General features: G+C 39.5%; 1 protein-coding gene and 1 pseudogene across 1 annotated transcript; one reads left to right on the top strand and one right to left on the bottom strand.

Annotated features, from left to right (window-relative positions):
- Window positions 1-4,810: 4,810 nt before the first annotated feature.
- Window positions 4,811-5,770, top strand: LOC123932046 (olfactory receptor-like protein OLF4). Its single transcript, XM_045989677.1, has one exon. The coding sequence runs from the start codon at window positions 4,838-4,840 to the stop codon at window positions 5,768-5,770; it is 933 nt and encodes a 310-aa protein (XP_045845633.1). The 5' UTR covers window positions 4,811-4,837.
- Window positions 5,771-41,882: 36,112 nt separating this feature from the next.
- Window positions 41,883-42,865, bottom strand: LOC123932684 (annotated as a pseudogene).
- Between the last annotated feature and the right edge of the window lie 29,224 nt (window positions 42,866-72,089).

Genomic DNA, 72,089 nt, shown 5'->3' with positions numbered 1-72,089 from the left:
AGTCCTGATTCTGGCTGGGGACTAATGCTTCACTTATCCCTGCTGTCTCAGCTGAAGACAGAGATTTAATCCCTATCATCTGTTGTCCAGGGAGGAATTCAGTTTTCCACAAGATAACCTTCCTGCCAGACACCCCAGCCAGGTGAGTCCAACATCCAAGTGGAACGTGAATGAGAGGGTCAGAGAGAATGGAAGCCAAAACACTGACCCATCACCACCTGAGAGCCAATTCAACTTAGCCTAGAGCAAGAGATCCCCGTGTTTTCTTGCTTGGTTAAGTAATTAACTCAGTGCTAATGTCGATTTCACAGAGTGACTGCTACTTACACATTTGATGGCCTTTCATATTCGTTTTCATTAAATTGCTATTATAGCAATGCTATCAAAAGTATGTTGAGATTGTTAAACTCAATGTGTGGTTCAATTTGGGTGTGATTTTGTCCCCTGGGAGTCACTGATCATCTGAAGCCAGCTTTGCCTATCACACTGGAGAGGGGTACGTGGAGGCCAGGGGATGCCCTAAACACCATCCAATGCCCAGGATATCCCCTACGCCAGGCAGGTTCTGGCCAGAACGACCATGTGCAGAGACAGAGAAACCCGCAGGTAAAGAATAACAGTATTTGAATCATACCTGCCTTCAAGTTCTGCCTTCAATCTTGTAACACTTAACTTTCCTACCAGAACATTCAGAGTAACCCTTGGCCACCAGTTTAAAAGTTCTAGCTACCATGTAACAGCTCTGTAAGTTTGTTGACCATGCTGCTGGGTTATAGAAAATGTTTCTTATTTTCTTAAACTATCTTTCAGTTTCAGCAAACTTCAGATATTTAATGACCATTCTGATTGGCCTTTATTATCATGCCCATATGTTGCTCTCTTTTTCTCTAAAACATCAGCATTTCAAATGAAATCCTCAGATCATTGTTTCTCAAATGTTGTTTGGGACATATTTTGACCAGAAAAGTTTTAAATTTGATTTAAATATGTAGACCCTTTTTCTTCTGAGTTTTTTGGCTTATTTGAGTGGTGTTACCCACCTGTATATTTATATGTAGTTTTCTTTTTTCTATGATTCTATTTATTTGAGAGAGAGAGAGAGAGTGTGTGTGTGTGTGTGAGCAGGGGGAAGGGCAGAAGAGGGAGAGAGAGAGGCAGACTTCTTGCTGAGCAGGCAGCCAGATGCAGTGCTCCATCCCAGGACCCTGAGATCATTACTTGAGCTGAAGGCAAACACTTAGCTGACTTCACCACCCAGGAATCCTATGTGTAGGTTTTTGTTTTGTTCTTTTATGTTCTATTATACTGTATGGTTACACTTACACTGAGTTCAAAATCCCTCTGGTTTTTGTAAGATCTGAGGGAGGGGATCTATTTTATATTATTCCAGATATATACTCCTTTAAGCCAGCATTTATTCAGCAATTTGGACTTTCCCACAGAAATGAAATACGAACTTGCCATGTGGTAACTCTCCTTACACACTGAGATCTAGTTCCTGACCCATTTAATGGAAAACAAAACAAAACAAACAAAACAAAAAAACCTGACCATCCTAGGAACATTACATATTATATTCTTCTGTGTGTAGGCCTTTGACAATTTAATTATTAACCCATGTTAATATCATTAATGATTAATATTTCATATCCTATTTCATTTAGTTTTTAGCTTTCATATAATTTTGCCTAGGACAGTCATTTTGAAGTTTCTCATTTAAACTGGTTTCATCATACATTTATTTTTTTTATTCTATAACATTTCATCTTCTTGATATTTTTTTCAAGATTTTATTTATTTATTTGACATACAGAGATCACAAGTAGACAGAGAGGCAGGCTGGGGGGGGCAGGATCCCTGCTAAACAGAGAGCCCAATGGGGGGCTCAATCCCAGGAACCTGAGATCATGACCTGAGCCAAAGACAGAGGCTTAACCTACTGATCTACCCAGTCGGTCCTTAGATTTTGTTATACTAAACACATATAGTCACATAACTTGTGAGAAAAACAAAAATAAAGAAGGCAAAATCCCTTTTCTTTTGCATGTTGCAGTATAGCATTGAAGACAGAGTACAACAATAAAAATGAATGCACAGATGACATAAGGCTCTCAAAAATAACATATGAATCAAGTTATTTAGTATAAAAAGATAGACTGTCATTAAGTAGCAGGATTTATAGAGCATGGTCTGGGTGTAGCTTTGTACATTGGATGGAATCCAGAATGAGGATTTGAACGTGCCCATTGGGTTTGTCAAAGGAGAGATCAATATCCAAAGCCCAATTACATCAAGGAAAGGATGCCACATAAGAAAAGGAGAAAGGGGATAACCTCAACCACATAGAAATGAAAGGCCAAACATTATAGAGGAGGCACATAAAAAATAAATCTTCTATGCTTGATATTTCAAATGCCCACCTTTTGTTGTGTTGTGTATACTTCCTCTGTGAAGGTTGGTTTTCCTTTTGCTCATTTTTTGGGGAGATCTATCATATGTAAGATTTCTGATTTTATAAATATATCACTACTTTTGTATTTTGTATGAGTTTAACTTGTTATAATATTATTATTATTGGGCAACAGAGGATGTAATCAGGGGTGCAAAAGTGGAAGTCATTCTTCCTCACAGTCTCTCAGGGATACCTGGCTTATTCTTCTCTCTCACTCATTTTGTTCCTCCTTCTCCCTCATCCTTTGTCATTCCACTTCTGAAACAGACTCCTTTTTTTTTTTTAATGTTGGTGAGATATCCAGAAAATACCCATCCCAATATGGAGCCCCAAATCTATTTGACCATGGGAGGAGTAGGAATTGGCATTATTAGTATCCATTTATGCATTTGCAGGGGAAAGACCACTGGCCTGGCCTAGTTGGGTCGGATCCATTCCTGGCATAACCAGGATGGCAGGGACTGAGAAAGACAGGGGAATAACACAACTCATGTGACCATGGTGTACTGTGTGGGTGTGACTTGTAGAGTGTGAGCAGTCCCCACAAGAAGGTGCAAAGACTCATAAATCTCACAGTGACACAACATGGGGGCCAGAAATCAATCAAGAGAGGCCACTAAGAAGGGGATGTGGTTCAATTCATGGGATGCCTTTGCAACAGGATGAATACAGTGGGAGAGACAGTGGGGACAAGGAAGTCCCAGTGCCTTGAGGGTTTAGATGCAGCACTTTCCTCCTTGGCATGTCTGACAGGGTTTGTCCTCAAGTCTCCCTCCCACTCATTCCCCTTGCAGCACCAACTTTGCTTCTCTGACTTGAACATTAGAAACAAGTACATTCTTTTAAAGTAGAAACAAGAAGATAACACAATGATAAAACATATAAAACATATAAGACACTAACCGAAGCACATATGCACTGGTCATTCCTTCTGCCAAGCATCACTTCCACCCAACAATGAAAATAGAATGTTCTATTCGATCTCTGATTTATACCTGTTTATTTATTTTGTTTGTTTGTTTTGTTTTGTGTGTGTATATATATATATATATATGTATATATATGTGTGTGTGTGTGTATATATATGTGTACACATACACACACACACACACACATATATATATATATATATATATTCTTTACAGTGGAACAGAATTCATTGTTTATGCACCACACCCAGTGCTCCATGCAATAATGCCCTCCATAATACCCACCACCAGGCTCCCCCAACTTCCCACCTCCTGCCCCTTCAAAACCCTCAGGTTGTTTTTCAGAGTCCATAGCCTCTCACACTTCATCTCCCCCTCCAATTTCCCTCAACTCCCTTCTCCTCATGTCCTCCATGTTATTTGTTATGCTCCACAAATAAGTGAAACCATATGATACTTGACTCTCTTTGCTTGACTTGTTTTGTTTGATTTTTTATTCCTAGCACCGCTCACCATCAGCAAAGGTATGGAATTCTCTTATTTGCTTATACACTCTTTCTCCGTCTCTGTAGGGACTTTTGTTCTTAAGTAGCCTATGCTCATTACTTAAATAGTGCCTGATATGCCATCATCAGTCAATTTATACACCTGAAATATTTGAAGAATTTCTCAGTAAAACTACAAAATACGTGATTTCTTAGAAAAGAAGCTAATTAAAAAAAAATACCAGATTTGGCAGAGGAGTTCCTCTAAAGGGGACCGTATCCATATGCAACTTATTAAAACTTTTTTCAGAGGACATATGTTTGATTAGATCCAATAAGCATTTGACTCTTGAACTTAGCTCAGTTTTCTTTTGTTTGTTTGAGTGTTTTTTGTTTTGTTCTTAAGATTTTATTTATTTAGTTGAGAGAGAGAGAGTGAGCAAGAGAGAGTATGATCCAAGGGTGTGGATGGGAGAAGCAGATTCCCCACTGAGCAGGGAGCCCAAAGCAGGGCTTGGCCCAGAACACTGGGAACAGGACCAGAACTGAAGGCAAAAGCTTAATTGACCGAGTCACCCAGGCACCCCCAGCTCACCTCTTATCTGGGATTCTGAGTACAAGAACCACATCGGACTCCTTGCCTAGCATGGAACCCACTTAAAAACAAAAACAATAGGGGCAACTGGGTGACTCACTGGGTTAAGCCTCTGCCTTTGTCTCAGGTCATGGTCTCAGGGTCCTGGGATTGAGCCCTGCATTGGGCTCTCTGCTCAGCAGGGAGCATGCTTCCCCCTCTCTTGTGATCTCTGTCTGTCAAATAAATAAATAAATAAAAATAAACAATAAACAAAATGAAAAAGTATGTTTGGACTGCAAAATATAAAATGTTGCATTTCAAATCTGTGAGTAATGCAAGTTTTTGTGAATATCAGTCATGTTATTTTCTCTTTTCCAGAAGTCACATACACCACATGAAACCAGAAAATGATACACAAATTTCTGAATTTTTTCTCCTGGGATTTTCAGAGAAACCAGAATTACAGCCCCTCATATTTGGGCTTTTCCTCTCCATGTACTTGATCACTGTGTTTGGAAACCTGCTTATCATCCTGGCCATTAGCACAGACCCTAACCTCCACACTCCCATGTACTTCTTCCTGGCCAACCTGTCCTTTGTAGACATCTGTTTCACCTCCACCACCATCCCCAAGATGCTGTGGAACATCCAGACTCAGAGTAAAGTCATAACCTACACAAGCTGTGTTACTCAGATTTATTTCCTCATACTTTTTGCTGTGTTGGATGTCTTTCTCCTGAGTGTGATGGCCTATGACCGCTTTGTGGCCATCTGTCACCCCCTGCACTACACGGTCATCATGAACCCTAAGCTCTGTGGACTGCTGGTTCTGATGTCCTGGGTCATGTGTATCCTGAACTCCTTGCTACAAAGTTTAATGATGTTGCGACTTTCCTTCTGTTCACACTTGCATATCCCTCACTTTTTTTGTGAACTCAATGAGATGGTCCAACTTTCCTGTTCTGACACTTTTCTGAATAACTTGGTGATGTATTTTGCAGCTCTCCTTCTGGGTGGGGGTCCTTTTGCTGGGATCCTTTACTCTTATTCTAAGATAGTTTCCTCCATACATAGAATCTCATCAGCTCAGGGCAAGTATAAAGCATTTTCCACTTGTGCATCTCACCTTTCCGTTGTCTGTTTATTTTATTGTACGATGCTTGGTGTGTACCTTAGCTCTGCTGCTACCCAGAGCTCCCACGCAAGTGCAGTGGCCTCAGTGATGTACACGGTGGTCACGCCCATGTTAAACCCCTTCATCTACAGTCTGAGGAACAGAGACATAAAGAGGGGTCTGAGAAGAATCATTGGGGTTCCAGTGATGTAAGGGCCAATCATCCTGGGACTGAAGGAGTGCCCGTGATTGCAGAATTCATAGCCTCAGAGCCTGAAACTCTCATTCTTTGATAAAGTTTTGGAAATAGAACTGGCTCCTTCCATTTGTTTCCTGGATTTTTCGTTTGTTTGTATTTAATTGTCTTCATAGATGTCAGGTACTCATTATACGGGTCTGATCTTTCTAATATAGAGACAATGTCCCTTTTCTCCATTTTACAAAGAATTCCAATGTTTTCCACAGCCATGGATCACAAAAGCCTGGAAATTTCATTATCTTGTATTGGACATGCTGGATTTCTTAAAAATAATTTCATTTCAGATGTCTTATACCATGTCAAGTATATTTTCCTTAGCTTTTCTAAAATAATAATCATTTATAAAATAATAATCATAACTTGTACTCTTCATTTGGAAGGGCCACGAAGCACTTCACATAACTATACTGTGGAGGAAAATACAAAATCCCAGTTTTCACCTTGAGTCTGTCCATCTTTTTTAAATCATTAAATTAACTCTTCTTCCTGATAATGTGGACTGTAGCATTGTTCCCTTTATGTCTCAGGCTACTGACAGGGGTGCTCAGACTGGAAATCCCGAGCACTACCCTGTGCCCCTGTGCTTATGGACATTTCCACAGACGCTTCCCTGACTAGAGCTTCTGCTATGGCTTCACCAGCCCTGGGTTCTTACTGTGATTGCAAGACACACCTCAGCAACACCCATCAGAGAAGTCTACCTATTACGTCCTAAAGGGCACAAAGGGTGACCAAAGGCTTTTGGAGAGTTCTCAAAGGTAAAGAGAAACACTGAGTGGGAGGGAAAGAATGAGCTCCCCTGAGAGATATGCCTTTATTAATGTCTATGGTCAGAGTGGTTAGGTGTTTGTGTGATTACCCTTTTGTAGAATTTTATATTGGTAGACATTGGGTGCTGAAGAATCAGGGTCACTCATGTGTCAGTATGGAGGTTACCCAGGGCTTCCTGAAGGGGCACTTCATTGCTGGGGCCACGTGAGTTCTTCTCTGGTAGTTGTGTCCCACCTGACAATATGTTTATTCACCATCGTTGTCTTTGGAATGGATGTCTAAGAAATCTGATGCTTGATATCAAGCAATTACACAACAAACAGGCTCCTGTGTTACCTAACCAGTCTTCTGCTTTGACTCTGTGATTTGGCTTATGTCCATGGAGCCTACCATAGTCCCTGGCAAGCACTTATTAGCAAAAATATCCTCCCAGTGGAGTCTACATGAAAAGACAAATTTGCGTAAATAGATGAACCTGTTATGTTCTTAGTGTCAGGGTGATTGTAAATATGGGGAAAGAAAATTTCAAAACCATCATTTTGTTACTATAAAAAATGTTGCATTCTTTTTTCTCTTTCTTTCTTTCTTTATTTTTTTTTCACATCGAATTCATACAGTGCATCATTTATTGAAACATGGAAGATTGATGTCCACAGCTGAGGGGGTTTATTTATTCATTGAGGTGAAGAGTTGGTTAGTACCTTATATGTTTTATCACTGAATTATCTTCTTGTTTCTACTTTAACACTTCCACTGCTACCTGCTAATATGACTCTCTCTATTGGAACAGAAATGGCTCCCTTTTCCTAGTATTTGCCACAGATTCTAAGGGATGGAGAATGAACAGTATCAACATCATTTATTTTGAAAATAATTCCTGCTCAGAACTCTCTTCCCCTGAATTACCAGCTGACACTGCACAGGAGAGCTGGATATACTGCGGGTCCTGTGGTTCAGGGTCACCAGTTCTTCCACACAAATGTGCATATCCTTCAATAGATATGCTAGTGACATGGGAGGGAGCCCAAATATAGTCACTTTTTCATAAAGTCACCAGAAAGATCTTGACTAACAGAACGATCATGGCTGCTCCCTTCATTTGTCAGGTCATGGGCCACAAATAAAAAGCAGCACATGCTATGGTGAGTGCTGTGAAGCTTGTCAACCTGGCGATTCACAGACCTGTACCCCTGGGGATAAAAATACATTATATGTTTATAAAAAAATTTAAAAAATTTTTTAAAAAGCAGCATATGTTCTCTTTGCCTCATATCTGTTCACTTGGATTGTTGTGTAAGTTATCTCTTGCTGTGTAACAGGCTGTTCTGGTCAAATGGAATGCCATTATGATGTGGGTCCCAGTTGCAGAGGTTAAGAGAGAATTCTCTTTAAGATGCACAAATGTACTTTTATTATAGCAAGATCTGGACCCATGGACAGAAAGAGATGCATGGGACTGTGAGGATGACTGGTTATATACATTTGAGTTTATGGAGGAAGGAGGTAAAAATAATGTAAGTTTCTAAAGAATTTGTGTACACTGAATATGAGGTTTACAAGACCTCAGAGGTCTGGTTATTGTCAAGATAAGCTTCCTTTTAGTCTCTAATAAAACATTAATGCTAAGGCAGCCATGAGTTCTTCTGGAACGTCATCCTCTGCATGTCTCAGGAATTCATCAAGGACTGTAAGTTGTAAGGAGATTGACTTTTAGCTACATTTCTCTTGCCTTTGTTCTCCTCATAAATAAGACCTTTAGAATCCAGTAGCATTATATTATGGGAAACAATTCTGATCCCTGCTGGTCTCCTCATGGGTCTAAAATCAATTCTGAATCTCTAAATTATATTTCCCCTTTTTTAAAAAATATTATTTTTATTATGTTATGTTAGTCACCAAACAGTACGTCATTAGTTTTTGATGTAGGGTTCCAAGATTCATTGTTTATGTATAACACACAGTGTTCCATGCAATATGTGCCCTCCTTAATTCCCATCATCAGACCAACCCGTCTCCACATCCCTCTCCCCCTAAAACACTCAGTTTGTTTCTCAGAGTCCACAGTCTCTCATGGTTCGCCTCTTTCTCTGATTCACCCCACTTCATTTTTTCCTTCCTTCTCCTAATGTCCTTCATGCTATTCTTTATGTTCCATAAGTATGTGAACCCATATGATAATTGACTCTCTCTGCTTGACTTATTTCACTTAGCATAATCTCCACCAGTCCCATCCATGTTGATGCAAAAGTTGGATAGTCATCCTTTCTGATGGCTGAGTAATATTCCATTGTATGGATGGGCCACATCTTCTCTATCCATTAATCTGTTGAAGGTCATCTTGACTCTTTCCAAAGTTTGGCCATTGTGAACATTTCTGCTATGAACATTGGGGTGCATACAGTCTTCCTTTTCACTACATCTGTATCTTTGGTGTAAATACCCAGTAGTGCAATTGCCAGGTCATAGGGTAGGTCTATTTTTATTTTTTGGAGGAAACTTCACACTGTTTTCCAAAGTGGCTGCACCATCTTGCATTCTCACAAACACTGTAAGAGGGTTCCGCTTTCTCCACACCCTCTCCAACATTTTTTGCTTCATGCTTTGTTAATTTTTGCCAGTCTAACTTGTGTAAGGTGGTATCTCAATGGTGGTTTTGATTTGAATTTACCTGATGGCTAATGATGACCCTCATCTCTATGGTCAAATAATCTTTGACAAAGCTGAAAAAAAGTATCCAATGAAAAAAAGTCTCTTCCATAAATGGTGCTGGGAAATATATATATATATATATATATATATATATATATATATATGAATGGAAATGGACCATTCTCTTACACCATACACAAATATAACTCAAAATGGATGTAATACCTCAAAGTGAGATAGGAATCCATCTAAAGCCCTGAGGAGACCAGGCAGTAGCCTCTTTGACATGGGCCACAGCAACTTCTTTTAAGACAAATCTCCAAAGGCAAAGGAAACAAAAGCAAAAATGAACTTTTGGGACTTCATCAAGATAAAAAGCTTCTGCACAGGAAAGGAAACTGTCATCAAAATAAAGAGGCAACCGTTCAATAGTCAAGATGGCAGAGAAGTAGCAGGCTGAGACTACATCAGGTAGCAGGAGATCAGATCGATAGCTTATCTAAACATTGAAAACACCTACAAATCCAATGGGAGATCGAATAGAAGAAGAACAGCAATTCTAGAAACAGAAAATCAACCACTTTCTGAAAGGTAGGACTGGCGGAGAAGTGAATCTAAAATGACGGGAAGATAAACCCTGGGGGGAGGGGCTGGCTCCCGGCAAGGGACGGAGCAACGGAGCACAAAATCAGGACTATTAAAAGTCTGTTCCATTAAAAGTCTGTTCCACTGAGGGACATTGCTCCAGAGGCAAAACCGGGGTGAAGCCCATGCGGGGTGAGAGTGGCCCCAGGTCCCGCAGGGTCACAGAAGGATCGGGGGTGTCGGAGTGTTGCAGAGCTCGCAGGTGTTATAATGGAGAAACTGGCTACAGAGACAGAGCCAAGGACTGAACTCTTGGCTCAGGGTTACCTTCAACTGGTCGCGGCCTGGGTGAGATCGGATCCCGGCTGGAGGCTGGGGATACAGGAGTGATTAGGTGCTGTCCTCTGGGGGCGCACTGAGGAGGGGGACCCGGACTCTCAGCTCCTCCAGGCCGGAGACTAGGAGGCCGCCATTTTCATTCCCATCCTCCAGAACTCTACGGAAAGCATTCAGGGAACAGAAGCTCCCAAAAGCGAACCCGAGCGGATTACTTAGTCTGCCCCCGGTAAGGGCGGTGCAGTTCCGCCTTGAGCAAAGACACTTGAGAGTCACTACAACAGGCCCCTCCCCCAGAAGATCAACAAAATATCCATCCAGGATGAAGGTCATCTATCAAGGAAAGTAGGTTCAATACCTAAGACAGTAGCGGAATTCCAGAGGAGGAGAAAGCAAAGCATCGAACTCATGGCTTTCTCCCCATGATTCTTTAGTCCGGCGGTTAATTCAATTTTTTTTCATTTTTTTCTTTCTTTTTTCTTCTTCTGCTAAATTTTTAAAAACTTTTACCCTTTTCTTTTTTAATTTTTTTTTCCATTTTATTTATTTTTTCAGTGTAACAGTATTCATTCTTTTTGCACAACACCCAGTGCTCCATGCAAAACGTGCCCTCCCCATTACCCACCACCTGTTCCCCCAACCTCCCACCCCTGACCCTTCAAAACCCTCAGGTTGCCCCAACCTCCCACCCCTAACCCTTCAAAACCCTCAGGTTGTTTTTCAGAGTCCATAGTCTCTTATGGTCCGCCTCCCCTCCCCAATGTCCATAGCCCGCTCCCCCTCTCCCAATCCCACCTCCCCCCAGCAACCCCCAGTTTGTTTTGTGAGATTAAGAGTCATTTATGGTTTGTCTCCCTCCCAATCTTTTTGACTGGTTTATCTAAAATATATATTTTTTCTTTCTTTTTCTATTTTTTCTTTGTTTTATTTCTTAAATTTTTTTTCTTTTTTTTTTCTGAACCACTTTTTATCCCCTTTCTCCACCCCACAATTTGGGGTCTCTTCTGATTTAATTACAGCACATATTTCTGGGGTTGTAGCCATCCTTTTAGTATTTTATTTGATCCTTCATATCCTCTACTCTGGACAAAATGACAAGGCAGAAAATATCACCACAAAAAAAAGAACAAGAGGCAGTAGTGAAGGCTAGGGACCTAATCAACACAGACATTGGTAATATGTCAGATCAAGAGTTCAGAATGACGATTTTGAACGTTCTAGCCAGGCTCGAAAAAGGCATGGAAGATATTCGAGAAACTCTCTCTCTGGAGATATAAAAGCCCTTTCTGGAGACATTAAAGAACTAAAATCTAACCAAGTTGAAATCAAAAAAGCTATTAATGAGGTGCAATAAAAAATGGAGGCTCTCACGGCTAGGATCAATGAGGCAGAAGAAAGAATTAGTGATATAGAAACCAAATGACAGAGAATAAAGAAGCTGAGCAAAAGAGGGACAAACAGCTACTGAATCATGAGGGGAGAATTTGAGAGATAAGTGACACCATGAGACAAAACAACATTAGAATAATTGGGATTCCAGAAGAAGAAGAAACAGAGAGGGGAGCAGAAGGTCTATTGGAGAGAATCATTGGAGAGAATTTCCCTAAAATGGCAAAGGGAACAAGCATCAAAATCCAGGAGATGCAGAGAACCCCCCTCAAAGTCAACAAGAATAGGTCCACACCCCGTCACCTAATAGTAAAATTGACAAGTCTTAGTGACAAAGAGAAAATCCTGAAAGCAGACCGGGAAAAGAAGTCGGTTACATACAATGGTCAAAATATTAGACTGGCAGCAGACTTATCCACAGAGACCTGGCAGGCCAGAAAGAGCTGGCATGATATATTCAGAGCACTAAACGAGAAAAACATGCAGCCAAGAATACTCTATCCAGCTAGGCTATCATTGAAAATAGAAGGAGAGATCAAAAGCTTCCAGGACAAACAAAAACTGAAAGAATTTGCAAACACCAAACCAACTCTCCAGGAAATATTGAAAGGGGTCCTCTAAGCAAAGAGAGAGCCTAAAAGTAGTAGATCAGAAAGGTACAGAGACAATATACAGTAACAGTCACCTTACAGGCTAATAATGGCACTAAATTCATATCTCTCAATAGTTACCCTGAATGTTAATGGGCTAAATGCCCCAATCAAAAGACACAGGGTATCAGAATGGATTAAAAAAAAAAAAAACAAAACCCATCAATATGTTGCCTACAAGAAACTCATTTTAGACGCGAAGACACCTCCAGATTTAAAGTGAGGGGGTGGAAAACAATTTACCATGCTAATGGGCATCAAAAGAAAGCTGGGGTGGCAATCCTTATATCAGATCAATTAGATTTTAAGCCAAAGGCTATAATAAGTGATGAGGAAGGACACTATATCATACTCGAAGGGTCTGTCCAACAAGAAGATCTAACAATTTTAAATATCTATGCCCTAACGTGGGAGCAGCCAACTATATCAACCAATTAACAACAAAATCAAAGAAACACATCAATAATAATACAATAATAGTAGGGGACTTTAACACTCCCCTCACTGAAATGGACAGATCATCCAAGCAAAAGATCAACAAGGAAATAAAGGCCTTAAATGACACACTGGACCAGATGGACATCACAGATATATACAGAACATTCCATCCCAAGCAACAGAATACACATTCTTCTCTAGTGCACATGGAACATTCTCCAGAATAGAACACATCCTGGGTCACAAATCAGGTCTCAACCGGTATCAAAAGATTAGGATCATTCCCTGCATATTTTCAGACCACAACACTCTGAAGCTAGAACTCAATCACAAGAGGAAAGCTGGAAAGAACCCAAATACATGGAGACTAAACAGCATCCTTCTAAAGAATGAATGGGTCAACCAGGAAATTAAAGAACAATTGAAAAAAATTCATAGAAACAAATGATAATGAAAACACAACGGTTCAAAATCTGTGGGACACAGCAAAGGCAGTCCTGAGAGGAAAATATATAGCAGCACAAGCCTTTCTCAAGAAACAAGAAAGGTCTCAAGTACACAACCTAACCCAACACGTAAAGGAGCTGGAGAAAGAACAAGAAAGAAACCCTAAACCCAGCAGCAGAAGAGAAATCATAAAGATCAGAGCAGAAATCAATGAAATAGAAACCAAAAAAAAAAAAAAAAACAATAGAAAAATCAATGAAACTAGGAGCTGGTTCTTTGAAAGAATCAGTAATATTCATAAACCCCTGACCAGACTTATCAAAAAGAAAAGAGAAAGGACCCAAATAAATAAAATCATGAATGAAAGAGAAGAGATCACATCTAACACCAAAGAAATACAGACAATTATAAGAACATACTATGAGCAACTCTACGCCAACAAATTGGACAATCTGGAAGAAATGGATGCATTCCTAGAGACATATAAACTACCACAACTGAAACAGGAAGAAATAGAAAACCTGAACAGGCCCATAACCAGTAAGGAGATTGAAACAGTCATCAAAAATCTCCAAACAAACAAAAGCCCAGGGCCAGACGGTTTCCCAGGGGAATTCCACCAAACATTTAAAGAAGAACTAATTCTGATTCTCCTGAAACTGTTCCAAAAAATAGAAATGGAAGGAAAACTTCCAAACTCATTTTATTAGGTCAGCATCACCTTGATCCCAAAACGAGACAAGGATCCCATCAAAAAGGAGAACTACAGACCAATATCCTTGATGAACAGAGATGCAAAAATTCTCACCAAAATACTAGCCAATAGGATTCAACAATACATTAAAAAGATTATTCACCACGAGCAATTCGGATTTATTCCAGGGCTGCAGGGTTGGTTCAACATCCGCAAATCAATCAATGTGATACAACACATTAATAAAAGAAAGAACAAGAACCATATGATACTCTCCACAGATGCTGAAAAAGCATTTGACAAAGTACAGCATCCCTTCCTGATCAAAACTTCAAAGTGTAGGGATAGAGGGCACATACCTCAATATTATCAAAGCCATCTATGAAAAACCCACCGCAAATATCATTCTCAATGGAGAAAAACTGAAAGCTTTTTCGTTAAGGTCAGGAACACGGCATGGATGTCGATTATCACCACTGCTATTCAACATAGTACTTGAAGTCCTAGCCTCAGCAATCAGACAACAAAAAGAAATTAAAGGCATCCAAATCGGCAAAGAAGAAGTCAAACTCTCACTCTTTGCAGATGATATGATACTATATGTGGAAAACCCTAAAGACTCCACTCCAAAACTGATAGAACTAGAACTGCTAGTACAGGAATTCAGTAAAGTGTCAGGATATAAAATCAATGCACAGAAATCAGTTGCATTTCTCTACACCAACAACAAGACAGAAGAAAGAGAAATTAAGGAGTCAATCCCATTTACAATTGCACCCAAAACTATAAGCTAACTAGGAATAAACCTAACCAAAGAGGCTAAGAATCTATATGCAGAAAACTATAAAGTACTCATGAAAGAAATTGAGGAAGACACAAAGAAATGGAAAAATGTTCCATGCTCCTGGATTGGAAGAATAAATATTGTGAAAATGTCTATCCTACCAAAAGCAATCTACACATTTAATGCAATACCTATCAAAATGCCATCCATTTTTTCAAAGAAATGGAACAAATAACCCTAAAATTTACATGGAATCAGAAAAGACCTAAATAGCCAAAGGAATAGTGAAAAAGCCAAAGATGGTGGCATCGCAATTCCGAACTTGAAGCTCTATTACAAAGCTGTCATCATCAAGACAGCATGGTACTGGCACAAAACCTGACACATAGATCAATGGAACAGAATGGAGGGCCCAGAAATAGATGCTCAACTCTATGATCAACTAATCTTCGACAAAGCAGGAATGTCCAATGGAAAAAAGACAGCCTCTTCAATAAATGGTGCTGGGAAAATTGGCCATCCACATGCAGAAAAATGAAATTGGACCATTTCCTTACACCACACACGAAAATAGACTCAAAATGGATGAAGGATCTCAATGTGAGAAAGGAATCCATCAAAATCCTTGAGGAGAATGCAGGCAGCAACCTCTTCGACCTCAGACGCAGCAACATCTTCCTTGGAACATCAGCAAAGGTAAGGGAAGCAAGGGCAAAAATGAACTATTGGGATTTCATCAAGATCAAATGCTTTTGCACAGCAAAGGAAACAGTTAACAAAACCAAAGGACAACTGACAGAATGGGAGAAGATATTTGCAAACGACATATCAGATAAAGGGCTAGTATCCAAAATCTATAAGGAACTTAGCAAACTCAACACCCAAAGAACAAACAATCCAATCAAGAAATGGGCAGAGGACATGAACAGACATTTTTGCAAAGAAGACATCCAGATGGCCAACAGACACATGAAAAAGTGCTCCACGTCACTCGGCATCAGGGAAATACAAATCAAAACCACAAAGAGATATCACCTCACACCAGTCAGAATGGCTAAAATTAACAAGTCAGGAAATGACAGATGCTGGCGAGGATGCGGAGAAAGGGGAACCATCCTCCACTGTTGGTGGGAATGCAAGCTGGTGCAACCACTCTGGAAAACAGCATGGAGGTTCCTCAAAATGTTGAAAATGGAACTACCCTATGAGCCAGCAATTGCACTACTGGGTATTTACCCTAAAGATACAAATGTAGTGATCCGAAGGGGCACGTGCACCCGAATGTTTATAGCACCAATGTCTACAGTAGCCAAACTATGGAAAGAACCTAGATGTCCATCAACAGATGAATGGATAAAGAAGAAGTGGTATATATACACAATAGAATACTATTCAACCATCAAAAGAAATGAAATCTTGCCATTTGCAACGACGTGGATGGAACTAGAGGGTATCATGCTTAGTGAAATAAGTCAATTGGAGAAAGACAACTATCATATGATCTCCCTGATATGAGGACATGGAGATGCAACATGGAGGGTTAGGGGAATAGGAGAAGAATAAATGAAACAAGATGGGATTGGGAGGGAGAAAAAGCATAAATGACTCTTAACCTCACAAAACAACTGGGGGTTGCTGGGGGAGGTGGGATTGGGAGAGGGGGACGGGTTTATGGACATTGGGGAGGGTATGTGCTATCGTGAGTGCTGTGAAGTGTGTAAACCTGGGGATTCACAGACCTGTACCCCTGTTGATAAAAATACATTATATGTTTATAAAAAAAAAAAAGAAAGGATGACTACCCAACTATTGTAGCAACATGGACGGGACTGGAAGTGATTATGCTGAGTGAAATAAGTCAAGCAGAGAGAGTCATGTATCATATGGTTTCACTTATTTGTGGAGCATACCAAATGACATGGTGGACATTGGGAGATGGTGAGGAGAAGGAAGTTGAGGGAAATTGGAATGGGGAGGCGAACCATAAGAGACTATGGACTCTGAAAGTCAACCTCAGGATTTTGAAGGGGCGGGGGTGGGAGTTTGGGGGAACCAGGTGTTGGGTAATAGGGAGTGCATGTATTGCATGGAGTACTGGGTGCTGTACAAAAACAATGAATACTGTTACACTGAAAAAAAATAAATAAATTAGAAAAATTTAAAAAATCGTTCAATAAAACACATAAAGTTATGAAAGAAACAAGTTATACTGAAAAAAAAATAAAGAGGCAATCCATAGAATGGGAGAAGACATTGTAAATGACACTACAGACAAAGGTTGATACCCATGATCTCTAAAGAGCTTCCCAATGTCAACATCCAAGAAACAAATTATCATGTAAATAAATGGGCAGAAGACATGAACAGACATTTGTTCAAAGAAGACATACAAATGGCTAAAAAACACCTGAAACAATATTCATCATCATTAGCCATCAGGGAAATTCAAATCAAAACCACACTGAGATACCACCTACACTGAATTTCTAAGGCTCATTCATGGTATTGTTTGTGGCTATAGTGTTCTTCTGCATTAGTCCATTTATGGTCTTTTTACTACATCTCTACATAGTACATATGTAAGGTATTCTTCTCTTTATGAATTAAATGAAATTATATGAAGTATTTGAAAAAGAACACCAAACACCCATATACTGAAAACAATAAGACATTGCTGAAAAAACTTGAAATTTAAAAAAATTAAAAATTAAAAAAAACTAATGATTTTTTTTTCAGCATAACAGTGTTCATTGTTTTTACACCACACCCAGTGCTCCATGCAGTACGTGCCCTCCCTATTGCCCGCCCCTTCAAAACCCTCAGGTTGTTTTTCAGAGTCCATAGTCTCTCATGGTTCATCTCCCCTTCCAGTTTCCCTCAACTCCCTCTCCTCTCCATATCGCCATGTCCTCCGTGTTCTTTGTTATGCTCCAGAAATAAGTGAGACCATATGATACTTGACTCTCTCTGCTTGACTTATTTCACTCAGCATAATCTCTTCCAGTACCATCCATATTGCTACAAAAGTTGGGTATTCATCCTTTCTGATGGAGGCATAATACTCCATTGTGTATATGTACCACATCTTCCTTATCCATTTGTCCACTGAAGGGCATCTTGGTTCTTTCCACAGTTTGGCGACCATAGCCATTGCTGCAAAAAACATTGGGGTACAGATGGTTCTTCTTTTCACTTCATCTGTATCTTTGGGGTAAATACCCAGCAGTGCAATGGAAGGGTCATAGGGAAGCTCTATTTTTAATTTCTTGAGGAATCTCCACACTGTTTTCCAAAGTAGCTGCACAAACTTGCATTCCCACCAACAGTGTAAGAGGGTTCCCCTTTCTCCACATCCTCTCCAACACACGTTTCCTGTCTTGCTAATTTTGGCCATTCTAACTGGTGTCAGGTGGTATCTCAATGTAGTTTTAATTTGAACCTCCCTGATGGCTAGTGATGATGAACACTTTTTCATGTGTCTGTTAGCCATTTGTATGTCTTCATTGGAGAAGTGTCTGTTCATATCTTCAGCCCATTTATTGATATGATTATCTGTTTTGTCTGTGTTGAGTTTGAGGAGTTCTTTATAGATCCTGGATATCAACCTTTTGTCTGTACTGTCATTTGAAAATATCTTCTCCCATTCCATGGGTTGCCATTTTGTTTTGTTGACTGTTTCCTTTGCTGTTCAGAAGCTTTTGATCTTGATGAAGTCCCAAAAGTTCATTTTCGCTTTTGTTTCCATTGCCTTTGGAGACATCTCTTGAAAGAAGTTGATGTGGCTGATATCGAAGAGGTTACTGCCTATGTTCTCCTCTAGGATTCTGATGGATTCCTGTCTCACATTGAGGTCTTTTATCCATTTCGAGTTTATTTTTGTGTATGGTGTAAGAGAATGGGCAAGTTTCATTCTTCTACATATCTCTGTCCAGTTTTCCCAGCACCATTTATTGAAGAGACTGTCTTTTTTCCATTGTATATTTTTTCCTGTTTTGTCGAAGATTATTTGCCCATAGAGTTGAGGGTCCATATCTGGGCTCTCCACTCTGTTCCACTGGTCAATGTGTCTGTTTTTATACCAGTACCATGCTTTCTTGGTGATCACAGCTTTGTAGTCAAGCTTGAAATCCGGTAACGTGATGCTGTCAGTTTGGTTTTTGTTTTTCAACATTTCCTTAGCAATTCGGGATCTCTTCTGATTCCATAAAAATTTTAGGATTATTTGCTCCAGCTCTTTGAAAAATACCGGTGGAATTTTGATCAGAATGTCATTAAAAGTATAGATTGCTCTAGGCAGTATAGACATTTTAACAATGTTTATTCTTCCAATCCAAGAGCATGGAACAGTCTTCCAACTTTTTCAGTCTTCTTCAATTTCTTTCATGAGTGTTCTGCAGTTCCTCAGGTACAGGTCCTTTACTTCTTTGGTTAGGTTTATTCCCAGGTGTCTTATGGTTCGTGGTGCTATAGTAAATGGAATTGATTCTCTAATTTCCATTTCTGTATTTTCACTGTTAGTGTACAAGAAAGCCACTGATTTCTGTACATTGACTTTGTATCCTGCCACGTTACTGATTTGCTCTATGAGTTCTAGTAGTTTTGGGGTGGAGTCTTTGGGGTTTTCCATATAAAGAATCATGTCATCTGGAAGAGAGAGAGTTTGACTTCTTCCTTGCCAATTTGGATACCTTTGATTTCTCTTTGTTGTCTGATTGCCATTGCTAGAACTTCTAATACTATGTTGAACAAGAGTGGTGAGAGTGGGCATCCTTGTTGTGTTCCTGATCTCAACGGGAAGGCTGCAAGCTTTTTCCCATTGAGGATGATATTTGCTGTGGGTCTTTCATAGATAGATTTTATGAAGTTCAGGAATGTTCCCTCTATCCCTCTACTTTGGAGCGTTTTAATCAGGAACGGATGCTGGATTTTGTCAAATGCTTTTTCTGCATCAATTGAGAGGACCATGTGGTTCTTCTTTTTTCTTATTGATTTGTTCTATCACATTGATTTTTTTGCGAATGTTGAATCAAACTTGTTACCCAGGGATGAATCCCACCTGGTCATGGTGGAAGATCTTTTTAATGTGCCGCTGGATCCTGTTTGCTAGTATCTTATTGAGAATCTTAGCATCCATATTCATCAGTGATATTGGTCTGAAATTCTCCTTTTTGGTAGGGTCTGTGCCTGGTTTGGGGATCAGGGTAATGCTGGCTTCATAAAAAGAGTCTGGAAGTTTTCCTTCTGCTTCCATTTTTTGGAACAGCTTCAGGAGAATTGGTGTTATTTCTCCTTTCAAAGTTTGGTAGAATTACCCAGGGAATCCGTCAGGTCCTGGGCTCTTGTTTTGGGGGAGGTTTTTGATCACTGCTTCAATCTTGTTACTAGATATCAGTCTATTCAGGTTGTCAGTTTTTTCCTGGTTCAATATTGGGAGTTTATAGTTTTCCAGGAATGCATCCATTTCATCTAGGTTGCTTAGTTTATTGGCGTATAACTGTTGGTAATAATTTCTGATGATTGTTTCTATTTCCTTGGTGTTAGTTGTGATCTCTCCCTTTTCATTCATAATTTTATTAATTTGGGCTTTCTCTCTTTTCTTTTGGATTAGTGTGGCCAATGGTTTATCAATCTTATTGATTCTTTCAAAAAACCAGTTTCTAGTTTCATTGATACGTTTACTGTATCTTTGTCTTCTACCTCATTGATCTCTGATCTAATCTTGATTATTTCCCTTCTTGAGTGTGGAGTTGGTTTGATTTGTTGTTGATTCTCCAGGTCTTTAAGGTGTAGAGACAGATGGTGTATTCTGGATTTTTCAATTTTTTTGAGGGAGGCTTGGATGGCTATGTATTTCCCCATTCGAACCGCCTTTGCTGTATTCCATAGGTTTTGGACCAAGGTGTCTTCATTCTCATTGGTTTCCATGAATTATTTAAGATCATCTTTGATCTCCTGGTTGATCCAAGCATTCTTAAGCAAGGTGGTCTTTAGCTTCCAGGTGTTTGAGTTCCTTCTGAACTTTTCCTTGTGATTGAGTTTCAGTTTCAAAGCACTGTGATCTGAGAATATGCAGGGAATAATGTCAGTCTTTTGGTATCGGTTGAGTCCTGCTTTGTGACCCAGTATGTGGTCTATTCTGGAGAAGGTTCCATGTGCACTTGAGAAGAATGAGTATTCTGTTGTTTTAGGGTGGAATGTTCTGTATAAGTCTCTGAGGTCCATCTGCTCCAATGTTTCATTCAATGCTCTTATTTCTTTATTAATTTTCTGCTTCGATGATCTGTCTATTTCTGAGAGAGGCGTATTAAGATCTCCTACTATTATTGTATTCATATAAATATGACTCTTCATCTTGATTAATAGTTTTCTTATGTAATTGGGTACTCCCATATTGGGGGCGTAGATATTTACAATTGTGAGATCATCTTGGTGGATAGTCCCTTTAAGAATTATGTAGTGTCCTTCTGTATCTCTGACTACAGTCTTTAGTTTAAAATCTAATTTATCTGATATGAGAATCACTACCCCGCCCTTCTTTTAAGGTCCATTGGCATGAAAGATGCTTCTCCATCCCTTCACTTTCAGTCTGGGTGTATCCTTAGGTTCAAAATGGGTCTCTTGTAGACAATATATGGATGCGTCCTGTCGTTTTATCCAATCTGCAACCCTGTGTTTTTTTATGGGCACATTTAAGCCATTCATATTGAGAGTGATTATTGAGAGATAGGTTTTTATTGACATCCTGTTACCTTTGAAGTCTTTCTGTCTGTAGATTGTTTCTATATTTCTGTTCAATGATATTCTTCAGATTTTTTCTCTTTTATTGGACCACCCTTAATATATCATGCAGTGTTGGCTTGGTGGTTGCATAGTCTTTTAAGCCTTGCCGGTCTTAGATACTGTTTATCTCTCCATCCATTTTAAATGTCAGTCTTGCTGGATAGAGTATTCTTGGCTGCATGTTCTTCTCATTTAGTACTCTGAGTATATTTTGTGAGCCTTTCCTGGCTTGCCAGGTCTCTGTTAACAGGTCTGACGTTATTCTAATTGGCTTTCCTTTGTATATAAGGAGCTTCTTTGTCCTAGCTGCTTTCAAGAGGGTCTGTCGTGAAACACAATTCCTCATTTTAACTCTAAGGTGTTGCGAGGACTTTCGAGAATCTAAAATCTTGGGAGGAAATCTCTCTGCCTCTAGTACATGAATGTTGTTTCCATTAGTGAGACTGGGAAAATTTTCATAGACAACTTGCTCCACTATATCTTCTAGACTTCTTTCTTTTTCCTCCCCTTCAGGAATTCCAATAATTCTGATGTTGGAACGTTTCGTGGCATCATTTATTTCCCTGATTCTGTTTTCGTGGCTTCTGAGCTATTTGTTCCAGGCTTCCTCCTGATTCTTTCTCTCTATCTGTTTGTCCTCCAGATCACTAATTCTATCTTCTGTCTCAGTTACCCTACCTTTTAGAGAATTTAGATTAGATTGGAACTCATTGAGAGCATTTTGAACATCATCACTTGTGGCTTTCAGTTCTGCCTTAACATTGTGAACATCATCCCTGGTGGCTTTCAGTTCTGCCCTAATCAATTCTGTTTGGTCATGCATGGCTTTCTTCAACCTCGCTATTGCCTGGATAATTGTTAGTCTGAATTCCTTTTCCAACATATTGTCTCTGTCAATTGTCATTAGCTCTGTTGCAGAAGGTCCATCCTCTGTATTTTTCTTCTGTTGAGTATTCCTCTTCCTAGTCATTTTGGTAAGAGATGACTGAACAGATGCAGCTGGATTTATCGATTGTGGTGCAGTCAAGGTGCACCCTGGAACGCTTCTGTACAATCAGTCTTCCCCACCCAAATGAGAGAAAAAAGAAATGAAAAGAAATAGAAAAGGAAAAATAAAAGAGAGAGAGAGAGAGAGAGAGAGGAAAAAAAGGGAAGATAAAAGAGAAGGCTCAGCCCAAATGGGCCACAAGGTAAGATTTATGAAGTATACAAACAAAAACAGACAAACAAATAGACTGATAAAAGTATATGACAAGAGAAAAAAATATATATATATAAGCAAAAAAGGGAAGAACCTCATCAAAAAGAACCCCAAGTATAAGATTTATATATTATCAGGACAAACACAAATTCACAGAAACACTGGCAGAAGAAAAAATTGGGAGAGTGGTTGTAAATTCTCAGTGTGGGCAGGAAGGATATTTTGATTCTTCCTGGATGTATCTTGATTTTTTTGTTAAGAGACTCAACTTTCCTAAGTTACCGGGGGATTTGAAACTAGTTTGCCTATAGGGGTAGCATTGATTGGGGAAAGGGGATTACCTTGAATTTTAACTCTATATGTATATTAGAAAATAAAAATTAAAAAAGAATAAACTAGACTAAACTAAGTTAAAATTTTAAAAAATTAAAAAAATAGAAAAGCAAAAGGAAAACACGGGTGTATGTATCAAAAAGTTCAGGGTAGAAGGTTATTAAGGAATTTGATATACTGGTCATCTCAGTGTGATGGTAAATAGGTTAAAAATTATCTGTTTGTATTAAAAAAAAAAGAACCAGAATATTGGTAAAGAGTTAAAAATAAAAGTTGTATTTATGAAGTAGTGGTGGTTGTTCTCTTGTAGTCTTCTTTTTTTTTTTTTTTTTTCTTCCTTCCTGGTTGGTTTTCTGGGGGAGGGGCCTGCCATGTGGGTTTTCAGACAATGATGTTCCCTGAGTTAGGTCCTCCCGCTCCCCCTCAAGGGGGTGGGCTCTGAGGAAACTGTTTTTTTTTTTTTTTCAGGCTTTTGTTCTCTGGGGGTTTTTATGTTCTTTCATCTGTTTTCTCTCGCCTTGCCAGCTTTTGATGGTTTTGGAGTTTTAGAGGAGAGCAAACTGCACCCCGACCTCCCTATCAGAAAGAAGCCTCAGAATGCTCTGCAGAGCTGCTGGCAGAGTCGGTTCTGAGTCACGGTCTCTGGGGATGCAGGAGCTCCTCGTTGTACCCAACATCAGGGCAGCGGAGGCTGTCTAGGCATCTCCAGACCGCCAGAGAGGTTCCAAGCAGAGATCGCACACTGAGATTTTCCCGCTGTCCAGGGCTGGGAATGTCTGGTTTTTCTGGATGCCAGAGCTCCAGGCTAGCACCTATGAGCACCTCTCCCAGGGGAGGGTGTGGGACGTGCGTGTTTCAGGATTTCCGTCTGGCCAGGCTCCCATCCCCTCAAGGGAGCCGGACCCCACATGTTCTCTGGTGCGCTGGCGGCTCAGGTGCACTGGCGGCTCAGGGATGGAGAACTGATTTCTCTGCCACACTCTCTCTGGCTCAGCGCCAGGGGAGGCTGTCCTGGGTCCGGGTACTTAGGTCCCTGTCCCTAACCACCCAGATTCCCACTATTTCCCCCCGTGATCCTTTCCTCTTTGTTTTTTGAGTGCTTTCAACCAGACTCCAAGTTAATGCTGGTCCCCAGAGGCAGGGCACTCTCATTTTGGGATATTACTTTCCAATTGGTCACCTCTGGTGGCTCCTTCCCCCTTTTGTTTATCTTCCAATATCAGTCCGATGCTCCCAGTCTGCTTTACCTGCCACTGGCATCTTCTGCTCATGTTGAGATCCAGACGGGTATAATTCTGATCTCAGGCTGATTTCATGGGTGGTTGTAGTTCTTTGGTAGGTAATCAGCTCACTTTAGGGTACAGGTTGAAACGGCGCCTCCTCCTTCTTTCACGCCATCTTGACTCCAAAACTAATGATTTTTTAAATTTTCTTTTTTTGAATTTCTTTTCAGCGTAACAGTATTCATTGTTTTTGCACCACACCCAGTGCTCCATGCAATACATGCCCTCCATAATATCCACTACCAGTCTCACACAACCTCCCAACTCCTGCCCCTCCAAAACCCTCAGATTAATTTTCATAGTCCACAGTCTCTCATGGTCCATCTCCCCCTCCAATTTTCCCCATTCCCTTTCCTCTCCATCTCCCCATGTCCTCCTTGTTATTCTATGTGCTCCACAAATAAGCAAAACCATATGATAATTGACTCTCTCTGCTTGACTTATTTCACCCAGCATAATCTCTTCCATTTCCATCCCTGTTAATGAAAAAGGTGGGTATTCATCCTTTCTGATGGTAGCATAATACTCCATAGTGTATCTGGACCACATCTGCCTTATCCATTCGTCTGTTGAAGGGCATCTTCGTTCTTCGACAGTTTGGTGACCATAGCCATTGCTGCTATAAACATTGGGGTACAAATGGCCCTTCTTTTCACTACATCTGTATCTTTGTGATAAATACCCAGTATTGAAATTGCAGGGTCATAGGGATGCTCCATTTTTAATTTCTTGAGGAATCTCCACACTATTCTCCAAAGTGGTTGCACCAACTTGCATTCCCATCAGCAGTGTAAGATCATTCCCCTTTTTCTATATCCTCTGCAACACACGTCATTTCCTGTCTGGTTAATTTTGGCCATTCTAACTGTGTAAAGGGGTATCTCAATGTGGTTTTGACTTGAATCTCCCTGATGGCTAGTGATGATGAATATTTTTTCATGTGTCTGTTAGCCATTTGTATGTCTTCATTGGAGAATTGTCTGTTCATGTCTTCTGCCCATTTTTTGACATGATTTTCTGTTTTGTGTGTGTTGAATTTGAGGAGTTCTTTATAGATCATGGATATCAGCCCATTGTCTGTATTGCCATTTAGGAATATCTTCTCCCGTTCCGTGGGTTGCCTCCTTGTTTTGTTGACTGTTTCTTTTGCTATGTAGAAGCTTTTGATCTTGGTGAAGTCCCCAAAATTCATTTTTGCTTTTGTTTCCTTTGCCTTTGGAGATGTGTCTTGAAAGAAGTTGAGGCCGATGTCGAAGAGGTTACTACCTATCTTCTCCTCTAGGATTCTGAAGGATTCCTGCCTCAAGTTGAGGTCTTTTATCCATCCCAAGTTTATCTTTATGGTGTAAGAGAATGGTCGAGTTTCATTCCTTTACACATAGCTGTCCAATTTTACCAGCACCATTTATTGAAGAGACTGTCTTTTTTCCACTGTATATTTTTCGATGTAATGTTCAATGATTCATTAGCTGCATATAACACCTAGTGCTTATCACATCACATGCCTTCCTTAATGACTTTTGCCCAGTTACCTCATCTCCCCACCCACCTCCATTTCAGCAACCCTGAGTATGTCTCCTGGAGTCAAGAGTCTCTCGTGGTTTGTCTCCCTTTCTGATTTCTTCCTATTTAGTTTTCTCTCCCTTCCCCTGAAGTCTTCCATTCTATTCCTTATGTTTCACATATGAGTGAAACTATATAATAATTGTCTTTCTCTGACTGACTTATTTCACTTAACATAATCTCCTCCAGATCCATCCACTTGTATATAAATGGTAGGATTCATGCTTCTGATGGCTGGATAATATTCCAGTATACATATGAACCACATCTTCTTTATCTGTTCATCTGTTAAAGGACATTTCAGATCCTTCCACAGTTTCGCTATTGTGGGCATTGCTGATATAAACATTGGGGTGCATGTGCCCCTTCTTTTCACTACATCTGTATCTCTTGTGTACATACCCAGTAGTGCAATTACTGAGTCATAGGGTAGCCATCTTGTTTAAATTTGTTCTTAGATATTTTATTCATGTTGATGCAGTTGCAAATGGGATTGTTTTCTTAATTTCCCTTTCTGAGAGTTTGTGATTAGTGTATACAAATGCAACCAATGTTTTGTATGTAGTCTTTATATTCTGCTGAGTAGAATATACATTGAGTAGTTCTCACAGATTTTCTTTTCTTAAACATGTTCTTGGAATACAATAATATACAAGAAAATAAACATATTTAAAATAAATAAAATATACTTAATTCTAAGTTTTTTTATTGGAGCACTGTTACATGTGATATACTGTGCAATTTAAAGTGTACAACCTTAGGAATTGAAAGACATTGAAAACTCATGAATGTACACTACATGGTTCCATTTCCATAATCCAGAAAGCTCTAACTTCTTCATTATGAATTGTTAGAGTGTAGTCTCTCTAGCCTTCATTGTTTCCTGAACAGAGTGTGGAATCATAAACATAACTTCAAGGGATGTTGTGAAGAAAGATGAAGCGTGTGGAAATACTTTGTTGGGTCCTTAGAATGTTCAAGATTCAGGGTTGTGTGTATGTTAATGTTTGTGTATTTATGTGCATATTTATTTCAAGACAACACACTCACGTGCATATAAGTACACACATAAAACTCAGACCATCATTATAACTCCTTGTACATGCATAAGACTCAGACCATCATTATAACTCATTATAATATATCTATGGTTTGAAAGGAAATGAGAGAAACTTGGAGGGTAAAGTAATGAAAATTATGAACATTGAATTCACATGAAATTCGAGGAATGTAAAAATTTAGACAAATTTAAGTAGAACAGGTGGCCTTAATGTTCACAATGAATCACTTTTCCTATCTTAATGCCCAGAAGCCTCAAAGACAGAACCACATTGACATCTGTGCAAGGAGAACTTCTCTATACCAGTTAAATGGGCTGAATATCTTCAAACTGACTTTAGATCTTTCTTCTTCTTAAGGTAGGGTTTCAACACAAAATGCCCTTAACCAAAGAAGCTTAGTTACTGAATTGAGAGGCTTAAATTCAGTTACATCTAAGAAAATTTTATTGGAGAAATGACTTTGTCACTTTCCTGTTGCTGCTATCATCAATTAGTACACTGAGGGTTTAAAAGAAACACATTTATGTGTTTCTCATCCTCCAGGATCCTTCTCATCCTGGAGGTCAAAGCCAAAAATGAGTCTCTTTGGGCTAAAATCAAGATGTTTCTGCAGGACACAGAGACCTTGAATTCCTGTCTAGTTATGTGATTCTGGGTCACGATTTTTTCTGTACAAAAAATGCATGTCTTTCCAAACTCTACTTGATACATGAACAGGATCCTCATTAGAGTCATTTTTTTTTGGTTTATGATTTATTTATTTATTTATTTATTTATTTACAAGAGAGATGATCAGGGAAAAGGGGCAGAGAGAGAAGGAGTGAATCTTGAACAGACTTCCAGGAGAGCATGGAGCCTAAAGCAGAGTTTCATCCCATGACCCTGAGATCATGACCTGAGTTGGTATTATTTTCTTTTTTTTTTAATTTATTTATTTGACAGACAAAGATCACAAGTAGGCAGAGAGGCAGGCAGAGAGAGAGAGGAAGGGAAGCAGGCTCTCTGCTGAGCAGAGAGCCCGATGCGGGGCTCGATCCCAGGACCCTGGGATCATGACCTGAGCTGTAGGCAGAGGCTTTAACCCACTGAGCCACCCAGGCACCCCCATGACCTGAGTTGGAACCAAGAGTTGGATACTCAACCAACTGAGGCACCCTGGTTCTCTTAGAATCTCTTTTCAGCCGGTTTCCAAAATAAAGTTCAATAACAGAATTATCGAGAATCTTACGGCATAAGAAGTTATACTAAAAGCAAATGGCGTGGTATAATGTCTTTAGTATCATGTGTACTTGTATGGTTATGAGTTGTTCTAATCTCTGTTGATCTCCTCAAGAGTCTTGAGACAGCTGTGTGTCAGATGAATGGGATCCACTACTCTCACCAGGGCATTCTAATATAAATAGGACTTGGCCAGGCAGCTGTGGCTGATCCAGTGTGGCTTTGGCTTGAACAATTGGGCTCTGCTCCATGTGTCCTCACTTCCTCTGGCAGCCCACCTGGTTTAATTCACTTTTAGGAGGAAGTTTTTGAAGACAGAGCAGCAGAAATGTACTGGGCTCTCAGGTCCATCACCATTCCCATCATATCCTGCTCGCCACAGAACATAAAATATCCTAATACAGCCCAGAAGGTACTGTGCACATTTTCAAAGACATGGTTACATAACAAGATGGGGATGTGGGACCATCTCTGCAAACAGTTGACACTAGTGCAAATTTCAATTCAGAAGGTTTCATTTCCATTTCCACTTCATCAGTGAAATGATCTCAGAGCTAACAATGAGTCTGAATTATGTGTCTATGGGGAAGTTATGGAAATTCTACCCCACAAGTCAGGCTTTCATTCAAATGTAAATATATCCTCCCCACCACTTGCCTGTAAATTATCATTCCTCATCTAAGAATAGAACAAAGAAAAAAAAAAAGATTTTCTTTCCAGACGACTCGTAGAGATCTAACTCTGTAACTGATGGAGCTAAGAACTGTTTTATCACTGATACTATCTTCATCGCATCCTTATATAGATACTGTTTTCCTATTGATTGACCTTCCCAGTGACATATTCTTAATGGTTTTCATCTTGGTACTGTGTTTTGTTTTTTTTTTTTTTATGGGAGAGTTCCACTGGAATGAGATGACATTTGAAATTCAAATCGAATACAGAGACATGGGAATATTTTTTCTTCACTTATCCAGTTTTGTTGAAATACGATTTACATATAAAATTGTGATTGGAGATTTAATATACATTGTGAAATCATTACAACAGGTTAGTGAATACATCCATAACTTTACATAGTTACTATTTGCTTTGTTATTGTAAGAACATTTACAATGTATTCCATTAGCAACATGCAAGTCTACAACCTAAATGACCATGTTGTGCATTATGTTCAGAGCTCATTCATCTTATAACCGAAGGTTTGTAGGCTTACATCAGCATCATCTCATTTCCCCAAACCCCAGCCACAGACAAACATCAAACTACTCTCTCTTTCTATGTGTTCAGATTTTTGTATTTCACATATAAGTTTTATCATACACTAATTGTCTTTCCCCGATTATTTCACTTAGTATATGCCTCTGGGATTGATCCATGTTTTATTTATCTTTTAAAGACTTTATTTCTTTTTATTTGACAGAGAGAGGAAGATCACAAGTAGGCAGAGAGTCAGGCAGAGAGAGAGGGGGAAGGAGGCTCCCCGCTGAGCAGAGAGCCAGATGCGGGGCCTGATCCCAGGATCCTGAGATCATCACCTGAGCCAAAGGCAGAGGATTAACCCACTGAGCCACTCAGGCACCCCTGATCCACGTTTTAGCAAAGAAAAGGATGTCTTCTTTTTTTATTTGCTGAATTGCATTGTATGCTATGCCAATATTAATAATTCATCTTACAATAATTCCCGAGTGTTTTCTTGGCTATTGTAAATAATGTTGCATGAATGTAAGTGTACAGCAATCTGAGATATTTACAAATATGTGGGAATTAAGCCATGCACTGGTGAATGGCTGGTAGGTGAAAGAAGAAATCAAAAAGGAAATTTATAAGTCTTGAATCAAATGACAGTAGAAACACTGCCTATCAAAACTTATGATTTTAAGGAGGGCACGTGTCACAACGTGCGTTGGGTGTTATATGCAAATAATGAATCATGGAACACTACATCAAAAACTAATGAAGTGAGGGGGGAGCAAGATGGCGGGGAAGTAGGAGGAGGCACCATTTCAACCTGTACCCTAAAGTGAGCTGATTACCTACCAAAGAACTCCGACCACCCATGAAATCAGCCTGAGATCAGAATTATACACGTCTGGATCTCTACTGGAGCAGAAGACGCCAGTGGCAGGTAAAGCAGACTGGGAGCATCGGACTGATATCGGAAGATAAACAAAAGGGGGAGGGAGCCACCAGAGGTGACCAATTGGAAAGTAACACCCCAACACGAGAGTGCTCTGTGTCTGGGGACCAGCATTAACTTGGAGTCTGGTTGAAAGCACTCAAAAAACAAACAGCAAAGGATCGCGGTGGGGGGTGGGGGTAATAGTGGGAACCTGGGCGGTTAGGGTCAGGGACCTAAGTCCCCGGACCCAGGACAGCCTCCCCTGGCTCTGAGCCAGAGAGAGTGCGGCGGAGAAATCAGGTCTAGGTCCCTGAGCCGCAAGTGCACCTGAAAGCCAGCGCGCCTGAGAATGAGTGGGGTCTGTCTCCCGAGGGGCTGGGAGCCTGGCCTGATGGCAATCCTGAAACACGCGCGTCCCACACCCTCCCTTGGGATAGGTGCTCATAGGCGCTAGCCTGGAGCTCTGGCAGCAGGAAAAACCAGACATTCCCAGCCCGGGACAGCGGGAAAATTTCAGTGCGCGATCTCTGCTCGGAACCTCTCTGGCGGTCTGGAGCTGCCTAGACAGCCACAGCTGCCCTGGTTTTGGGCACAACGAGGAGCTCCTGCATCCCCAGGGACAGTGACCCAGAACCAACTCTGCCAGCAGCTTTTGCAAAACAGTCTGAGGCTTCTCTCTGAGAGGGAGGTTGGGGTGCTGTTTGCTCTCCTCTAAACCTCCAAAAACCATCAAAAGCTGTCAAGGCGAGAGAAAGCAGATGAAAGAACATAAAAACCCCCAGAGAACAAAAGGCTGAAAAAATAAAAAACAGTTTCCTGAAAAAAAAAGAGCTCACCCCCTTGAGGGGAGTGGGAGGACCTAACTCAGGGAACATCATTGTCTGAAAACCCAGGTGGCAGGCCCCTCCCCCAGAAAACCAACCAGGAAGGAAGGAAAAAAAAAAAAAAGACTACAAGAGAACAATCACCACTACTTCATAAATACAACTTTTATTTTTAACTCTTTACCAATATTCTGGTTCTTTTTTTTTATACATACAGATAATTTTTTAACCTATTTACCATCACACTGAGATGTCCAGTACATCAAATTCTTTAATAACCTTCTAACCTGAAATTTTTGATAGATACACCCGTGTTTTTCTTTTGTTTTTCTATTTTTTTTTGTTTTTCTATTTTTTTTAATTTTAACTTAGTTTAGTCTAGTTTATTCTTTTTTTAATTTTTATTTTCTACTATACATATAGAGTTAAACTTCAAGGTAACCCCCTTTCCCCAATCAATGCTACCCCTATAGGCAAACCAGTTTCTAATCCCCCTGTAACTTAGGAAAGTTGAGTCCCTTAACAAAAACATCAAGATACCTTCAGGAAGAATCAAAATAACCTTCCTCACCCACACTGAGAATCTATAACCATTCTCCCAATTTTTCCTTCTGTCAGTGTTTCTGTGAATTTGTGTCTGTCCTGACAATATATAAATCTTATACTTGGGGTTCTTTCTGAGGAGGTTTTTCCCTTTTTTTTTGCTTATATATACATATTTTTTTCTCTTGTCATATACTTTTATCACTCTTTGTCTGTCTGTTTTTGTTTGTATACTCCACAAATCTTACCTTGTGGCCCATTTGGGCTGAGCCTTCTCTTATATCTGCCCTTTTTTTCCTACCTCTCTCTCTCTTTTTTTTTTTCCTTCCTTTTTTCTTTCCCCTTTTTTTTTCTTTCTTCTTCTCTATTTCTTTTTCTTTTCTTTTTTCTCTCATTTGGGTGGGGAATCCTGATTGCACAGAAGCGTTCCAGGGTGCACATTGACTGCACCACAATCGATAAGTCCAGCTGCATCTGTTTAGTCATCTCTTACCAAAATGACTAGGAGGAGGAATACCCAACAGAAGAAAAATACAGAGGATGGGCCTTCTGCAACAGAGCTAATGGCTATCGACATAGACAATATGTCAGAAAAGGAATTCAGACTAACAATTATCCAGGCAATAGCTAGGTTGGAGAAAGCCATGGATGACCAAACAGAATTGATTAGGGCAGAACTGAAAGCCACCAGGGATGATGTTCACAATGTTAGGGCAGAACTGAAAGCCACCAGGGATGATGTTCAAAATGCTCTCAATGAGTTCCAGTCCAATCTAAATTCTCTAAAAGCTAGGGTAACTGAGACAGAAGATAGAATTAGTGATCTGGAGGACAAACAGATAGAGAGAAAGGATCAGGAGGAAGCCTGGAACAAACAGCTCAGAAGCCACGAAAACAGAATCAGGGAAATAAACGATGCCATGAAACGTTCCAATGTCAGAATTATTGGAATCCCTGAAGGGGAAGAAAAAGAAAGAAGTCTAGAAGATATAGTGGAAGAAGTTGTCTATGAAAATTTTCCCAATCTCACCAATGGAAACAATGTTCATGTACTAGAGGCAGAAAGATCTCCTCCCAAGATTTTAGATTCTCGAAAGTCCTCACGGCACCTTATAGTTAAAATGGGGAATTATGTTTCAAGAGAGACCCTCTTAAAAGCAGCTAGGACAAAGAAGCTTCTTACATACAGAGGAAAGCCCATTAGAATAACGTCAGACCTTTCCACAGAGACCTCACAAGCCAGGAAGGGCTGGCAAAATATATTCAGAGTACTAAATGAGAAGAACATGCAACCAAGAATACTCTATCCAGCAAGACTGACATTTAAAATGGATGGAGAGATAAAGAGTTTCCAAGACCGGCAAGGCTTAAAAGACTATGCAACCACCAAGCCGACACTGCAGGAAATATTAAGGGGGGTCCTATAAAAGAGAAAAAATCCTAAGAATATCATTGAACAGAAATATAGAAACAATCCATGGACAGAAAGACTTCAAAGGCAACACGATGTCAATAAAAACCTATCTCTCAATAATCACTCTCAATGTGAATGGCCTAAATGCACCCATAAAACGACACAGGGTTGCAGATTGGATACAACGACAGGACCCATCCATATGTTGTCTACAAGAGACCCATTTTGAACCTAAGGATACACCCAGACTGAAAGTGAAGGGATGGAGAAGCATCTTTCATGCCAATGGGCCTCAAAAGAAGGGCGGAGTAGCAATTCTCATATCAGATAAATTAGATTTTAAACTAAAGACTGTAGTCAGAGATACAGAAGGGCACTACATAATTCTTAAAGGGACTATCCGCCAAGACGATCTAACAATTGTGAATATCTATGCCCCCAATATGGGAGCACCCAATTACGTAAGAAAACTATTAATCAAGATAAAGAGCCATATTGATACGAATACAATAATAGTAGGAGATCTTAATACGCCTCTCTCAGAAATAGACAGATCATCGAAGCAGAAAATTAAAAAAGAAATAAGAGCATTGAATGAAACATTGGACCAGATGGACCTCAAAGACATATACAGAACATTCCACCCTAAAACAACAGAATACTCATTCTTCTCAAGTGCACATGGAACCTTCTCCAGAATAGACCACATACTGGGTCACAAAGCAGGACTCAACCAATACCAAAAGACTGACATGATTCCCTGCATATTCTCCGATCACAATGCTTTGAAACTGGAGCTCAATCACAAGGAAAAGTTCAGAAGGAACTCAAACACCTGGAAGCTAAAGACCACCTTGCTTAAGAATGCTTGGATCAACCAGGAGATCAAAGATGAACTTAAACAATTCATGGAAACCAATGAGAATGAAGACACCTCGGTCCAAAACCTATGGGATACAGCAAAGGCGGTTCTAAGGGGGAAATACATAGCCATCCAAGCCTCCCTCAAAAACATTGAAAAATCCAGAATACACCAGCTGTCTCTACACCTTAAAGAACTGGAGAATCAACAACAAATCAAACCAACTCCACATGCAAGAAGGGAAATAATCAAGATTAGAGCAGAGATCAATGAGGTAGAAACAAGAGATACAGTAGAACGTATCAATGAAACTAGAAGCTGGTTTTTTGAAAGAATTAATAAGATCGATAAACCATTGGCCACACTAATCCAAAAGAAATGAGAGAAAGCCCAAATTAATAAAATGATGAATGAAAAGGGAGAGATCACAACGAACACCAAGGAAATAGAAACAATCATCAGAAATTATTACCAACAGTTATATGCCAATAAGCTAAGCAACCTAGATGAAATGGATGCATTCCTGGAAAGCTACAAACTCCCAAAATTGAACCAGGAAGAAATTGACAACCTGAATAGACCGATATCGAGTAATGAGATTGAAGCAGTGATCAAAAACCTCCCAAAAAACAAGAACCAGGACCTGATGGATTCCCTGGGGAATTCTACCAAACTTTCAAAGAAGAAATAACACCAATTCTCCTGAAGCTGTTCCAAAAAATTGAAGCAGAAGGAAAACTTCCAGACTCTTTTTATGAAGCCAGCATTACCCTGATCCCCAAACCAGGCAAAGACCCTACCAAAAAGGAGAATTTCAGACCAATATCACTGATGAATATGGATGCAAAGATTCTCAACAAGATCCTAGCAAACAGGATCCAGCAGCACATTAAAAAGATTATCCACCATGACCAGGTGGGATTCATCCCTGGGTTGCAAGGTTGGTTCAACATTCGCAAATCAATCAGTGTGATAGAACAAATTAATAAGAGAAGAGAGAAGAACCATGTGGTCTTCTCAATGGATGCAGAAAAAGCATTTGACAAAATCCAGCATCCGTTCCTGATGAAAACGCTTTAAAGTATAGGGATAGAGGGAACATTCCTGAACTTCATAAAATCTATCTATGAAAGACCCACAGCAAATATCATCCTCAATGGGAAAAAGCTTGCAGCCTTCCCGTTGAGATCAGGAACACGACAAGGATGCCCACTCTCACCACTCTTGTTCAACATAGTATTAGAAGTTCTAGCAACGGCAATCAGACAACAAAGAGAAATCAAAGGTATCCAAATTGGCAAGGAAGAAGTCAAACTCTCTCTCTTCGCAGATGACATGATTCTTTATATGGAAAACCCCAAAGACTCCACCCCCAAACTACTAGAACTCATACAGCAATTCAGTAACGTGGCAGGATACAAAGTCAATGTACAGAAATCAGTGGCTTTCTTATACACTAACAATGAAAATACAGAAAGGGAAATTAGAGAATCGATTCCATTTACTATAGCACCAAGAACCATAAGATACCTGGGCAAAAACCTAACCAAAGAAGTAAAGGACCTGTACTCGAGGAACTACAGAACATTCATGAAAGAAATTGAAGACACAAAAAGATGGAAGACTGTTCCATGCTCTTGGATTGGAAGAATAAACATTGTTAAAATGTCTATACTGCCTAGAGCAATCTATACCTTTAATGCCATTCCGATCAAAATTCCACCAGTATTTTTCAAAGAGCTGGAGCAAATAATCCTAAAATTTGTATGGAGTCAGAAGAGACCCCGAATTGCTAAGGAAATGTTGAAAAACAAAAACAAAACTGGCGGCATCACGTTACCCGATTTCAAGCTTTACTACAAAGCTGTGATCACCAAGACAGCGTGGTACTGGTATAAAAACAGACACATAGACCAGTGGAACAGAGTGGAGAGCCCAGATATGGACCCTCAACTCTATGGTCAAATAATCTTCGACAAAACAGGAAAAAATATTCAATGGAAAAAAGACAGTCTCTTCAATAAATGGTGCTGGGAAAACTGGACAGCGATATGTAGAAGAATGAAACTCGACCATTCTCTTACACCATTCACAAAGATAAACTCGAAATGGATAAAAGACCTCAACGTGAGACAGGAATCTATCAGAATCCTAGAGGAGAACATAGGCAGTAACCTCTTCGATATCAGCCACAGCAACTTCTTTCAAGATAAGTCTCCAAAGGCCAAGGAAACAAAAGCAAAAATGAACTTTTGGGACTTCATCAAGATCAAAAGCTTCTGCACAGCAAAGGAAACAGTCAACAAAACAAAGAGGCAACCCACGGAATGGGAGAAGATATTTGTAAATGACAGAACAGACAAAAGGTTGATATCCAGGATCTACAAAGAACTTCTCAAACTCAACACACACAAAACAGATAATCATATCAAAAAATGGGCAGAAGATATGAACAGACACTTCTCCAATGAAGACATACAAATGGCTATCAGACACATGAAAAAATGTTCATCATCACTAGCCATCAGGGAGATTCAAATTAAAACAACATTGAGATACCACCTAACACCAGTTAGAATGGCCAAAATTAGCAAGACAGGAAACAACGTGTGCTGGAGAGGATGTGGAGAAAGGGGAACCCTCTTACACTGTTGGTGGGAATGCAAGTTAGTGCAGCCACTTTGGAGAACAGTGTGGAGATTCCTGAAGAAATTAAAAATAGAGCTTCCCTATGACCCTGCAATTGCACTGCTGGGTATTTACCCCAAAGATACAGATGTAGTGAAAAGAAGGGCCATTTGTACCCCAATGTTTATTGCAGCAATGGCTTCGGTCGCCAAACTGTGGAAAGAACCAAGATGCCCTTCAACGGATGAATGGATAAGGAAGATGTGGTCCATATACACAATGGAGTATTATACCTCCATCAGAAAGGATGAATACCCAACTTTTGTAGCAACATGGACAGGACTGGAAGAAATTATGCTGAGCGAAATAAGTCAAGCAGAGAGAGTCAAGTATCATATGGTCTCACTTATTTGTGGAGCATAACAAATAACATGGAGGACATGGGGAGATGGAGAGGAGAGGGAGTTGAGGGAAACTGGAAGGGGAGATGAACCATGAGAGACTATGGACTCTGAAAAACAACCAGAGGGTTATGAAGGGGCGGCGGGAGGGGGTGGGGTGGGGTGGGAGGTTGAGGAACCAGGTGGTGGGTAATAGGGAGGGCATGTACTGCATGGAGCACTGGGTGTGATGCCAAAACAATGAACACTGTTATGCTGTAAATAAGCAAATAAAAATAAATAAATTAATTAAAAAAATAAATAAATAAATAAATAATATTAAAAAAAACTAATGAAGTACTATATGGTGAATAACATTAATAATAATAATGATAGTAATAATAATAATAAACTTGTGGGGTGCTGCAAAAGCAGCTCTAAGAGGGAAGTTTATAACAGTAAATGCCTACATTTAGATAAATTAAAGAGCTTAAGTAAATAACCTCATTTTATGATTCAAAGACCTAGAAAAAGAACAAACTAAGTCCCAAGCATCAAAGGAAAAGCAAAATATCAGAGCATACATAAATTATATAGAGACCATGAGTCTCTATGAGTGGGAAAGTCTAATGAGTGGGAAAGATTAACAATGGTAGGAGTCAATTTCTTGACTAAACAAAACTGACAAACCTTTAACTAGACCAAAAGAAATGGTGGGGGAGAAACAAAAATAATTAAAATCAGGAGGTCACATGATGTGAAGAGCACTGGGTATCATATGGAACTGATGAATTATTGAAATCTATACCTAAAACTAACGATATGTTGGTTAATTGAATTTAAATTTAAAAAAATACTCCTATCTCCATGAAAGAAAATGTTAGCTGAAAAAAAAACAAAAAACAAAACCCAGAATCAGTAGTGGGACCATGGATGGCTCAGTAGGTTAAGCATTATCATATGGTTTCACTTATTTGTGGAAGATAAGGAATAGCATGGAAGACATTAATAGAAGGATGGTGAAAATGAACGGAGGGGAAGAAGAGGGGCAGATGAATCATGAGAGACTATGGTCTTTGGGAAACAAACTGATAGTTTTAGAGGGGAGGGTGAGGGAATGGATAAACGCAGTGATGGGTATTAAAGAGGGCACATATTGCATGGAGCACTGGGTGTTATATGCAAACAATGATCTGGGAACACTACATCAAAAACTAATGATGTGCTGTATGGTGACTAACATAACAAAACTTTTAAAAAAGCATCTGACCCTTGGTTTTAGCTCAGGTCATGATCTCAGGTCCGCACTTCAGGGTCCATGCTTAGCAGAGAGTCAGTTTTTCTCTCTCCCACTACTGACCAAACCCTCTCTCCATGCTTCTTTCTCACTCTATCTTTCTCAGATAATTAATTAATTAATTAATTTTATTTTTTTAATTAAAAAAATCAGGAAACATGTTACCTTACAACCAATACCATAGAAATGCAAAGAATCATGGGAGACCACTATGAACAATTCCATTCTAACAAATTAGAAGACCTAGAAGATATGAATGTTTCCCTAGAAAGGTATAAGTCACCAGGACTAAGTCAGGAATAAGCAAGAAATATGAACAAACCAATAATGAGTAAGGCTATTAACTCAGTAATCAAAAATCTCCCAGCAAAGAAAAGCCCAGGACTAGATCTCTTCAGAGGTGAATTCTATTAATCACTTGAGAAGAATATATAGACCATAAAATTAAATTAAGAAGACTATATAGACCAGAAAACCAATAGAAAGATTAACAAACATGAATCAATAATTTGAAAAGCTAAGCAAAATTGACAAATCTTTAGTTAGACTCCTCCAAAAAGGAGGGGGGGTGAAGAAGATCTAAATAAATCAAATCAGCAGCAAAAGAGGATACCATACAATGAGTACCATAGAAATACAAAGAATCATAGGAGACCACTATGGGCAATTTCACCCCCAAATAATGGACAACCTAGAAGTGGATTAATCCTAGAAACATACAAACTACCATGTCTAAATTCAGAAGAAATAGGAAATAGGAACAAACCAATAGTGACTAGGCCTATTAAATCAATAACCAGGTATCTCCCAGCAAAGAAAAGCCCAGGATGAGAAAGATTCACAGGAGAAATCTACTAATCATTTAAAGAAGAATGAATAACAATCCTTCTCAAACCCTTCCAAGAAACTTAGAGAGGAGGGCACATTCTCAACTTCGCTTTACAAAACCAGCATTAACCTGATACCAAAGCCAGAAATGGTCAGTTCAAGAATAGAAAACTACAGACTAATATATTTGATGAACGCAGACACAGGTTTTTTTTTTTAATATTAACAAACTGATTTAAATAGCACAAGAAAGGAGTATATGCCATCATCAGGTGAAATTTATTCTTTGGATACAAGAATGGTTCAACACAAGCAAATCAATAAAAGTTACACACCACATTAATAGAATGAAATATAGCAATCATATGATCATCTCAATAGATGCAGAAAAAGCTTTTGACAAAATGCAACATATTTTCATGATTAAAAAAAAAAAAACCTTCAACAAACTAGGTCTAAGAATACACCTCAACATAAAATAAGACCATATAAGACAAACTCACAGTAGCACCATACTCAGTGGTGGAAGGTCAGAAAATTTTGCTTTGTGATCAGGAGCAAGACAAGGGGGTCCACTGCTACCATTCCTACCCAACATAACACTGCAGGTCCTAGTTAGAGAAATGAGGTAAGTTAAAGAAATAAGAGGCATCCAAATCAGAAAGAAGCAAAAATATTTATTTATTTACAGATGATATGAACTAAATATAGAAAATCCTGCAGACTCAACCCTTAAGAACACACTCATTATGATGACCACCATGTCATGTGTAGAATTGTTGAATCACTATATTGTACTGTACTATATTGTTCTGTATGCTGATTTTATGCTCTGCACCAATAAAATTATTGAATTGAAAATCACACTTGTGGTAGACCTTTTTCAGAGATGGCTCCAATTTATCACTTAACTCTGTATCCATGTGTTTTGTAATGTCACTGTGAATCTCCTCCCATTGAGAGGTGGAATCTATTTCTCCACCTTTGAATGTGGACTGAAATTAATGTTTCATTTGCTTGGAGTAATGGTGTATGCTGAAAATGACAGTGTACCTCAAGGGGCCTTTGTGTGTTTCTGCTCCTCTCTAGTAACCCTGCCTTGTGACCCATGTATACAAGTCCTGGCTAGCTTGCTGTAGGAAGAGAAAATACGTGGAGCAGAGCCCAGATGCACAAACAATGGCCAACCTAGACCAGCCTACCATCAGCAAGCCCCAACTTTGAGAACACAGCCAAGATTAGAAGAGCACTTTTAGATGAGCCACAGCTTACAGAAGCCTCATGAGGATACCAGCAGAGACCAAAAGATTTCCTCAATATAGTCCCCCATGCAATTTGAAAAGAAGCATTATATCATATCTTTTACATTTGGCATGGCTTGTCATGCAATAATCGCTGACTGATACAATAATCAACATAAACAGACCTGAAGATATTAGGAATAATCTACTCCTTCTTATTTTTTACACTTGTTCTGATATTTGGAAGGAGTATTCATAATGTCATGGTTATTCACGTTTATTTCAAATAACTGTGCTAAAAAGTGACTATCATTGAGATTCCCTTCTGTGTAACTGGTAGAGGTTGGAAAGACCTGTGTGTTTTTCCAGGAAAAACTTGTGGGACCCTCAGTCACAAGTTTCCCTTCCCAGAGCATTACTGGAGAGGAATTCAAGGTCTTGTCTGAGTCATCCTTTAGTCACAAGATTGAAGAGAGTTTAGAGCATAAAAAAGTAAAGAAATTAATGACAGAGTGAACAAACAAATTGTTCACTCACTCACCCTATAAGTTTTATGATAACATTTTTAAAGGGGGAGAATTTATGTTTAGGACAATCGATGAAGTAATATTTGTAGGCAAGACTTGAAATTTTCAATTAGAAACAGCAAAATCATCCAATTAAATAATACAAAATCTGCCACTAAATTCTTCACTCCAATTAATAGAGGCCTTTAAACATGGACACCAAATACCCCACAGTTCAATGTGTAGGTTTTCATTATCAAAAACATATTTTCTGCAATAAAATATGGTGTGATAGAAAATTTTACTTCATCGCATTTCAGGTCTTCTTTTATATCAAACCCATGTTAATTTGTTCATGCAAATTTGTTTTTTATATATTACTCTGGGAGGATGTTTGTCATGAGCAAATTTTGCCTTACTATTCTGTTCAAGGAATACTGTGGATGCTGAACTGACAAGGGAACAGGATCTTAATGAGGATCACAAAGCTCCATGACTAGCTAGAAACCAAATTCATAGGTTAAATTCTCTATTATCAAGAAGAGCATCTAAAGGTTGCCTCGGTGGCTCAGTCAGTTAAACATCTGCCTTAGGCTCTGATTCCAGGGTTCTGGGATCAAGACCTGCATGGGGGGGTCCCACTTTTTTCCTCTGCTCCCCTGTTACTATTCTCTTTCTCTCTCAAATGAATAAAATAATTATTTATTTGTTTGTTTGTTTGTTTGTTTTTGGAGCTGCAGAGAATACTGGGTTTTATTTACAAATATGTCTTCCTTCTCCTAATGTCCTCCATGGTATTCTTTATGTTTCACAGATAAAAAAATCTTTAAAAGAAAGAGCATTTAAGGCAGACACAGTAAAAAAAAAAATGTGATCTCAGAATTTCCTCTACAATAAAATCATAAAAATTGTCTCAGTTGCCAATGTAGTTTACTTCATAAAACTAGTACAGTTCATCACTATATGAGGCAAATGGGAATCTCCAAAATGTTTCTGATTCAAGGTTGGGACTAACTTTGGAAGCTAAGAAGACAAAAGGAAAAATTTTGAGTATTAGAAGGAACAGAAAGTTCAACAAAGGGACCTATTTAAATCTATAAAGATGAATTTTAGACAAATTGAAACTCCAAGATATAAATAGAAGACTTAAATTGTCCTTTCATGATCTGATTAAAGAATCACAATTTCTGGCTATTAGGCATTAATTCTTCAATTACAGGTATATGTGGAAAATGGGCTTTATGGCTTCCCTCTGAAAAATACATTAATAGCCTCCTTTATGTCTTTGTTCCTCAGGCTATAGATGAAGGGGTTCAGCATGGGTGTGACCACAGTGTACATCACTGAGGCTACCACACCTGAGTGGGAGCTCTGGGTAGCAGCAGAGCTAAGGTACACTCCTAAACTTGTACAATAAAATAAGAAGACAACTGAGAGGTGTGATGCACATGTGGAAAATGCTTTATATTTGCCCTGAACTGATGAAATTCTACATATAGAGGAAACTATCTTTGCATAAGAGTAAATGATCCCAGCCAGGGGAGCACCACCCAGAAGCAATGCTGCAAAGTACATCACCATGTTATTAAAAAAGGTATCAGAACACGCAAGTTGGATCATTTGACGCAGTTCACAGAAAAAGTGAGGGATTTCCAAGACTGTACAGAAGGACAGCTGCAGCACCATTAAGGTTTGTAACAAAGAATGCAGGGCGCTCATGATCCAGGACACCAGAAGCAGTAGTGAACAGAGTCGAGGGTTCATGGTGGCAGTGTAGTGCAGGGGGTGACAGATGGCCACAAAGCGATCATAAGCCATTACAGTCAAGAGGAAGTTGTCCAAGCCTGCAAAAAGTATGAAAAAGTACATCTGCATGATGCAGCTTTCATAAGTTATGGCTTTTCTCTGTGTTTGTATGTTTACCAGCATCTTGGGGATGGTGGTGGAGGTGAAACAGACGTCTACAAAGGACAGGTTGGCAAGGAAGAAATACATGGGGATGTGGAGGTGGGAGTCTGACTTGATGGCCAGGATGATGAGCAGATTCCCAAGTATGGTGACCAGGTACATGGACAGAAACAACCCAAAGATGAAGGGTTGTAATTCTGGTTCTTCCAAAAATCCCAGAAGAAGAAATTCTGAAATTCGTGTATCATTCTCTAGTTCCATGTAGTTAACATGACTAGCAAAATAAGAGAAAACAACATAACATAATCATGCATCACTATCCTGGGAGATACATTAATGTTTATATTCTGCATCAAGAAACTAATGTTTATAATTGTGTATGGAACACAATAAAACACTAAAAACTAGGAATAGAAGGAAACTATCTCAATATAAAGCTATTTATGAATAATCCACCCCAAGCATGATACTCCATGGGGATACAGTGAACATTTTCTTCTTTGATCAGGAACAAGGTATGGATGCCTAATTTCACAACTTCTACTCAACATAACACTGGAAGTTCTAGCCAGAGCAACAGTATGGGTTAGTTTGGTGATGGGTACTAAGGAGGGCATGTATTGCAATGAACACTGAGTGTTATATGGAAACAATGAATCATGAAACGCTACATCAACAACTAATGAAGTGCTGTATGGCAACAAAATAACATTAAAAAGAAAGAATAAATATAAAGAAATTGCATCCAAACTGGAAAGGAAGAATAAATTTATGTATGCAGATAGTGTTCTCTTATAGGTGGAAAATCCTAAAGATGCCACAAGAACATGGATGGAAATGATAAAAAATTAATTCAGCCAAGTAACTGGGTACAAAGCCAACTCAAAAAATCAGTTGCATTTCTACATACCAACAGTAAAAAACTGAGAAGGAAATAAAATAATTCCTTTTATGTGACATCCAAATGAATAAGACTATCACCTCACACTGGTCAGAATGGCTAGTATAAAAAAGATAAGACATAATAAGTATTGGTAAGGATGTGGAGAAAAGGGAACTCTCATGCATTGTTGATGGGAATGCAAAATAGTATAGCCACTGTGGAAACAGTATGGAGGTTCCTCAAAGAATTAAAAGGAGCAATACAACATGATCAAGAAATTCTTCTACTGGGTATTTACCCAGTGAAGACAAACACACTAATTCAAAATTAAATATGCACCTATTTCTTTTGTAGCATTGATTACAATAGCCAATATATTGAAGCAGACCTGGTTTCTGCTGATAGATGAATGGAAAAGAAGATGCGGTATACAGATATAGATAGATATAGGTATACATACACACAATGGAATATTATTCAATCATAACAACGAATGAGGTCTAGACATTTGCAACAACATGGGTGGATCTAGAGGGTGATATACTAAGTAAAATAAGTCATATAAAGAAAATATCATATGACCTCACTTATATGCATAACCTAAATACAGAACAAGTGAACAAACAGAAACTTAAATACAGAGAACAAACTGGTATTTGCCAGAGTGTAGGTTGGAGGGTAGATAAAGTGTATCAATTGCTACAAGTGAGATCTTACTATTTGTAAATTCATGGATAAATGTAGAGGGTGTAATGCTAAGTAAAGGAAATCAGTCAGAGACAGACAAATACATGATTTTACTTATATTTGGAATTTAAGAAACAAAACAAATGAACAAAGAAAAAAGAGATGAACAAAACATCAGACTCTTCAAAATAGAGAATAAACTGGTGGCTGCCAGAGGGGAGGTGAATGGGGTGATGGGTGAAATAGATGAAGGGGATTAAAATACACTTATCACTATGGACACTGATAAAGTTTAAGATTTATTGAATACTGTATCATACACCTGAAATTAATATAATACCAAATGTCTTTATACAGAAATTGAAAATAGATTTAAAAAAATACAAAAACTCCCCCTGAAGTCCTTAAAATGACCAAAGATCCCCTAAATAAATAAATAAGTGTGTGTGTGTGTGTGTGTGTGTGTGTGTGTGTGTGTATACACAAAATCTACAGAGATAATCATCTTAATGATGGCAAGAAACTGAGAAGGAAGAAATTATACATTAACTAATAGAATTTAAAACATTTTATGCCCAAAATGTTTCCATTATATGAAATATGCACATTCAATAGAGAAACAGTAGAATTTAATAGAGAATTCAATAGAGAAACAGTAATCTGTAAAATTATTTGAAATGCGACAACTGTAGAAAATAGGCATATAATATATGAGCACATAACAATAACGAGCAAATCAAAGTGGTAACCAAATGTATGAATTTGTTCAAACTCACTAATTGTTTATGAAAACAAGAAGAAATTCTTTCCATTCCCATCAGTCTGTCAAAAGACTTAAAGAGCTGTCACATCATTTGGGATTGGAACTTTTAAACAGGTAGCAAAGTGTTACATTTTTCATAGAAGAAATATGATGCACTATAACATTTGGGGGAAATAATATGAAAACAGCTCTAAGTAATAAGAATACAGGCATGCATTACTAAACTCAGGGTTTCTCAATCTCAACACTACTGACATTCTGGCTCAGATCATTCTCTGTGATGCAATTTGTCCTGGACATTGTAGGATGTCTAGAACATCCTTGGCCTATAGTGACACCTCTCCAATCTGATAGCCTAAAATGCTTCTGGGCATCACTCAGTGTTCCTGGAGGACAAAATTGCCCCCAGTGGAGAACAAGCATTTTAACTCAATCTCAAAATATTTTTTTATAATTGATATAATAGCAATTTAATGATAAAAAATATTAAAAAATCCTCAAAAGTGTAGATGACACAGCCACACCTTGAAATACTATGCAATCACTGAAATAATGAATTAATATTATACTGGTTGATGGAGGCAAGTCCGTAAGGTACTACTGGGGGAGATAAGCTATTAAAAAAAAAAAAAAGAGTGCACCATAGTTAAAAACCATTTACAATGTCCATAAGATTCCATTCACGAATTTGTATAAAGTGTATGAATTAGGGTACCTGGGTGGGTCAGTTTCTTAAACATCTACCTCTGGCTCAAATTCTAGGGTCAAGGTCCTGGGATCCAATCCAGCATCAGGTTCTTGAGCAGGGAAACTGCTTCTCCCTCTCCCTCTGACCCTTCTCTCTGCATATGCTCTCTTGCACACTCTCTGTCTCTATCAAATAAATAAATAAAATATTTAAGAAAAATATGTATGAGGACACCTAGATGGCTCAGTGGGTTAAGCTTCTGCCTTCAGCTCAGGTCATGATCCTAGGGTCCTGGGATAGAGCCACCCATAATGCTCTCTGATCAGCAGGGAGCCTGCTCCCCCACCCCTGCCTGCCTCTCTGCCTACTTGTGATCTCTGTCTGTCAAATAAATAAATAAAATATGAAAAAAAATAAAAATAAAAATATGTATGAATATTTTATGTGCATAATATAGAAACATACTATTTTTTGAGGAAAAGAGAGAGCAAAGAAGCTAAGTGGATGAGGGACAGGGGGAGAGGCAGAGAGAAACTCAAGCAGGCTCCATAATCAGCCCAGAATCTGACTCAGGGCTCCATCTCATGACCCAGAGATCATGACCTGAGCTTAAACCAAGAGTCAGACACTCAACTGACTGAGCTACCCAAGCATCCCTAGAAACAGAGTTTTTAAAACAAGCAAGAGCTTATGGAGCAAAGGATAACAGTAGGAGTGAGAATAGGTTAGACATGGAGCTATCTCAAACAACAGTCTGAAACAAAATGACAATCTAAAACTAATTTTCTAGATAAGCATAAAATAGTATTAATGTAAAGACATCAACATGGGTCACTAATTCAAGATTAAGGTGCTAAAGACTTGGAAACAAGGGCACATGCCTGGCTTAGTTAGTAGAGAGTACAGTTCCTATTCTTTGGCTTGTGAGTTTAACCCCCACATTGGGCATGCAGGTTAGTTTTTAAAAAACATAAAAACATAGAAATAAAATAACATAACCAAAAAAGTGGGCATGAAGCATTTCCTAAACTGATGCTCTCATCTCCTATAGATATGTATTAACTCATATTTATTTAGGGAAAAAGGTTAATGTTAGTTAAATGATTAAAAAAATGATGGCTTCAGGTGAGGTTAGTTTGAGAAATAGATCTAATCACAAAGGGCCAAAAGGTAGAATAGGGAATAACAGAAATGTGAAGATATGTTGTTGGAATATGTATTATTAATTCAAACGATGCAGAAAAACTTTCTACACTTACATATGGAAGAGGGGGAAGATAATATGGCCAAATGTTAGGTTTGAGCACACAATATATTAACTTTACTACTACTCTTGAATACATTTACACATATGTAAAGAAACTGAAGTTCAAGTAACAAAGCTGATAGGAAAACTCTAATTCTTATGTGTAGAAAAATGGAATAAAAAACAAGAATATAGGGGCGCCTGGGTGGCTCAGTGGGTTAAGCCGCTGCCTTCGGCTCAGGTCATGATCTCAGGGTCCTGGGATCAAGTCCCGCATTGGGCTCTCTGCTCGGCGGCAAGCCTGCTTCCCTCTCTCTCTCTCTGCCTCCCTCTCTGTCTACTTGTGGTCTCTCTCTGTCAAATAAATAAATTTTAAAAATCTTAAAAAAACACACAAGAATATAAACACTCCAAACCCACCAAACAAAAGCACAGAACTGGCACAGACAATTTGTAATACAAAAGCAAACATCTGAGGAAACCGCAAATATCCTCACCAGTAAGAAAATAATTGCAATGTGAAGTTTTTTTTTTTATATTCCCCTTCACTTATTACATTTTTTAAATTGCTTAGAATGCGAAGCATGAAAAAGGACACTGTGAAATGTGTGTCTCATGATCCATTCGTCTGGATCTTTCTCATCAATATGGGAACACATTCAAATTTTCCCTGGCTTAAGAGAATAAAAGGAATGCTCTCACTTGATTGCATATCCCTCACAGATAATCACTATATCTCTATTACCCTTAATTACAAAGATTCTTGGACTTGTGTTCTACTCTTATTGGGACCACTTTATGCACTCATCAACATTCTTCCCTCACCACTAGTTAATTCTCAACAACCTCCTCTTCATGGCTGATTTCAATGTTTTCTTTTTAAGATCACAAATAAATATATTCATTAATTATTCAAGCAAGCCAAAAACCATACTGATGTCCCATTTCTGGGCAGGGCTGGGTTGGCTCTCAGGTGGCTTCAAGTAAATGTCTTCACCCTTCTACTCTCTCTGGCCCTTTCCTGCAGTATCTGCTGGATATTCGACTCACCTGTATTGGGGTCTCTGTGCAAAAGTCTGAATTATTCCCTCAATGCTGGATATTTAAGCCCTGTTCTCAAACAGTACAGCAGGAGTCTCCTACCCAGACTTAGGACTCCAGAAGAAATAACTGTCCCAATCAGTCCAAGGTTGCGCCTGATGAGGGACAACAGCAGGAGATATTTACAGCTCCCTACCTGCCCTTAAGCATAATTCCCTCCTGTTACTCCAACGCCTGGGCACATCATCCCCATGGGACATTGCTTTGGAGAGAAGCACTTTTTTCCTGTAGTTACCTGTTCCCAAGAAATCAGCTTATGACTTAGGTGAATCCAGTTATTACTCTTCCCTGAACTCACCTGCATCCCACAGAGCTAAACTCCTAGCACCTTATCACAACCCTGAGTTAAAGATTTCCCCAAAGTTAAGAGTGAAGAATTTTTCTTTACTAGGCTCCTTGGGTTTCCCTAATATTGATTCATGGTGGGACACAGCACTGATATCTCCAGTAGATTGCTATTCTGCCCTTCAACAAGGTGAAGAAATGTATTCCTTTGACATAAACCCATGAGAACTACAGTCCTTGGCCCCCATGTCACTTTTGCCCAATCAGTTAAGAGTTCAATGCTTTAAGATAAATTAAGAGCTATTGTTTTGTCTAAATTTATAAAATACTTTAATAATTAAAAAAATATATAGGTATAGAGCTTCAGGTTCACAAGATGAAAAGAGTTCTAGGGATTGATGGTGGTATCAGCTGCACAACAATGTGAATGTAATTCATTCCCCTGAACTATGCACTTAAAAATGGTTAAGGGACACCTGGGTGGCTGGCTCAGTTGGTCCAGCCTCTGACTCGAAATCTCAGCTCAGGTCTCAATCTCAGTGTCTTGAGTTCAAGCCCCATATTGGACTCCTCACTGGCCATGGAGCCTACTTAATAAAGTAAATAAAAATAAAAATAAATGGTTAAGAGTTGGGTGAAAGAGATCGTTGGAATTGAGGAGTATAGTTGCCCTATGATCACAGGATGATGTATGGAAGTATTGAATCACTAAATTGTACACCTGAAACTACTATTATGCTGTATGTTAACTAAATGGAATTTAAGTAACAACTTTAAAAAGAGTGTACTTAATAAGTACTAGGAAATGTGTAGAATTGTTGAATCATTATATTGTACCCTGAAATTAATAAAGCACTGTAGGTTAATTTTACTTTAATTTTAAAATCTTTAAAGAAAAAAAAGGAGGAGAGGCAAGATGGCAGAGAAGTAGGAAACCCTGTTTCAACTGTTCCCCTAAAGTGAGGGACTACCAGAACACTCTGAACATCCATGAAATCAGCCTAAGATGTAAGATTATACACTTCTGGATCTCTATGGGGCAGACATTAGTGGAGAGGTAAAGCAGAGTGGGAATGATCAGACTGATATTGGAGGATAAGTAGAAGAGGGAGGGAGCCAACAGAAGTGACCCATTGGAAAGCAATACCCCACTACAAAAGTACCCTGTGGTAGGGGACCAATATTAACCTGGAGTCTGGTTAAAAGGGCTCAAAAAGTGCAAAAGATCTTAAGGGGCAACTGGTGGAACTGGGCGGTCATGGGCATGGGCCTAGGCCTATGGACCCAGGGCAGCCACCAGCAGCAACCACATGTGCCAGAGTGTGGAATGACCTCCAATCCATGGTTTCTGAGCCCCTGGCTTTCAGATGCTTGTACCACCACTTGGCTGGCTGCACTACCACCCCTCATAAGGGAGTCTGATGGGCGCTCTCTAGAACAACACCCTTTTTGTGCTCTGTGCACACTGCCTGACCAGGGCCTGACCTCACTATGCACCCGTGCCTGAGACAGCTTGGTACAGGCACCAGCTGGCATTCTCTAGGACTGTGGGCCTCTGCCACCAGTGGGGAGGGTCTGGATGCTCTCAGCCCGCACCTGGGAGAACACAGTGTGATCTCTGGTCATAAGAGATGTGCCTTGGCAGTGGCAGCCTTCTGTGACCTGCATAACAGTGGGGTCTGAGCATATCTGCATGGGCCTGGACCCCAGATATCAGTACTGGCAAAGGCAACCACCAGAAGTGGGCTCCCTGGAGCAATATCACTCATGGTTTTAGTAGCATGGGGGTTCAGAGACAAGTGGGTGCCTCAGGGGACCCCTGAGACAGTGGCTGGGGGTATGTACCGCCTCTGGGAGGTTGCATTGTGAGTTTGCAGAGGGAGAGTCTCTGTGCTCTGGACTACCCAGAGGGGAGCAGATTGAGGCTTCTCTCTGAGGTAGAGGTCGGGTGCAGTTTGCATTCCACCAAATCTCCAAAAAGCTGCAAAAAAAGCCATCAAGGAATGAAAACCCCCAGAGAACAAAAGCCTGAAAAACTGGTTTCCACAGAGCCCAGCCCCTTGAAAGGTGTAAGGATGACTCAATCCAAGCAGCACTGACTGAAAAACAATGTGCAGGCCCTTTCCACAGAAGGCAAGCCAAAAGAACAAGAGGACAACCACCAAAGGGTCCCCCAAAAATGTAAAACCCCAACATCAGAGGAAAACAAATATTAATATGACAGTATTGCCCTAAAACTTCCATAATTAATAGATAAAATATTTTTAATTCGTTCTCACAATTCTTGTTTTTTTAACCTTCATAAGATTACAAATAGTGATTTAATATAAGATATTCCATAATAACCATTTTTTAAAATTTTTCAGCATAACATTATTCATTATTTTTGCACCACACCCAGTGCTCCATGCAATACGTGCCCTCCATAATACCCACCACCAGGCTCACCCAATATCCCACCCCCCGACCCCTTCAAAACCTTCAGATTGTTTTTCAGAGACCATAGACTCTCATGATTTATCTCCCACTCCAATTTCCCTCAACTCCCTTCTCTTCTCCATCTCTCCATGTCCTCTGTGTTATTTCTTATGCTCCAAAAATAAGTGAAACCATATGATAATTGACTCTCTCTTCTTGACTTATTTCACTCAGGATCATTTCTTCCAGTCCTGCCAATGTTGATACAAACGTTGGGTATTCATCCTTTCTGATGGAGGCATAATACTCCATCGTGTATATGGACCAAATCTTACTAATCCATTCATCCATTGAAGGGCATCTTGGTTCTTTCCACAGTTTGGCGACCGTGGCCATTGCTACTATAAACATTGGGGTACAGTTGGCCCTTCGTTTCACTACATCTGTATCTTTGGGGTAAATACCCAGCAGTGCAATTGCAGGGTCATAGGGAAGCTCTATTCTTAATTTCTTCAGGAATCTCCACACTGTTCTCCAAAGGTGTTGCACCAACTTGCATTCCCCCAACCATGTAAGAGGGTTCCCCTTTCTCCATATCCTCTCCAACACACGTTGTTTCCTGTCTTGCTAATTTTGGCCATTCTAACTGGTGTCAGGTGATATCTCAATGTGGTTTTAATTTGAATCTCCCGGCTAGTGATGAAAAACATTTTTTCATGTGTCTGATAGCCATTTGTATGTCTTCATTGGAGAAGTGTCTGTTCTTATTTTCTGCCCATTTTTTTGATATGATTATCTGTTTTGTGTGTGTTGAGTTTGAGGAGTTCTTTATAGATCGTGGATATCAACCTTTTGTCTGTACTGTCATTTGCAAATATCTTCTCCCATTCCGTGGGTTGCTTTTTGTTTTGTTGACTGTTCCTTTGCTGTGCAGAAGCTTTTGATCTTGATGAAGTCCCAAAAGTTAATTTTTGATTTTGTTTCCATTGACTTTGGAGGCATATCTTGAAGGAAGTTGCTGTGGCTGATATCGAAGAGGTTACTGCCTATGTCATCCTCTAGGATTCTGATGGATTCCTGTCTCACACTGAGGTCTTTTATCCATTTCGATTTTATCTTTGTGAACGGTGTAAGAGAATGGTCGAGTTTCATTCTTCTACATATCGCTGTCAGTTTTCCCAGCACCATTTATTGAAGAGACTGTCTTTTTTCCACTGTATATTTTTTCCTGTTTTGTCAAAGATTATGTCACCATAGAGTTGAGGGTCCACATCTGGGCTCTCTACTCTGTTCTGCTGGTCTATGTGTCTGTTTTTATGCCAGTACCATATTGTGTTGGTGATCACAGCTTTATAATAAAGCTTGAAATCAGGTAACATGAAGCCGACGGTTTTATTTTTGTTTTTCAACATTTCCTTAGCAATTCGGGGTCTCTTCTGATTCCATACAAATTTTAGGATTATTTGCTCCAGCTCTTTGAAAAATATCGGTGGAATTTTGATTGGAATGGCATTAAAAGCATAGATTGCTCTAGGCAGTATAGACATTTTAACAATGTGTATTCTTCTGAATCAAGAGCATGGAATGGTCTTCCATCTTTTCATGTCTTCTTCAATATTTTTCATGAGTGTTCTATAGTTCCTCGAATACAGATCCTTAACCTCTTTGGTTAGGTTTATTCCCAGGTATCTTATGGTTCTTGGTGCTATAGTAAATGGAATCGATTCTCTAATTTCCCTTTCTGTATTTTCATTGTTAGTGTATAAGAAAGCCACTGATTTCTGTACATTGACTTTGTATCCTGCCACGTTACTGAATTGCTCTATGAGTTCTAGTAGTTTGGGGGTGGAATCTTTGGGGTTTTCCGTATAAAAATCATGTCATCTGTGAAGAGAGAGAGTTTGACTTCTTCCTTGCCAATTTGGATACCTTTTATTTCTCTTTGTTGTCTGATTGCCAATGCTAGGACTTCTAATACTATGTTGAACAAGAATGGTGAGAGTGTGCATCCTTGTCGTGTTCCTGATCTCAACGGGAAGGCTGCAAGCTTTTTCCCATTGAGGATGATATTTGCTGTGGGTCTTTCATAGATAGATTTTATGAAGTTCAGGAATGTTCCCTCTATCCCTGTACTTTGAAGCGTTTTAATCAGGAACGGATGCTGGATTTTGTCAAATGCTTTTTCTGCATCAATTGAGAGGACCATGTGGTTCTTCTCTCTTCTCTTCTGATTTGTTCTATCACATTGATTGATTTGCGAATGTTGAACCAAACTTGTAACCCAGGGATGAATCCTACCTGGTCGTGGGGGATAATCTTTTTAATGTGCTGCTGGATCCTGTTTTCTAGGATCTTGTTGAGAATCTTAGCATCCATATTCATCAGTGATATTGGTCTGAAATTCTCCTTTTTGGTAGGGTCTTTGCCTGGTTTGGGGACCAGGGAAATGCTGGCTTCATAAAAGAGTCTGGAAGTTTTCCTTCTGCTTCAATTTTTTGAAAGAGCTTCACGTGAATAGGTGTTATTTCTTCTTTGAAAGTTTGGTAGAATTCCCCAGGGAATCCGTCAGGTCCTGGGCTCTTGTTTTTTGAGAGGTTTTTGATCACTGCTTCAATCTCGTTACTAGATACCCGTTTATTCAGGTTGTCAATTTTTCCTGGTTCAATTTTGGGAGTTTATACTTTTCCAGGGTGTTTCCATTTCATCTCCGTAATAACCTTTTAACTTGAAATTTTTCATGCATATACCTGTTTTCCGTTTTCTTTTCTTTTTTTTTACATTTTTTCCCATTTTATTTATTTTTTTCAGCATAACAGTATTCATTGTTTCTGCACAACACCCAGTGCTCCATGCAAAACGTGCCCTCCCTATTACCCACCACCTGTTCCCCCAAACTCCCACCCCTGACCCTTCAAAACCCTCAGGTTGTTTTTCAAAGTCCATAGTCACTTATGGTTCGCCTCCCCTCCCCAATGTCCATAGCCCCCTCCCCCTCTTCCAATCCCACCTCCCCCCAGCAACCCCCAGTTTGTTTTGTGAGATTAAGAGTCATTTATGGTTTGTCTCCCTCCCAATCCCATCTTGTTTCATTTATTCTTCTCCTATCCCCCTAACCCCCCATGTTGCTTCTCCATGTCCTCATATCAGGGAGATCATATGATAGTTGTCTTTCTCCGATTGACTTATTTCACTAAGCATGATACCCTCTAGTTCCATCCAAGTCGTCGCAAATGGCAAGATTTCATTTCTTTTGATGGCTGCATAGTATTCCATTGTGTATATATACCACTTCTTCTTTATCCATTCATCTCTTGATGGACATCTAGGTTCTTTCCATAGTCTGGCTATTGTAGACATTGCTGCTATAAACATTCGGGTACACGTGCCCCTTCGGATCACTATGTTTGTATCTTTAGGGTAAATACCCAGTAGTGCAATTGCTGGCTCATAGGGTAGTGCTATTTTCAACATTTTGAGGAACCTCCATGCTGTTTCCCAGAGTGGTTGCACCAGCTTGTATTCCCACCAACAGTGGAGGAGGTTTCCACTTTCTCCACATCCTCGCCAGCATCTGTCATTTCCTGACTTGTTAATTTTAGCCATTCTGACTGGTGTGAGGTGATATCTCATTGTGGTTTTGATTTGTATTTCCCTGATGCCGAGTGACGTGGAGCACTTTTTCATGTGCCTGTTGGCCATCTGAATGTCTTCTTTGCAGAAATATCTGTTCATGTCCTCTGCCCATTTCTTGATTGGATTGTTTGTTCTTTGGGTGTTGAGTTTGCTAAGTTCCTTATAGATTTTGGATACTAGCCCTTTATCTGATATGTCATTTGCAAATATCTTCTCCCATTCTGTGGGTTGTCTTTTGGTTTTGTTAACTGTTTCCTTTGCTGTGCAAAACCTTTTGATCTTGATGAAATCCCAATAGTTCATTTTTGCCCTTGCTTCCCTTGCCTTTGCCGTTGTTCCTAGGAAGATGTTGCTATGGCTGAGGTCGAAGAGGTAGCTGCCTGGATTCTCCTCAAGGATTTTGATGGATTCCTTTCTCACATTGAGGTCCTTCATGCATTTGGAGTCTATTTTCGTGTGTGGTGTAAGGAAGTGGTCCAATTTCATTTTTCTGCATGTGGCTGTCCAATTTTCCCAGCACCATTTATTGAAGAGGCTGTCTTTTTTCCATTGGACATTCTTTCCTGCTTTGTCGAAGATTAGTTGACCATAGAGTTGAGGGTCGATTTCTGGGCTCTCTATTCTCTTCCATTGATCTATGTGTCTGTTTTTGTGCCAGTACCATGCTGTCTTGATGATGACAGCTTTGTAATAGAGCTTGAAGTCCGGAATTGTGATGCCACCAACTTTGGCTTTCTTTTTCAATATTCCTTTGGCTATTCGAGGTCTTTTCTGGTTCCATATAAATTTGAGGATTATTTGTTCCATTTCTTTGAAAAAAATGGATGGTATTTTGATAGGGATTGCATTAAATGTGTAGATTGCTTTAGGTAGCACGGACATTTTCACAATATTTATTCTTCCAATCCAGGAGCATGGAACATTTTCCCATTTCTTTGTGTCTTCCTCAATTTCTTTCATAAGTACTTTATAATTTTCTGTGTATAGATTCTTAGCCTCTTTGGTTAGGTTTATTCCTAGGTATCTTATATTTTTGGGTGCAATTGTAAATGGGATTGACTCCTTAATTTCTCTTTCTTCTGTCTTGTTGTTGGTGTACAGAAATGCAACTGATTTCTGTGCATTGATTTTATATCCTGACATTTTACTGAATTCCTGTACAAGTTCTAGCAGTTTTGGAGTGGAGTCTTTAGGGTTCTCCACATATAGTATCACATCATCTGCGAAGAGTGATAGTTTGACTTCTTCTTTACCAATTTGGATGCCTTTAATTTCTTTTTGTTGTCTGATTGCTGAGGCTAGGACTTCTAGTACTATGTTGAATAGCAGTGGTGATAATGGACATCCCTGCCGTGTTCCTGACCTTAGCGGAAAAGCTTTCAGTTTTTCTCCATTGAGATTGATATTTGCAGTGGGTTTTTCATAGATGGCTTTGATAATATTGAGGTATGTGCCCTCTATCCCTACACTTTGAAGAGTTTTGATCAGGAAGGGATGCTGTACTTTGTCAAATGCTTTTTCAGCATCTGTGGAGAGTATCATATGGTTCTTGTTCTTTCTTTTATTAATGTGTTCTATCACATTGATTGATTTGCAGATGTTGAACCAACCCTGCAGCCCTGGAATAAATCCCACTTGATCGTGGTGAATAATCCTTTTAATGTACTGTGGAATCCTATTGGCTAGTATTTTGGCGAGAATTTTTGCGTCTGTGTTCATCAAGGATATTGGTCTGTAGTTCTCTTTTTTGGTGGGATCCTTGTCTGGTTTTGGGATCAAGGTGATGTTGGCCTCATAGAATGAGTTTGGAAGTTTTCCTTCCATTTCTATTTTTTGGAACAGTTTCAAGAGAATAGGAATTGATTCTTCTTTAAATGTTTGGTAGAATTCCCCTGGGAAGCCGCCTGGCCCTGGGCTTTTGTTTGTTTGGAGATTTTTGATGACTGTTTCAATCTCCTTACTGGTTATGGGCCTGTTCAGGTTTTCTATTTCTTCCTGGTTCAGTTGTGGTAGTTTATACGTCTCTAGGAATGCATCCATTTCTTCCAGATTGTCCAATTTGTTGGCGTAGAGTTGCTCATAGTATGTTCTTATAATTGTCTGTATTACTTTGGTGTTAGTTGTGATCTCTCCTCTTTCATTCATGATTATATTTATTTGGGTCCTTTCTCTTTTCTTTTTGATAAGTCTGGCCAGGCGTTTATCACTCTTATTGATTCTTTCAAAGAACCAGCTCCTAGTTTCATTGATTTTTTTCTATTTTTTTTTTTTTTTTGGTTTCTATTTCATTGATTTCTGCTCTGATATTTATGATTTCTCTTCTCCTGCTGGGTTTAGAGTTTCTTTCTTGTTCTTTCTCCAGCTCCTTTACGTGTTGGGTTAGGTTGTGTACTTGAGACCTTTCTTGTTTTTTGAGAAAGGCTTGTACCGCTATATATTTTCCTCTCAGGACTGCCTTTGCTGTGTCCCATAGATTTTGAACTGTTGTGTTTTCATTATCATTTGTTTCCATGAATTTTTTCAGTTCTTCTTTAATTTCCTGGTTGACCCATTCATTCTTTAGAAGGATGCTGTTTAGTCTCCATGTATTTGGGTTCTTTCCAGCTTTCCTCTTGTGATTGAGTTCTAGCTTCAGAGCATTGTGGTCTGAAAATATGCAGGGAATGATCCCAATCTTTTGATACTGGTTGAGACATGATTTGTGACCCAGGATGTGATCTATTCTGGAGAAGGTTCCATGTGCACTAGAGAAGAATGTGTATTCTGTTGCTTTGGGATGAAATGTTCTGAATATATCTGTGATGTCCATCTGGTCCAGTGTGTCATTTAAGGCCTTTATTTCCCTGTTGATCTTTTGCTTGGATGATCTGTCCATTTCAGTGAGGGGAGTGTTAAAGTCCCCTACTATTATTGTATTATTATTGATGTGTTTCTTTGATTTTGTTATTAATTGGTTGATATAGTTGGCTGCTCCCACGTTAGGGGCATAGATATTTAAAATTGTTAGATCTTCTTGTTGGACAGACTCTTTGAGTAGGATATAGTGTCCTTCCTCATCTCTTATTATAGTCTTTTGCTTAAAATCTAATTGATCTGATATAAGGATTGCCACCCCAGCTTTCTTCCGAAGCCCATTAGCATGGTAAATTGTTTTCCACCCCCTCACTTTAAATCTGGAGGTGTCTTCGCGTCTAAAATGAGTTTCTTGTAGGCAACATACTGATGGGTTTTGTTTTTTTATCCATTCTGATACCCTGTGTCTTTTGATTGGGGCATTTAGCCCATTAACATTCAGGGTAACTATTGAGAGATATGAATTTAGTGCCATTATTAGTCTGTAAGGTGACTGGTACTGTATATTGTCTCTGTACCTTTCTGATCTACTTTTAGGCTCTCTCTTTGCTTAGAGGACCCCTTTCAATATTTCCTGGAGACCTGGTTTGGTGTTTGCAAATTCTTTCAGTTTTTGTTTGTCCTGGAAGCTTTTTATCTCTCCTTCTATTTTCAATGATAGTCTAGCTGGATAGAGTATTCTTGGCTGCATGTTTTTCTCGTTTAGTGCTCTGAATATATCATGCCAGCTCTTTCTGGCCTGCCAGGTCTCTGTGGATAAGTCTGCCGCCAATCTAATATTTTTACCATTGTATGTTACAGATTTCTTTTCTCGGGCTACTTTCAGGATTTTCTCTTTGTCACTAAGACTTGTAAATTTTACTATTAGGTGACGGGGTGTGGACCTATTCTTGTTGACTTTGAGGGGGGTTCTCTGCATCTCCTGGATTTTGATGCTTGTTCCCTTTGCCATATTGGGGAAATTCTCTCCAATAGACCTTCTGCTCCCTTCTCTGTTTCTTCTTCTTTTGGAATCCCAATTATTCTAATGTTGTTTCGTCTTATGGTGTCACTTATCTCTCGAATTCTCCCCTCATGGTCCAATAGCTGTTTGTCCCTCTTTTGTTCAGCTTCTTTATTCTCTGTCATTTGGTCTTCTATATCACTAATTCTTTCTTCTGCCTCATTGATCCTAGCAGTGACAGCCTCCATTTTTGATTTTTAATAGCTTTTTTGATTTCAACTTGGTTAGATTTTAGTTCTTTAATTTCTCCAGAAAGGGCTTTTATATCTCCAGAGAAGGTTTCTCTAATATCTTCCATGCCTTTTTCGAGCCCGGCTAGAATGTTCAGAATCGTCATTCTGAACTCTTGATCTGACATATTACCAATATCTGTGTTGATTAAGTCCCTAGCCTTTGGTACTGTCTCTTGTTCTTTTGTTTGTGGTGATTTTTTCCGCCTTGTCATTTTGTCCAGATAAGAGGATATGAAGGATCAAATAAAATACTAAAAGGGTGGCAAAGACCCCAGAAAAATGCGCTGTAACCAAATGAGAAGAGACCCCAAATTGTGGGGGGGAGAAAGGGGATAAAAAGAGGTTCAGAAAAAAAAAAGAAAAAAATTTAAAAAATGAAACAAAGAAAAAATATATATATTTAGATAAACTAGTCAAAAAACGTTAAAAAAGAAAAGGGTAAAAGTTTTAAAAAATTTAGCAGAAGAAGAAAAAAGAAAAAAAATTGAAAAAAGAAAAAAGAAAAAAAAAATTGAAGTAGCCGCAAGACTAAAGAATCATGGGGAGAAAGCCATGAGTTCTGTGCTTTGCTTTCTCCTCCTCTGGAATTGTGCTGCTTTCTTAGGAGTTGAACCTACTTTCCTTGATAGATGAACTTCGTCCTGGCTGGATATTTTGTTGATCTTCTGGGGGAGGGGCCTGTTGTAGTGACTCTCAAGTGTTTTGCCCGAGGCGGGATTGCACCGCCCTTACCGGCGGCCGGACTAAGTAATCGGCTCGGGTTCGCTTTTGGGAGTTTCTGTTCCCTGAACGCTTTCCGTAGAGTTCCGGAGGACGGGAATGAAAATGGCGGCCTCCTAGTCTCTGGCCTGGAGGGGAGCCCGGGTGCCCACTCCTCAGTGCGCCCCCAGAGGAAAGCACCCAATCACTCCCGTATCCCCAGCCTCTAGCCGCGCTCCGAGCTCACCCAGCCCGCGACCAGTTCAAGGTAACCCCGAGCTGAGAGTTCAGTCCTCAGCTCTGTCTCTGCAGCCGGCTTCTCCGTTCTAATAGCTGCGAGTTCTGCGACACTCTGACACCCCCGATCCTTCTGTGACCCTGCGGGACCTGGGGCCACGCTGACCCCACGTGGGCTTCACCTCTGGAGCAATGTCCCTCAGTGGAACAGACTTTTCAAAGTCCTGATTTTGTGCTCCGTTCCTCCGTCGCTTGCCAGGAGCCGGCCCCTCCCCCCGCAGTCTATCTTCCCGTCGTTTTAGATTCACTTCTCCGCCAGTCCTACCTTTCAGAAAGTGGTTGATTTTCTGTTTCTAGAATTGCTGTTCTTCTTCTCTTTGATCTCCCATTGGATTTGTAGGTGTTTGCAATGTTTAGATAAGCTATCGAGCTGATCTCCTGCTACCTGATATAGTTTCAGCCTGCTACTTCTCCGCCATCTTGACTCCTCCCCTCTCTTTTCTTTTTTAATATACATATAGATATAAGCTTCAAGTTTATCCTTTGTCCCTAATCAATACTACTCCTATTTATAAACCAGTTTTAACCTCCCTTTATCTCTTAAAAGTTGAGTTAAGAAGAACTTAAACAATTAGAACTTACACTAATATTTGACATTCTTCTTTGATTTCCTGGTTGATCCAAACATTCTTAAGCAGGGTGGTCTTTAGCTTCCAAGTGTTTGAACTCCTTCCAAACCTTTTCTTGTGGTTTAGTACCAGTTTCAAAGAATTGTGGTCTGAGAATATGCAGGGAATAATCTCAATCTTTTGGAATCTTTCAATCCTGATTTGTGACCCAGTATGTGGTCTCTTCTAGAGAAATTTCCATGTGCACTCGAGAAGAATGAGTATTCTGTTGCTTTAGGTTGGAATGTTTTTTATATATCTATGAGGTCTATCTGGTCCAATGTATTATTCAAAGCTCTTGTTTCATTGTTGATTTTCTGCTTGTATGATCCGTCTATTACTGAGAGCGGTTTGTTCAGATCCATATTATTAATGTATTCACATCAATTTAACTCTTTATTTTGATTAACAGCATGTTTATAAAGTTGGCTGCTCTCATATTGGGGGCACAAATATTTACAATTGTTAGATCTTCTTGGTGGATATACCCAATAAGAATGATGTAGTGTGAGTCAGGATGGCGGAGAAGTAGCAGGCTGAGACTACATCAGGTAGCAAGAGATCAACTCGATAGCTTATCTAAACATTGAAAACACCTACAAATCCAACGAGAGATCGAAGAGAAGAAGAACAGCAATTCTAGAAACAGAAAATCAACCACTTTCTGAAAGGTAGGACTGGCGGAGAAGTGAATCTAAAATGACGGGAAGATAGACCGCAGGGCAAGGGGCTGGCTCCCGGCAAGTGGCAGAGCAACAGAGCACAAAATCAGGACTATTAAAAGTCTGTTCCACTGAGGGACATTGCTCCAGAGGCTAAACCGGGGTGAAGCCCATGTGGGGTGAGAGTGGCCCCAGGTCCCGCAGGGTCACAGAAGGATCAGGGGTTTCAGAGTGTCACAGAGCTCACAGGTGTTAGAACGGAGAAACCGGCTACAGAGACAGAGCCTAGGATTGAACTCTCAGCTCGGGGTTACCTTCAACTGGTCGTGGGCTGGGTGAGCTCGGAGCACAGCTGGATACTGGGGATACAGGAGTGATTAGGTGCTGCCCTCTGCGGGCGCACTGAGGAGTGGGCACCCGGGCTCCCCTCCAGGCCGGAGACTAGGAGGCCGCCATTTTCATTCCCATCCTCCAGAACTCTACGGAAAGCGTTCAGGGAACAGAAACTCCCAAAAGTGAACCCGAACAGATTACTTAGTCCGGCCCCCAGTAAGGGCGGTGCAGTTCCACCTCAGGCAAAGACACTTGAAAGTCACTACAACAGGCCCCTCCCCCAGAAGATCAACAAAATATGCAGCCAGGACGAAGTTCATCTATCAAGGAAAGCAGGTTCAATACCTAAGACAGCAGCAGTATTCCAGAGGAGGAGAAAGCAAAGCACGGAACTCATGGCTTTCTCCCATGATTCTTTAGTCTTGCGGTTAATTCAATTTTTTTTTCAATTTTTTCCTTTTCTTTTTTCTTCTTCTGCTAAATTTTTAAAAACTTTTACCTTCTTCTTTTTTAATGTTTTTTGACTAGTTTATCTAAAATATATATATTTTTTCTTTTTTAATTTTTTCTTTATTTGTCTTATTTTAAAATTTTTTTCTTTTTTTTCTGAACCTCTTTTTATCCCCTTTCTCCACCCCACAATTTGGGGTCTCTTCTGATTTAATTACAGCGCATATTTCTGGGGTCGTAGCCACCCTTTTAGTATTTTATTTGATCCTTCATATCCTCTTATCTGGACAAAATGACAAGGCAGAAAATATCACCACAAACAAAAGAACAAGAGGCAGTACCGAAGGCTAGGGACCTAATCTACACAGACATTGGTAATATGTCAGATCAAGAGTTCAGAATGATGATTCTGAACGTTCTAGCCAGGTGTGAAAAAGGCATGGACGATATTAGAGAAAACCTACCTGGAGATATAAAAGCCCTTTCTGGAGAAATTAAAGAACTAAAATCTAACCAAGTTGAAATCAAAAAAGCTATTAATGAGGTGCAATCAAAAATGGAGGCTCTCACTGCTAGGATAAATGAGGCAGAAGAAAGAATTAGTGATATAGAAGACCAAATGACAGAGAATAAAGAAGCTGAGCAAAAGTGGGACAAACAGCTACTGGACCACGAAGGGAGAATTCGAGAGATAAGTGACACCATAAGATGAAACAACATTAGAATAATTGGGATTCCAGAAGAAGAAGAAACAGAGAGGGGAGCAGAACGTCTATTGGAGAGAATTATTGGAGAGAATTTTCCTAATATGGCAAAGGGAACAAGCATCAAAATCCAGGAGGTGCAGAGAACCCCCTCAAAGTCAAGAAGAATAGGTCCACACACCATCACCTAATACTAAAATTTACAAGTCTTAGTGACAAAGAGAAAATCCTGAAAGTAGCCCGAGAAAAGAAATCTGTAACATACAATGGTAAAAATATTAGATTGGCGGCAGACTTATCCACAGAGACCTGGCAGGCCAGAAAGAGCTGGCATGATATATTCAGAGCACTCAACGAGAAAAACATGCAGCCAAGAATACTCTATCCAGCTAGGCTATCACTGAAAATAGAAGGAGAGATCAAAAGCTTCCAGGACAACAAAACCTGAAAGAATTTGCAACCACTAAACCAGCTCTACAGGAAATATTGAAAGGGGTGCTCTATGCAAAGAGAGAGCCTAATAGTAGTAGATCAGAAAGGTACAGAGAAAATATACAATAACAGTCACCTTACAGGATAATAATGGCACTAAATTCATATCTCTCAATAGTTAGCCTGAATGTTAATGGGCTAAATGCCCCAATCAAAAGACACAGGTTATCATAATGGATAAAAAACAAAACCCATCAGTATGTTGCCTACAAGAAACTCATTTCAGATACGAAGACAACTCCAGATTTAAAGTGAGGGGTGGAAAACAATTTACCATGCTAATGGGCATCAGAAGAAAGCTGGGGTTTCAATCCTTATATCAGATCAATTAGATTTTAAGCAAAAGACTATAATAAGAGATGAGGAAGGACACTATATCATACTCGAAGGGTCTGTCCAACAAGATCTAACAATTTTAAATATCTATGCCCCTAATGTGGGAGCAGCCAACTATATAAACCAATTAATAATAAAATCAAAGAAACACATCAATAATAATATAATAATAGTAGGGGACTTTAACACTCCCCTCACTGAAATGGACAGATCATCCAAGCAAAAGAACAACAAGGAAATAAAGACCTTAAATGACACACTGGACCAGATGGACATCACAGATATATTTAGAAATTTTCATCCCAAAGCAACAGAATATACATTTTTATCTAGTGCACATAGAACATTCTCCAGAATAGATCACATCCTGGGTCACAAATCAGGTCTCAACCAGTATCAAAAGATTAGGATCATTCCCTGCATATTTTCAGACCACAACGCTCTGAAGCTAGAACTCAATCACAAGAGGAAAGCTGGAAAGAACCCAAATACATGGAGACTAAACAGCATCCTTCTAAAGAATGAGTGGGTCAACCAGGATATTAAAGAAGAATTGAAAAAAATAATGGAAACAAATGATGATGAAAACACAGCAGTTCAAAATCTGTGGGACACAGTAAAGGCAGTGCTGAGAGGAAAATATATAGTGGTACAAGCCTTTCTCAAGAAACAAGAAAGGTCTCAAGTACACAACCTAACACTACAATTAAAGGAGCTGGAGAAAGAACAAGAAAGAAACCCCAAACCTAGCAGGAGAAGAGAAATCATAAAGAACTGAGCAGAAATCAACAAAATAGAAACCAAAAAAAACAATAGAAAAAATCAATGAAACTAGGAGCTGGTTCTTTGAAAGAATCAATAGGATTGATAAACCCCTGGCCAGACTTATCAAAAAGAAAAGAGAAAGGACCCAAATAAATATAATCATGAATGAAAGAGGAGAGATCACATCTAACACCAAAGAAATACAGACAATTATAAGAACATATTATGAGCAACTCTCCACCAGCAAATTTGACAATCTGGAAGAAATGGATGCATTCCTAGAGACATATAAACTACCACAACTGAAACAGGAAGAAATACAAAACCTGAACAGGCCCATAACCAGTAAGGAGATTGAAACAGTCATCAAAAATCTCCAAACATTGATGCAGAAAAAGCATTTGACAAAATCCAGCATCCGTTCCTGATTAAAACGCTTCAAAGTACAGGGATAGAGGGAACATTCCGGAACTTCATAAAATCTATCTATGAAAGACCCACAGCAAATATCATCCTCAATGGGAAAAAGCTTGCAGCCTTCCCGTTGAGATCAGGAACACGACAAGGATGCCCACTCTCACCACTCTTGTTCAACATAGTATTAGAAGTTCTAGCAACGGCAATCAGACAACAAAGAGAAATAAAAGGTATCCAAATTGGCAAGGAAGAAGTCAAACTCTCTCTCTTCGCAGATGACATGATTCTTTATATGGAAAACCCCAAAGACTCCACCCCCAAACTATTAGAACTCATACAGCAATTCAGTAACGTGGCAGGATACAAAGTCAATGTACAGAAATCAGTGGCTTTCTTATACACTAACAATGAAAATACAGAAAGGGAAATTAGAGAATCGATTCCATTTACTATAGCACCAAGAACCATAAGATACCTGGCCAAAAACCTAACCAAAGAAGTAAAGGACCTGTACTCGAGGAACTACAGAACACTCATGAAAGAAATTGAAGAAGACACAAAAAGATGGAAGACTGTTCCATGCTCTTGGATTGGAAGAATAAACATTGTTAAAATGTCTATACTGCCTAGAGCAATCTATACTTTTAATGCCATTCCGATCAAAATTCCACCGATATTTTTCAAAGAGCTGGAGCAAATAATCCTAAAATTTGTATGGAGCCAGAAGAGACCCCGAAATGCTAAGGAAATGTTGAAAAACAAAAACAAAACTGGCGGCATCACGTTACCCGATTTCAAGCTTGACTACAAAGCTGTGATCACCAAGACAGCGTGGTACTGGCATAAAAACAGACACATAGACCAGTGGAACAGAGTAGAGAGCCCAGATATAGACCCTCAACTCTATGGTCAAATAATCTTCGACAAAACAGGAAAAAATATTCAATGGAAAAAAGACAGTCACTTCAATAAATGGTGCTGGGAAAACTGGACAGTGATATGTAGAAGAATGAAACGCGACCATTCTCTTACACCATTCACAAAGATAAACTCGAAATGGATAAAAGACCTCAATGTGAGACAAGAATCTATCAGAATCCTAGAGGAGAACATAGGCAGTAACCTCTTCGATATCAGCCACAGCAACTTCTTTCAAGATAAGTCTCCAAAGGCCAAGGAAACAAAAGCAAAAATGAACTTTTGGGACTTCACCAAGATCAAAAGCTTCTGCACAGCAAAGGAAACAGTCAACAAAACAAAGAGGCAACCCACGGAATGGGAGAAGATATTTGTAAATGACAGTACAGACAAAAGGTTGATATCCAGGATCTACAAAGAACTTCTCAAACTCAACACACACAAAACAGATAATCATATCAAAAAATGGGCAGAAGATATGAACAGACACTTCTCCAACGAAGACATACAAATGGCTATCAGACACATGAAAAAATGTTCATCATCACTAGCCATCAGGGAGATTCAAATTAAAACAACATTGAGATACCACCTAACACCAGTTAGAATGGCCAAAATTAGCAAGACAGGAAACAACGTGTGCTGGAGAGGATGTGGAGAAAGGGGAACCCTCTTCCACTGTTGGTGGGAATGCAAGTTAGTGCAGCCACTTTGGAGAACAGTGTGGAGATTCCTGAAGAAATTAAGAATAGAGCTTCCCTATGACCTGCAATTGCACTGCTGGGTATTTACCCCAAAGATACAGATATAGTGAAAAGAAGGGCCATCTGTACCCCAATGTTTATTGCAGCAATGGCTACGGTCGCCAAACTGTGGAAAGAACCAAGATGCCCTTCAACGGATGAATGGATAAGGAAGATGTGGTCAATATACACAATGGAGTATTATGCCTCCATCAGAAAGGACGAATACCCAACTTTTGTAGCAACATGGACAGGACTGGAAGAAATTATGCTGAGCGAAATAAGTCAAACAGAGAGAGTCAAGTATCATATGGTCTCACTTATTTGTGGAGCATAACAAATAATATGGAGGACATGGGGAGATGGAGAGGAGAAGGGAGTTGAGGGAAACTGGAAGGGGAGATGAACCATAAGAGACTATGGACTCTGAAAAACAACCAGAGGGTTATGAAGGGGCGGCGGCGGGGGGGGGGGGTGGGAGGTTGAGGAACGAGGTGGTGGGTAATAGGGAGGGCACGTACTGCATGGAGCACTGGGTGTGATGCCAAAACAATGAACACTGTTATGTTGTAAATAAGCAAATAAAAATAAATAAATAAATTTAAAAAAATCTCCAAACAAACAAAAGCCCAGGGCCAGACACCTTCCCAGGGGAATTCTACCAAACATTTAAAGAGAATTAATTCCTATACCCCTGAAACTGTTCCAAAAAATAGAAATGGAAGGAAAACTTCCAAACTCATTTTATGAGGCCAGCATCACCTTGATCCCAAAACCAGACAAGGATCCCACCAAAAAGGAGAACTAGAGACCAATATCCTTGATGAACACAGATGCAAAAATTCTCACCAAAGTACTAGCCAATAGGATTCCACAGTACATTAAAAGGATTATTCACCACGATCAAGTGGGATTTATTCCAGGGCTGCAGGGTTGGTTCAACATCCGCAAATCAACCAATGTGATAGAACACATTAATAAAGGAAAGAACAAGAACCATATGATACTCTCAATAGATGCCGAAAAAGCATTTGACAAAGTACAGCATCCCTTCCTGATCAAAACTCTTCAAAGTGTAGGGATAGAGGGCACATACCTCAATTTTATCAAAGCCATCTATGAAAAACCCACCGCAAATATCATTCTCAATGGAGAAAAACTGAAAGCTTTTCCGTTAAGGTCAGGAACACGGCAGGGATGTCCATTATCACCACTGCTATTCAACATAGTACTAGAAGTCCTAGCCTCAGCAATCAGACAACAGAAAGAAATTAAAGGCATCCAAATTGGCAAAGAAGAAGTCAAACTCTCACTCTTTGCAGATGATATAATACTATATGTGGAAAACCCAAAAGACTCTATTCCAAAACTGCTAGAACTTGTACATGAATTCAATAAAGTGTCAGAATATAAAATCAATGCACAGAAATCAGTTGCATTTCTGTACACCAACAACAAGACAGAAGAAAGAGAAATTAAGGAGTCAATCCCATTTACAGTTGCACCCTCAAACATAAGATACCTAGGAATAAACATAAAAGAGGTGAAGAATCTATATGCAGAAAACTATAAAGTACTTATGAAAGAAATTGACAAAGATACAAAGAAATGGAAAAATGTTCCATGCTCCTGGATTGGAAGAATAAATATTTTGAAAATGTCTATGCTACCTAAAGCAATCTACACATTTAATGCAATACCTATCAAAATACCATCCATTTTTTTCACAGAAATGGAACAAATAATCCTAAAATTTATATGGAACCAGAAAAGACCTCGAATAGCCAAAGGAATATTGAAAAAGAAAGTCAAACTTGGTGGCATCACAATTCCGGACTTCAAGCTCTATTACAAAGCTGTCATCATCAAGACAGCATGGTACTGGCACAAAAACAGACACATAGATCAATGGAATAGAATAGAGAGCCCAGAAATAGACCCTCAACTCTATGGTCAACTAATCTTCGACAAAGCAGGAAAGAATGTCCAATGGAAAAAAGACAGCCTCTTCAATATGTGGTGCTGGGAAAATTGGACAGCCACATGCAGAAAAATGAAATTGGACCACTTCCTTACACCACACACGAAAATAGACTCAAAATGGATGAAGGACCTCAATGTGAGAAAGGAATCCATCAAAATCCTTGAGGAGAACACATGCAGCAACCTCTTCGATCTCAGCCGCCACAACATCTTCCTAGGAATATCGGCAAAGGCAAGGGAAGCAAGGGCAAAAATGAACTACTGGGATTTCATCAAGATCAAAAGCTTTTGCACAGCAAAGGAAACAGTTAACAAAACCAAAAGACAACTGACAGAATGGGAGAAGATATTTGGAAACGACATATCAGATAAAGGGCTAGTGTCCAAAATCTATAAGGAACTTAGCAAACTCAACACCCAAAGAACAAACAATCCAATCAAGAAATGGGCAGAGGACATGAACAGACATTTCTGCAAAGAAGACATCCAGATGGCCAACAGACACATGAAAAAGTGCTCCACGTCACTCGGCATCAGGGAAATACAAATCAAAACCACAATGAGATATCACCTCTCACCAGTCAGAATGGCTAAAATGAACAAGTCAATAAATGAGAGATGCTGGCGAGGATGCGGAGAAAGGGGAAACCTCCTACACTGTTGGTGGGAATGCAAGTTGGTACAACCACTCTGGATAACAGCATGGAGGTTCCTCAAAATGTCGAAAATAGAACTACCCTATGACCCAGCAATTGCACTACTGGGTATTTACCCTAAGGATACAAACATAGTGATCCAAATGGGCACGTGTACCTGAATGTTTATAGCAGCAATATCTACATTAGCCAAACTATGGATAGAACCTAGATGTCCATCAACAGATGAATGGATAAAGAAGATGTGGTATATATACACAATGGAATACTATGCAGCCATCAAAAGAAATGAAACCTTGCTATTTGCAAAAACGTGGATGGAACTAGAGGGTATCATGTTTCGTGAAATAAGTCAATCAGAGAAAGACAACTATCATATGATCTCCCTGATATGAGGACATGGAGATGCAACATGGGGGTTAGGGGGATAGGAGAAGAATAAATGAAACAAGATGGGATTAGGAGGGAGACAAACCATAAGTGACTCTTAATCTCACAAAACAAACTGGGGTGCTGGGTGTAGGTGGGGTTGGGAGAGGGGGAGGGGGTTATGGACATTGGGGAGGGTATGTGCTATGGTGAGTGCTGTGAAGTGTGTAAACCAGGTGATTCACAGACGTGTACCCCTGGGGATAAAAATATATTATATGTTTATAAAAAAATAAAGAAAAAGGATGAATACCCAACTTTTGTAGCAACATGGACGGGACTTGAAATGATTATGCTGAGTGAAATAAGTCAAGCAGAGAGAGTCAAGTATCATATGGTTTCACTTATTTGTGGAGCATACCAAATGACATGGTGGACATTGGGAGGTGGAGAGTAGAAGGAAGTTGAGGGAAATTGGAAGGGGAGGCGAACCATAAGAGACTATGGACTCTGAAAAACAACTTGAAGATTTTGAAGGAGTGGGGGTGGGAGGTTGGGGGAACCAGGTGGTGGGTAATAGGGAGGGCATGTATTCCATGGATCACTTGTGTTGTGCAAAAACAATGAATACTGTTATGCTGAAAAAAAAAAGAATGATGTAGTGTTCTCTAGTGTGGAGATTCCTCAAGAAATTAAAAATAGAGCTACCCAATGACCCTGCAATTGCACTGCTGGTATTTACCCCAAAGATACAGATGTACTGAAAAGAAGAGCCATCTGTACCCCAATGTTTATTGCAGTGATGGCCACAGTCGCCAAACTGTGGATAGAACCAAGATGCCCTTCAACAGACGAATGGATAAGGAAGATGTGGTCCATATACACTATGGAGTTTTATGCCTCCATCAGAAAGGATGAATACCCAACTTTTGTAGCAACATGGACACTGGAAGAGATTATGCTGAGCGAAATAAGTCAAGCAGAGAGAGTCAAGTATCATATGGTCTCACTTATTTGTGGAGCATAACAAAGAACATGGAGGACATGTGGAGATGGAGAGGAGAAGGGAGTTGAGGGAAACTGGAAGGGGAGATGAACCATGAGAGACTATGGACTCTGAAAAACAACCAGAGGGTTTTGAAACAGCGGCCGGTGGGAGGTTGAGGAACCAGGTTGTGGGTAATAGGGAGGGCACATACTGCATGGAGCACTGGGTGTGGTGCCAAAACATTGAATACTGTTACGCTGAAAATAAATAAATTAATTAATTTTAAAAAGGAACTAAAAAAAAAGAATAATGTAGTGTGGTGCACCTGGGTGACTCAGTGGCTTAAAGCCTCTTCCTTCAGCTCAGCTCAAGATCCCAGGGTCCTGGGATCGAGCCCTGCATTGGGCTCCCTGCTCAGCATGGAGCCTGCTTCCTCCTTGCTCTCTGCTTGCCTCTCTCTCTACTTGTGATCTATGTCTGTCAAATAAATAAATAAAATCTTTTAAAAAGAGAATGATATAGTGTCCTTCTTTATCTCTGACTATAGTCTTTAGTTTAAAGTCTAATTTATCAGATATAAGTATCACTACCCCAGGCTCCTTTTGAGGCCTGTTGGCATGAAAAGTGCTTCTCTATCCCTTCACTTTCAGTCTGGTTGTATCTTTGGGTTCCAAATGTGTCTCTTGTAGACAGCATATGGGCAGGTCCTGTTGTTTTATCCAATGTGCAACCCTACACCATTTTATCAGAGCATTTAGGACATTCATGTTGAGTGATTATTGAAAGATACGTTTTTATTGACATCATGTTTCTTGTGAAGTCCTTGTTTCTGTATATTGTCTCTGTAAATTTCTGTTTCATGTCACTCTTGGGTGCTTTCTTCTTTTATAGTACCCTCCTTAATATTTCTTGTAGTGCCGGCTTGGTGATCAAATACTCTTTTAAACCTTGCCAGTCTTGGAAGCTCTTTATCTCTCCATTCATTTTGGATGTCAACCTTGCAGGATAAAATATTCTTGACTGCATGTTCTTCTCATTTTCTGCCCTGAAATGTCTTGCCAGCCCTTTCTGGCTTTCCAGGTTTTTGTGCACATGTCTGACATTACTCTGATAGACGTTGCCCTATACATAAGGAATCTCTTTCCCCAGCTGCCCTCAAAAGCTCTTGTCTAAAATGATGATTTGTGAATTTCACAATTAAGTGTCTTTAGGTCTTTCTAGATTTATTGATCTTGGTAGGTGTTCTTTCTGCCTCTAGGACACGAATGCTTGTTCCATTCCTCATGTTGGGATAATTTTCATCAAGAATTTGTTCAACTGTATCTTCTAGTCTTCTCTCTTTCTCCACCCCCCCCCCCTCAGGGATTCCAATAATTCTGATATTGGAACATTTCATGGCATCCTTTATTTCCCTAATTCTGTTTTCATGGCTTCTAAGCTGTTTGTTCCAGGCCTCTTTCTGATCCTTTTTCTCTATCAGTTTGTCCTCTAGATCATTAATTCTATCTTCTGCTTCAGTTACCATAGACATTTGAGTATTTAGATTAGATTGGATCTCATTGATAGCATTTTTAACTTCTGCCAGGTTGGGTCTGACTTACACCCTTAGAGATTCTATGTTATCACTAATGGTTTACTCCAACCTAACCATTGCCTGGATAATTGTTACACTGAATTCCTTTTCCGACATATTGTTTATGTCCATATCCAATAGTTCTGATGGAGAAGGCACAGTCTCTGAAATTTTACTCTGTTGGGTATTCCTCCTCCTAGTTATTTTGTTTAGAGGTGGTTGAGGGGATGTATAGCTGAATATATCAACCACCATATAAGTAAAGTACCCCCTGAAATGTTTTGGAGCAATCAGAAATCACCACCAAAAAGAAAGAAAAAAGAAAAAGAGAGAGAGAGAGAGAGAAAGATAAGACCCAGACAGAATGAGCCCCCAAAGTAAGATTTATAAGGTATATAAACAAAAACGGACCAAAAAAATGGCCAACAAAAGTAAATGATAGGGAGTCAAGATGGCGGGGAAGTAGGAGGAGGCACCATTTCAACCTGTACCCCAAAGTGAGCTGATTACCTACCAAAGAACTCCGACCACCCATGAAATCAGCCTGAGATCAGAATTATACACGTCTGGATCTCTACTGGAGCAGAAGACGCCAGTGGCAGGTAAAGCAGACTGGGAGCATCGGACTGATATCGGAAGATAAACAAAAGGGGGAGGGAGCCACCAGAGGTGACCGATTGGAAAGTAACACCCCAACACGAGAGTGCTCTGCGTCTGGGGACCAGCATTAACTTGGAGTCTGGTTGAAAGCA

Source organism: Meles meles, chromosome 20 (genome assembly GCF_922984935.1).
Source record: "Meles meles chromosome 20, mMelMel3.1 paternal haplotype, whole genome shotgun sequence".
Lineage (NCBI taxonomy): Eukaryota > Metazoa > Chordata > Mammalia > Carnivora > Mustelidae > Meles > Meles meles.
This window is presented reverse-complemented; position numbering and strand designations above follow the sequence as displayed.

Bases quoted from the DNA above. Each gene is read 5' to 3' on its own strand.
- LOC123932046 (XM_045989677.1), top strand. From the start codon at position 4,838: ATGAAACCAGAAAATGATACACAAATTTCTGAATTTTTTCTCCTGGGA.